The following is a 60,948-nucleotide window of genomic DNA, read 5'->3' as shown; positions in this document are numbered from 1 at the left end:
CCAACTTTTGCGAACTAAGAGAAAAATTGTATGTTTGTGGATATCTTATTTGTTTCTATTAAAAATGTCGGCATTCAGACTTATAAATGTATGGTGACCTATAGTTGTTTAAACTTCTATGTCATTTGGTCTCTTTTGGAGAGTTGTCTCATTAGCAATAATACCACATCTTCTTATTATTTGTACTTCATTGAACATTTAATTTCATGGTTTACCTATACCCAAAAAGAGGTTAAAAATCAGCAAACACAGAAATGTAACCTAAAACAGATGATTTCTTCCATAAGGGGGTAAAAAAGAGGAAACGTAAATGCACAGTTTATTTGTTTATTACTTAATGTACATTATAAAACATGCACATTTAGTTTTTTATATAACAATATTCAATTGGTCATGACACAATTTAATAAAAAGCAATTAGGTTTAAAGATATATAATATAAATCTGAAAACTAAATAAACCTAAATAAAATTACAGTGAAAAGTATATATCTCAGATGGGAAGAAATAATGCTGCAAGTACACTAAAAATTCAAATATATACAAATATGGTTGTTATATTATTTTATTGACAAACAAAAATGAGGGCAATGTAATTGCAAAGACATGCAAAGGTCAGTTCTACGTGCATTTTCAAGACTATTTCATAATTTGTGTTTACATTCTACATTATTACTAAACTTCAAAATAACAGCAGAAGCACCATGAGTGTATTAAACAAATTATAATTTAATGAATTTAAGTTCATTACTAGAAAGCAAAATGTAATTTGCATAAATGTCACTTTTTTAATTGCTGCTGTGACCTTAAAATCAAAAGGGTCTTATTCATCTCAAGGCATGTTATACCAAAGTTTGGTAAGACATAAAAGGATTTTCCAGATTTTATAGGATCTTTGAAGATGATTTTCAAAACCCTGAAATCAATAAGGTTCATGTTCATTCTAAAAGATATTTTCAAACAAACATTTGATGAATGTTTAACATGGGTTCACAATAGACGAGTTTTCAATTTCACTTTTAAAAGTATAGGTCCTGATGAGTAACACATTGCAGGACAATGTGACATAAACATATTTTCTGCTGTGTGATGTAAATTTTTTCCAGGGAAAAACACCAGTATGAAGATAATAAGTATATATCCATATATATTCCTTAAAAAAATTGACTAATTATTCTTTTGATTTCATGCTCCTTTTCTATATTACATCAATAATTATTTTTGTAACATTACATTTAGATGTAATTAAATACACATGTGACAAACTGTATCACACTATCCATAACACATCAAATTGTTTTATATTCAAATACACAAAAACTCCATCACACTATCTTTGACACAGTACATTACTAATCATCATTTTTACCATGTATTCATGTTTGAATGTTTTTTTAAATACTATTCTTATATTTAAAAGCTGCAATGTTGAGTTGAAAAGAACTGGTGTCCAAAATGTTCATCCTATTCATTCCTTTTTTAAATAATAAAAAAACAACATAATAATGTGATATGTATATAAACCTTGCTTTGTACGAGACTGACAGGCTTAGACAGCTTTCTAAAAATACCTAGTTCCCAAAGTAACAGTCCACAGACTACCACCCTTTGCTTGAACAATGGATGGGGTTCTAACCCATCAACTTCTGTTCTGGAGATGAGCAAGTTACCACAAGATTACAGATACAGTTTGATGACCTACTGACTGGTCAACTGGGTCAACTAACATGCATAAAGACTATTCGACCACTGTGTCTGATAACATGCAGAAAAATAAGTGTATAAATTAACAAAAACATCAACAAACAATTTAAACAAAGATATAAACAAACACATATACATGTATGATATTATTATATTTCATATAATATCTACTAAACGGACACTTCAGCAGATTAGTTTAGAGGCAAACATAATTAAAACAATAATCTTGTAAAAATGAACATTTTACTAGGACTGGTGTTGAATGCCATTTTCACCACTGTTGGTTATATCATGGCATCAAGCTTGATGTTGAAGAAGCCAGAGAGCCTGGAATGAACCAAACACTTCAGTAGGAAAACTGACAATCCTAGTCAATTACGATAGCATTTGAATGTGCCTTAATTAAGAAGAGTATGAATGCATAAACTCAGTGTTGACAGGCTAGTGTCTACTGTAGACCACTCAGTCACCTAAATATACAAATTCCTATTTATCTGGAATAAAATTTCTAGGTATTACTTTGTTTTGTCCTATTCTTAAGTTGAGGTAACAAGAAAATTACAATCAATCTGTTTAAGACAGAAAAAAAACATTTTATAATGTTTTTATAACTGACTAGTTTCATTACTCCATTTCGAAGACCCATTCTTCCTCTAAATAGAAGAGTAAAATATCAAATATACTGTGGATTCATTTATTTTCGTAGATACCAATTTTTTTATTTTCATGGATATTTGATTTCATGGTTTTGCCAAAGTCTGCATAATAGCAAAAAATGTACTTTGTTGATGTTTTAAAGCCACATAATTTGGTAACCCACAAACTATAACGACTGCACAGTGTACTGTGAATACATTTAATTTTGTGGCTACTAATCTTGGTGGATTGTTGAAAAATCATGTTTTTTGTGAATATTTGATTATTGGTTTTACCTACAAATGTATGTCTAAATAGAAGCTTATTTATAGTATAACTAATCGCCGTATTTGAATATCAAAAATAAGACAACGCGTGACCGAACGACGCATGGATTAAACGAGTGCGCAGCACGAGTTTAATCCATAGCGGCGTTCGGTCACAAGTTGTTTTATTTTTGATATTCAAATACGGCGATTAGTTATACTTTTTATTACATTGTCAAATGTCTTTTTTTTTATGAAATTAATGAAGAAAATGTAAGAAACTATGTTTTTCCTACGCATTCCTAATTTGTTTTGATCCGACGTTATCAACGTCTTGACAACGCCTATTGTTGTATGACGTCAGAGAGTGAAATAACCACGTTTATTTCACATGTGAAATTATCGGTTTTATCTAACTGGGAAATCAATGTAATTCATTGCAACCAATGTAATAAAGAATATTTCTACTTTGTTGAGTATTGAAATTCGTGATTCACTTAAAAATCCACAAACAAAGATATACCACAAAATATAATGAATCCACAGTATATATAGTTATCGTATATATATTATCATGACTGATTATATGATAATTGACCTATATCTTGATAGTTCTCTTGATTTCTGTTATGACTTTCCCTGTCTGATAATTTTTCTGGAGAGACATTTAATTCTGGAGACTGTCCATTATTTTGTGACCTTGACCCAGAATGTCTTGTGGCTCCCTCTATAAGGACATCAGGAGACTGATGTTGTAAAGAAGATGAATATCTAGAGTCCTGTTGATATGGCACAGAGTTATCAGAGGGAGACAAATTTGTATCAAAATGACCTTGACCTTGGTAAGCTGTGTTCCTAAAGGACACATTATCAACTGAATGCACTGAATGAGGTCGCAACTGTGATGTAAAGGCCATTGTTTCTTCAGAAGGAACAGATGTTGGTCTTTGAACTGATGAACATCCACCTTCATCCATATGGGTCAATAAATGATTCAGTATTGGACGGCTCTGACCATGGCCATGTGACTGATAATTTTGTACAGTGAGTGGCAACAAGCTTGGCAATGACTGTTGACTTCCATTTTTAGAGTTGTTAAGAAACGATGACAACATAGCTGCATAAGACTCTGCTGAATTGAATTGTGAGTGAGCTGGTAATGGTCTTGATGAATAATCAGCATGATCATTTAAATATAACCCATTCTGGTCTGCATAGGAAGTTAGTAAATCGTTAGGATGAGTAAATATCATATCTTTAGAATGTTTATTTGAATGGAGAGTTATTGGTACTGGATTAAGATTTGATAAGGCAACTTCTTGTTCTTGTTGATAACTTGATCCTTCTGTTTCCATAGCAATGGGTGTGACTGGTTCCTGATACTGTTGCAGATCAACAATAATAGCAGGATTTTGTGAGGTTTGGTATGATAAGTCATTGTCTTTTTGTGTTGACTGGTTTCCTGCTAAACTCAAATCCATCATTTCACCATTTCGTGATTTTTCTAACTGTGCTTCTCTGGATGCTTGCTTAGCCATTTCCAAAAGTTCTGGAAAACTAACATCCTGCAATTCCTGCAACAACAAAAAAAGTACATAAAATACAAATATCTAAAATATTCAATGAAATATACATTCTCAATTAATGAAACAAGTAAAAATCTACATCATAGCTATAGAGGTAAATTTTAAAACAATCAAATATATGAGTGTGGACACATAGAAATGTCTTAACAAATAATGCATTTGTTTCAAATCTGAAGATATTAACAGTTTATGAAATCAAGGTCTTTCACGTGATTTCCCTGTTTATCTGATTTACAGAATAAATTTGTAGTTTAAATATATTGCTTAGGCCAAAAAAAAATATATGTCTGTTTCCTGCTGCCAAGGCAAAAAAATCAGGGTCGGTAGGTCGGGATTATTTTTTTTTTTTTTTTTTTTTTTTTTTTTTTTTTTTTTTTATTATTTTTGCACTCCCTGACAGATTTGCAGATGGTTAAATGTCATGTTTGGTTAGGGTCCTGTACCCTAAAATCATTTAATCTCTTTAAAGAAGCTTTAATTGAATAATCCTCCCAGTGCCGACATTTTTTAAACCTTAATTGTAGCACATTTGTGCTGGGAGCAGCCATTTTGATTGTTTGGGTATAGTAAAATACGGATCTGGATCGGACCGGAACCGAATTTTTCCGGACCGGAAACGATTTTTTTCCGGAACTGAATAAAAAGATCTAGGGTCGGGGCTGTGAGTCAGGGTCGGTCGGGAAACAGGAAACAGACATATATTTTTTTTTGGCCTTATAAATACTAAGAATACTTTAACAATGCCCCATAAATGGGCAAAGAAGATATAGAGGGGCAACCAAACCATAATAGATTGCCATGGTCAAAATGGAAATGATGTACAGATAATCCACAATCAACACAACACCACACAATAAACTTCAACACAACACCACACAATAAACTAAAGACATGATAACATAAACCCCACTTAAAACTAGAGGTGACACAATTGTTATCAAAGGTAAGCAGTCTGTGCTCTACAACTGAGACCCATAATTTTTAACAGCAAATCAACAAAAACAACAGATTGATTGATGATTGTTTAATGTCCAGTGGTAATTATTTAATGCAAATTCAGGACCTAAAACATTTAGCTTTAGCAAAAAAATCTTAGAAATATTTTATCAAATCCTAGATATTTTCAACTTCCTAAAACCATAATTATTTTAATTCAATAAATAATAATCAATAAACCCCTGCCTTGACATCTTAATATATTGTACCTGTGATTTCTGAGTTGTCTGGAAGTGATGTTTGTCAGCAATCTTAGCTGGAAGTTCATTACAGTTTCGTGGTGGGAAAACAATATCACTGAATCCTTTTCCAGTTTCTATCGCTTTTTGTCGAAGTTTAGGTATAGTCATGACTTCCACACCATGTTTGCCTCTTAAATGTTTGTCTAAATTTCCTTTCAACTTGCAAGAATATTCACAAAGATGGCACTGATATGGTCTCAGATTCTAGAGAAAAAGGATACATGAAATAATGTTAGAATGCTGCAAACAGTAAAATACCTTTATCATATGGCAAGCAATTGTTTTTTTCTTTCAATACACATATTTTCAAAAGAAACAGGTAAATATAGTACAAAATAGTTATGCTCAAAAATATGAATGAAAAATTTCAAAGGTCTCAAAGGAAATCAGGACTTATTCTTATTCTTAATTTTCTACTAAAATTTCTTTAAAGTTGTCACAACCCCACTCCTGAAAACAAAAACAAATATCAGTTAAGACTTGCAAAGTCAAGAATCAGATTGAATATTAACTATTTTAGAGTGTCATGACCCTACCCCTCAGATACGTCATGGCAGCAGGACTGGTTTGTGCCTTCTGCTATATATTGGTAAGTAATTTTACCTTATGTGTATGCATTCCTGCTATATGGTTTTTCATTGTGTGTTTGAACTTAGTAGAATATCCACATCCCTCAAATGGACACACCATAATTTCTGATTCTGAAAAAAATAATTAACTATTACACACTTTTTGATTTTCTCATATAATATTTAACTAGATTTAACATTCATGTCTACAAACATGTATAAATTTCTTTAGCACTATGAGAGGGAAAAAAATAATATCAAAATTAATAAATTTAAATTTAAATTAAAGTGTCATTTATAAATATTTAAGGGTTGCATATTATACACAAATGCGTACCATACATTGCTGAAACAGTACTTTAAGCAATTTTCTACAAAAAATTCTCAACAGATTCAATCTCCAAATATATCAACAGAAATTTCAAACCATTTTTTATTATATATCTTTTTAACTTACTGTGTCTTTTCTCGTGAGCTTTAACATTCTGTATGTTGTAAAAACCTTTACCACAAGTTGAACACATGAAACTTTTCTGTAAACCATCCTCTGAAGAAGAAAACAGTATGATTTTACCTCATGTATTTCATATAAATACTATAGTGAGCATTAAAATTATTTCTCTAGAAGCTCAGAAAATTAAAAGCATACATGTAGTAAAATACATTTTTATGTTGGAATCCTTCCTTAATATGATTTCCTGTTTTATTTAGTGAACCATAAATTCTTGGGTGAAAAAACAATTTAGCATGCATTTCAAAAAGTATCTTGGCATTGCATAAGGTCTTTTTTTTTCTAGTAGATCTCTGACTGTTTATGATGTCTTTACACTACATCTATTGGATGTTGGATATGCAGATTGATTATTTAGTCTTAGATGCATGTTTTTTTTAAACTGACTATGTGGTATGGGCTTTGCTCATTGTTGAAGGCTGTACTGTGACCAATAGCTGTTAATTTTTGTCATTTGGTCTCTTGTGGAGTGGTGATTTCACAGCTAACAGTATATCTGAATTAATACCAGAAATCAACAGGAAATAAAATCCACTAATCATTGACTCTTTTTTTTTAGCTTGTTTGCTGCAAAGCATTTCTACTTCCTGACAAGGGAAATAACTTGCTTTAAATTATAATTTTATAATGAAATAATTATTCAGGAAAACTTCACTCCTGTACTCTTATGTAACTATTTAGTCAGAATAATCTGTCTGTCAAGCTAATTTACCTTGATGCAACTGTTGATGTCTGTCATAACAAGATCTGGTCAGTGTAAAGTAATCACATTTCTCACACTTATAACTGTAAATATAAACTTTTAAATATTATTTTTGAAGTTTTAAAATTGTAAAAATTATTGTTTCCTTACAAACCAATTAGGCATACAAATGTTTTCAACAGCTCTATTCTTTTTTTTTGGGGAACAAGCTCAACATTAGCATGATTAGGATTACTGTAAATTTAGAAATTATTGCGATGTTTTTATTATTGCGAAAAAATGCGACAGGGTTATAATCGCAATAATTTAAACTCGCATTTTGTAAATTTGTATATGAACAAAATTGGCTTTTTCTCAAGAATTTCTGAATTTACAGTTCTACTAATTACAGCAGAATGCATTTAGTGTGTAGGTAAAGGTAATATCTTTGGTTAGCTTGCTTGCTAACTGAACCGTGAAGTCATTATAAGGTTAGGTAAACTACCCTCCTTTAAGAATAGACTAGTAGGACATATAACCAATCTATCTGTCTGTAGGACTAGACTACTCCAAAAGGAGGGAAGTATACCTAACTTAATAATGACTTTATGGTTTAGCTAACAAGCAAGTTAACCAAAGATTCTACCTTTATCTACACATTCAATGCATTCTGCTGTAAGTGGATTTTGTTGTTAAAGTTTAAAGGTTAAACACAAACTTAAATGTTCAACAAAATAGAAGTTTCCTACCAGTAAACATTTTTTGTTAAGATTATTCATAAATTGAGCTTTCATAGTATACATTTCAAAACTTTACAAGGAATTGGACTTAAGTTAACAGTTTGTTTAATCATAAGTTGATTATTGAACAGACATTTCAAATTTAAATTAAAAAAGGATTTCACCTTACAGTCTAAAGATTCTTAAGAAAAATATGTTTAGGCAATGTTAAAAATCAGCATACTTACACTTTACATGATTTTGGCAATGGTATATCATGTATCTTCAGCAGGTGGTTGTTTAAGTCAGTTTTACTCATACATTTATAAGTACACAAATGACATAAGTACTTTTTTTCTGATATCTTCAAATGAACGTAATCGATGTGTTTCTGAAAGTAAAAAATATCAATTAATCATTGAAATTAAAGATGATTCTGTTTTACTAAATCTGAGAAACATGTTTACCACATTCTGTATGTATGTGCCTGTCCCAAGTTAGGAGCCTGTTATTCAGTGGTTGTTGTTTGTTGATGGGTAACATACATGTAACTTACATATTTGTTTTTCATTTATTTTTTGTACATAAATAAGGCTGCTAGTTTTCTCTTTTGAATTGTTTTACATTTGTCATTTCAGGGCCTTTTATAGCTGACTATGTTGTATGTGCTTTGTGCTCATTGTTGAAGGCTGTAAGATGACATATAGTTGTTAATTTCTGTATCATTTGATCTCTTGTGGAGATTTGTGTCATTGACAATCATATATACCACATCTTCTTTTTGATATTATTTGAAAATTGACATATTAAAATTGTTGACAAAATCTACCACAACTGTTTCCAATATTTTTTCTCTATTTTCTATATATATATACCGGTACATGTTTTGGAGTTTAGTGTGATATCCATTTTTCACTGAACAAGTACACAGTTTAGTTTAGGGACCAGCTTTACCCGCCATAAGGGTGTGAGATTTTCTACCTGTATTGAAAACCCATAGGTGGCTTTTGGCTGTTTTCTGCTTTTTGATTGGGTTGTTGTCTCTTTGGCATATACCCTGTTCCATCCTCAATTTTATTCATAAATGACATGTAAACTAAATGTGTATGGATTATGTATAAAACTTACCTTCAAGTTACATGAATGTCTAAATGTTTTACTGCATTCATTACACTTGTAATGCATTTGTGTTTTATCATCTGGGTGAACTGTTTTCATGTGGTATTTGAGCTGAGGAGCAGATTTACATCCTTTATTACACAGTTCACACACATACGATCCAACTTCTCCATGTACGTCACTGTAATGGGTCCTCATCTTGTATTCAACAATTGTTGAAAAATCGCAATTCTGAAAATAATCATTCAAATTTACTCTGCATTCGGTATTCATATCATATAATAACCCTTTCCTCCATTGAATTTGTTTTTTTGCATACTTGATTCGCATAAGGATTTTTCAATAAAATGCTAAAAATATGCATTAAAGTATTAATGCATTGCGAAAAACAATTATTTCATCAAATTAATTTAAGTCGGATATTCCTATGGTATTCCTTTTCATAATGGATACAAATTTTATTGAGTCTACTGCAGACACTTTGTAGTCAAATCATTTCAACTGAGGCACTACACAGGCGTCAAAAGGCGTCATTATGGAGTAAAGGGGGTGGCGTCAAAAGGCGTCATTATGGAGGAAAGGGTTATTAATTATGTCCTATATGTAAGTTAAACACATGAGCTGGCATTACTTGAAACTTCACTGAAAAAATATTTAATATTCTGCAGTTTTTCACATGGGTTAAGAACATGAAGAATTTGTGAGGGAAAAAAAATAGATTTTTATATACATGTAGCTCTTATATATTTTTAAATTGTTTATATCCATGATTATTGTCTTTTGTCAAAAAAATCATGAAGTTTTATGATCATTTCAAATGTCTTTAAAAAATCTTGTACAAGTATTTATATTTTTGCCAAAAAAGTAAAGTTCGGTCTTAAAGGACCATTCCCCTTGAAAAAAAGTGATTTTTGAATTCCAATGTAAACATGTTCATGACGTCTAATACCAAAAATTTATTTTTAGAATAACTAATCAAAGAATTCAAATAGAGAAAAATATTCAACGAGTGACCGAACAACACATTAATTCACGAATGCGCGTAGCGCATGAGTTAATTATCAGTGTTGTTCGGTCACGAGTTGAATATTTTTCGATATTTGAATTCTTTGATTAGTTATTCTTTTTATTACATTGGCAAATGGCTCTTTTTTTCTGAAATTAATGTAGAAAATGTAAGGAACTATATGTTTTTTCTACGCATGTTTTGATCTGACGTTATCGACGTCTTGACAACGCCTATTGTTGTATGACGTCAGAGAGTGAAATAACCACGTTTATTTCACATGTGAAATTATCGGTTTTTATTTGACTGGGAAATCAATGTAATTCATTGCAACCAATGTAATAAATAATTATAATTACTGAAGTATTACAATTTCTTACTAAATAATATATCACCATTTTTATGAAATATTATACAACTTTTTATCAAATCTGTGTATACATCTACAAAAGAGGGGGGAAACTAGAGGGGCATTAAAACTTATACCGGGGGTAATCACAAATATATAAACTTACAGGCATATCACACATGAGGACCTGATACTTTTCTACATCATATCCAATGTTATGTTTCTTATATTTGTGTTCTATCAGATTAAGCCATGTGCTCAACACTTTGTCACATAATGTACATGTTAAATTCTCACGTTTGCCACCAGGATGAATCAATTTACGATGTTCTTGTAATAACTCATTATTTGAAAATTCATCTTTGCAGAGTCTACATACAAATTTTCCCGCCTTCCTCTGTTTATTTAACCTGTCTGCTGCTCTTCTCTTTGTACCCTGCCTTGTAGACAAAACCTCTTCTTCGTCAGTTTTTTCAGACAAAGTATCGTTGGATAAATTTTCCTCTAGTTGGTCTTGGTCTTCATTATCTGTTAGAGAGTCATTTGGACTTGGAATATATCTTTTTGTATGCATGGGTTTTCTTTTATTTTGATGTTTTTTCCTTCTGTGTTCTAACAGCAGTTTCTTGTCTTGAAATTTTTCTTTGCATAAGGCACAATTAATCATCTTTTCATTTATATTAGTCTCTTCAGATTTTTGTTCTTGATTATTATTTTCAAAAACTTCAGACTTTTTATTTTTACTCTTCTGTCCTTTAGATTTTGATTTCTTGTCCATGTTTATATCATTTGTTACCATAGCAACATCAATGTGATAGTTGGTAGATGCATCTGAGTTGCTACTATCTTTTTCTTTTTGTTTAGCAGCATCAACCTTTGTAACCATAGTAACATTATTATTATTTGACCTTGACTCTTCTAACTGATCAATAACTTCTTCTTCTAACTGCTTTAAACTTAAATCTTTTTCTTCAGTTTTTGATTCTTGTTTGTCATTTTCTTCTTCAATTTGTTCCATACACATATTGTCACTGGTTTCAATTAATTTTATGAAAGATTCACATTCTTTAACTGCATCATCCAAAGCAAGGGTCAAACACAAGTTATGAATTCTTTTCATATTATCTCCTGATATATTCAATTCACCTGTGTATATCAGCTGAACAATTTTTTGCATATCTTCACTTTTCTCTTTTGTAAGATAAAAATTAGCTTCTGGAGTTGTATGAATATTCCTGCTAGACTCAATCTCCCTGAAATATTTACTAGCAGCTACCAGTACAACTCTGTGTGCAGGTATGTATCCATCTGATGTGAAGATAAGCACGTCACATAAGTAACGCTCCTGCTGGAACTGATATAGAGTTTCAGATACACCACACATCATGGACGGAACACTTAAGGTTGTCAATGCCATTTTCTCAGACGTAATCTGAAAAGATTTTATTTTATTTTAAACATGACATAAGAAAAAACTTTGACACAAAGATGTTTTTACAATAAAATATTTGTTTTTAAAATGATGAACGTCTTTTTACCACAGAACACCACAGAATACCATAGAACACCTCAGCATACCACAAAACACCACAAAATACCACAAAACATCACAGAATATAACAGAACACCCAAAATTTACACCAGAACTTTGAAATAATAATACTTCAGACATTAATATTGTGTTATTGTTTATTCTTTTTATAATTTGACATTTGTTATTCAAATAATTTTTTTTTCTATTTAGGTTCTGCCCTCTATTGTCATGATTGTTTCGCCCCGAACTGAATGGCCAATAAGGACAAGGTTTTCGCTAAGGATTTTTGAAGGCGAGTCCAGGGACTCGTCATTTTTGCCCATGGCGAGTCCAAGAAGAAGATATTTTATTGCAATATAATGTAATGTTTTAGTCTCCATGGCCTAACAGAGCAATGAAATGACATTAAATGCAGATTACTATTAAACTTTTGCTATAAAATGATGATATTTGTGTTTAACTGTGTTTAGTTTATACAAAATATTTCAATATTGATGCATCTGTGGACTCACCAGTTTTGAAAAAGGTGAGTCCAGGACTCATGGACCCCCCCTTAGTGAGAACCCTGAATTATTAAGGATCATATAAAAAATAAAACTAGATATTATTTATAGGTTAGACAATACTTGGTCATGTTCTATGAAGATTTAAGCCCAAGGCGAAGCCCAAGGCGAAGCCGAGGGCTTAAATCTTCATAAAACATGACCAAGTATTGTCTGACCAATTTAGAACATATTCACACTTTCGAGTGACCATACAAAATTATCCTTTCCCATTGTACTATTCAAACCTAAACAAGAGTTCACTTTTTATAATGAACTAATTGTAAAACATAGGTTTTCATCATTTCAATGGATGGAATGAAATAGCACTGACATAGTTTGTGATGACCAAAAGGATAAATTATTTTTCTTCTGCTTCAGGTAAAATTTAATACAAGTTTATATATATATTGAGATTTTTTTATTTTAAAAAGCGACCATTCACAATTAAATGCTTACATTTATTGATAAATTTAAATGTATTCTCCGGGAAAAAAAATCTTTTGCTTTATATATCAGCAGTCTGGCATTGTTTTCTTGGGGGAAAAAACACCCTCAAATGACCATTATGAATTAAATAAATATTTTTTCACCTACATCCTTACCCTATTATTTTTTGTTGATTCCATATATGTGTACCATTAAAAAATGTATGAAAATTTGCAAAATTCAAAATGTTTTTGTTTTAATCTTTGCTCTTTTGTCTTTAATCAATATAGGTCTTTTCCCCAAGAAGAAAAATGTCTCAGGGGATTGTACACTTCATTAGTGCAGTTATTAAGAGTTCACTTTCATAATTAACTGACAATGAAAAGTCATTCATGTATAGCATTTCATAGTGCATGGAAAACCATGTACTATGAAAATTAGAGGAGAAAAAACTGACTTTTCATAGGACGAGAAGGGGTGAGTATGTTCTAAAAAACCATAATATACAAAGATTATTTATATTTGTGACATTTATATTTTAGATACATTTTCATTTTATTTTTGCAATTTTTTATTAATTTTTGAAATTTATGTTTAGATGCATAACCATGATTATGTTGTACGTTATTATTTGTTAAATCAATTTTGTTTGTCAGGTTTTTTTATCGCTTTTTTATTAATCTTACAAGAATGTTAAAAGTTGTTACTATTTATAACTTAACCAAAATGGTTAATGTGACATTTCATTTAAGTTGTTGTAAGCAAATATTTAAACTAGAGTATTAAAGTGATTAAAGAAATTGGTTAAACCAAGGACGTATAACTAATATACGTCCTTGGTTAAACTGATATATATCTTAATTATTTAAACTTAAATAATGTTTGTACATCAAAAACATTAAACTTAACTAATGTTTGTACATCAAAAGTTTTCTCTATTGGAGTTATAAATAAAATTATTGCACCACAGGTAAATTATCACAATGTGATTGGTTTAACGCCGTCACGTGGTGACCCCCTATGAGACGGTAGGGGTTAAGTAAATATTAATGAGGGTTCATAGTTAATAGTGATGTCATCTATTAATGTTGTTGTGTTTCATTGTTTGTTTTTCAACAAAACGCAGCAGAAAAAGTCCAGTGTGCGATAAATTCGTTATACAGTTAACCACTGGCCCCCTACGTATCCATAGAGGGTGAATAAAATCCTCTATGGATCTGTAGGGGGGTCAGTAGCGAACCATATAACTTATACAATACTGTGTTATGGGCTACCAAAAAGTTTCAAATAGCAAAAATGAATAGATCAGAAGTTGATATTAGACAGCAATATTTGAGTTGACTTATATATAACATATATTATAAGTGTGTCTTTTTAATTGTCAAAAAGTTCAAGTTCGATGACTGTTTTTGGATTTTTGTGAACATTCTTCAATCATTTGACAATACTTCTGATTTTTACCAAATTTGGTATGCATTTAGATATCGTAGAACTAAAACTTTATATAGAAAAACTGGTATATGAAGCATTTACATCATACATTTGTCATATAGACTCTATTTATTTTAGTCCAAAATTAATATTGACTGTCATGACTGTAGCAAGTTCACCCACACAATTAACATGATTAAAGGACTAAAATTTAATTAGATTAACCAATTTTGACATTTTTTGTAATCACCAATCAAGCCAATTAACATGACATGTAAGTTTTCACACCTGAGACATCAAATACAATTAATTGAATTACCTTATATAAATATATTCTGATAATTCAGGTGGACACTAGAATCCAAACAATGGTATATTTTGTAAATATAAAAATATTATTAATAGAGAGAGATCTTTATTCTCATTAATTAAATAACATAGTTACAGGGATGAAATTATACAATACAACATATTTTGCATGTGTGAAATATACATAAATAAAATTTAATGTAATTTAACCATCGAGGATCAACTTTAACTGATATATGATTTATAAATCTACACAGTCATGACAGTTTTTCTAGTAAGACAATATTGACTGTATACGTAGTGAGTACATTTCTAATTTTAAGAATATTAACATTTTTACAACAAAAGTGGTAAATATTTCATGTATTTAATATATGTTTCTTTGTGAAATGATATTGCAGAATCTTTTTACCACAGAACACTCAAAACGTAACACAGAGCTACCCAAATTATAGTCTAAATCATTATGACTTCGACAGTAAGGCGTCAAAGAAAAAAATTATAATAGCCTTTTAAGATGTCATAATTATTTGGACTACCCAAATTACAACAAAACTGCTGAAATTTACCACAGAACATCAAAATTACTTTACAGAATTCAAATCTAATATAAAATCAGAATTATTATTACTTTATTTAGGACTGTGACTGCTATGACGATTGACTGGATTAGTATAAAACATGATGATATTTCAAGCCTACATGTATGTGGTATAGGGATCGTTCGCCCTGATTACATGTTCGCCCTAGGTTCGTTCGCACTGAGTTTGTTCGCCCTGATAGTCCGTTCGCCCTGGGTTCGTTCGCCCTATATTCATTAATGATATGTATATATTACATTAATGAACGAAATGTATATATATATATTGAAATTTATCATATGTATATCTATTAAAAGTTCAATACAGAATATTTGCCAAAATTTTGATTGCTGATAAGGTATCATTTGAAATTTTTGATATCACTGATTGTTATATGAATTGTCTTTGATGGATTAATAATGTAAATAACATTTTTCTCAAATAAAATAGTCAGCTTGGATGGGTAAAAACACTGATGACAAGTGATCAATGTACAGCAGTGTGACTGTGTTTTTGGTATTTGTTTCACTAATAGTAATTCAAATTTAGTGCTTTTAAATATTCGTTAAGAAAATAAAGGTGTGCAAAGTACAGTTCGGAATTGATCTTAATTGTTATAACTGTTACTGAATATTTTTATATTGTTAACATATATCAATAAAGTTAAATATAGACTTAGTCTTTAGTTGTTTTATGTCAAATACTTTGTAGTCTTTGAATTCACAGAAACTTATCCTCGTAGCAGCAAGACAACAACTTAGTCTTCAGTTGTTTCACATTTTAAAATACAATCACGGTAGTGCTGAAATTCCGAGAAACTTATTTTCTAATAGCAGTACCACAGAATATACATCATAAATAAATATTCGGTGAATGTAAACTTCAACATATTCAATTACATACAAATAATTTAGTCTTCAGTTGTTTTACATTTAAAAATACAATGTAGTGCTGAAATTCACAGAAACTTAAATTTCCTAGTAATGTAATAACATACAGATACAAACTTAGTCCTCAAGGCAATACCTTGAAGCCACAATATCTTGTAGTCCTGAAATGTACAGAAACTTATAACCTAGTCCTAGTAGTAGCTAGCTATAAACAACATGATACATCGTAAATATTCGGCCAAATTGAAGACTGACTTCAACACATTCAATTATATACACACAACACAACACTATACTAAAAAATAAAATCATGGCGAACGGACTCGAGGCGAACAGGTATTAGGGCGAACAGAAACTAGGGCGAACCAGAATCAGGGCGGACGGACCCGGATTCCATGTATGTGCCTATTTGGCCAAATTTTGATTCTGCAGTGCTCAGTGTTCATACGCACAAAATTGGACTAAAAACAAGATGTCCAGGACAGACAGTGGTTACTAAAACTAGATGTTTAAGTTACTTTAACCAATCTTAAAATCTTAACCAATTTATTAAGTTTGATTATTATCTGCATTCATTCTGGGTCTAGAAATAACAGATCACACTTTATTTTTTTGCTAATTTCAGTCCTGATATTATTGGTAGCTGTATCATATATCCAAGTTCTATCTCTTTCATAGTTTTGTGTAAGGTTTATTGTCAATAAGTTACATTAGTTAGTGTTGTTACTTTTTTTTAGTGTTTATATATTTTTTCTGTTTACACTGTTTACCATGTTTACAAGGGATTATGAACAATATTCAAACATTCAGTACAAACCTTGATATAAAATATAAATGTTTGATATTGTATCAAATTCAATCGTTACAGAAAGAATTCAACAGCAACAATATAACTATCATTGTAAACTTCATGTTCATGATGTTTATCTTCAAACGACATTTCCGGCATTGGTCCGAGTTTAGAATTTCACTTAACTCTTTTGTTTTGAAAACAGGAAAGGCTCAAAGTGAAATAAAAAAATCTAGAATGTGAATATTTCGGCCCAGTTTTTTACCCCAAAATGAGTCGATCGGGGGCAGAAATACGAGCAAGGTGTGTATTAAACAAAGCTTTATTTAAGACAAAAACACGAATCGATAAAGATTTGAAAACATTAAAAATTCCGATGTAACATGACCAAACTTGCATCCTTGTTGTTTACACTTCAAACTTTTCGGTGTCCACATTGTTTTCCTTTGGTGTCCCATTGTTGTCTTCAAAGTATAACCAACATTTAATGTAAGCACTTTTACCTTTAATTTAACATGCTTCAATGTTAGTAAACATGCTTTAAATCTTTGAATGGAACTTTTGAAAAGCCAAGTTAGTTCAAGTTAGTTCAACTAAAATGTTCCACAGGCACTTTTTTTTATCCAATGGAAGACCCACTATCAACGTATATTTACTCGTAAATATACGTTGATAGTGGATCTTCCAATGAATAGAAACAAGTGCCTGTGAAATGTTTTCCAGTAGATGTGCAAGAGGAATATTCCTTTTGCTCAGTTTGTAGAGAAGTGGCTAGGTAGGGGATCTTTGTTTTGAAAATCACGGTAAAATTTTTATTTTCGTATTGGTAGCTATACAGATGACATAAGTAGATGCAATATCGAAGGAAAATGATAAAATACTGCTATATAAAATTGACATCTGTTAACTGCAACTTTTATAGCTTGACATGTTTCGCTGAAATTATATGTGGGTGTCCTATGGTCTTGAAGATGCTGATCTACACTTAAACATGTCCACAAATAAGAGTTTCAGTTTTAAACATGTTAAATACATGAAATATTTATTTTATTTTGTAAATTTTTTTAAACAAAAACAAATGTTTGTTATGCATTTAAAGAATAAAAGAAGAATGTCTATATATACATTAGCTAGTATTTAATTAAAGAAACTGGTAAAAGTATTTTCTATTCACTTTTTCTCATGATATTTATTTAGACATGTTAGACATGTATGGTATATAGATTTCCATCATGTCTGTTTTCACAATAGACCACTTTCGAGTTCATCCATCGTGGGAAAAAACTGGTCAATTATGCACGCTTTTATGATGTCATTTACCAGATAGACAACTAGTGGAACGCCTGTATCCCTGCACAATTAACGTTTATCAAGCGTCTTAGTAATCGTCATTGTGCAGGATAAACTAGCAATAATGTTTGTTCTGTAGGAACTTATCACAATTCCCTAATGATACAAGTGCTGATTGTCAATTATTAGAATTCAATTTGCCGCATAATACGTGCAATATATAGCACCATAGTTTTCCACCCACTTGCTCAACAATTAAACGGAAGTGACTAGGCCCCAAAACACACAAGTGATGTTCACTAAAACCAAAGTTTTTGATGGAAAATAACCGAACTCGAAAGTTGTCTATTGTTTCTGTCAGGGCTCACGCTACCAGGCGACTTGGGCGAAGAAGTCGCTTTCCCAACCGTCACTTTGCTTTCCCCGACCCCCAAAAGCGAAAACAAGTCGCCCTGTTCTTGACAAAACTTTCAAAATCAATTTTTTTGCCCAATTTTTTTTTTTTTAATATAGAAAATAAATTTACTTCCCCTTATAATGGAGTATGTTGGTAGGTGCCATGTGCCACATCAATACACCTGATGTTACAGTGTTTTTACATGTACTTCATTATACAATGTTATATTTATTCCCCTAGCTATTGATTAAGAAAAAAAAAGATGATGTGGGGTTAATGTCAACTAAACAACATGTACATCTTAACATGTAATTGTTCATGTACATCACTTACAGAAAGAAATTAAATCCTTTTGTATTCAACATGCAATATTTAACAATACATGCAAAAAATTGTTCATCATTCTTTGTACATGTCTGTCAAGCTCTGAATCTTTGGAGCTTTGAAATTGTTAAAAAAAAATCAATAGTGTGGTTCCTACATTTTTAAAAAATACATTGTACTCCTCTGTCTAGGAGTAGATAAGGCCAGTTATTTGAAAGTTGTCTCTATTTATTTTTGGTTTTCAAAAATACTGCAGAAGTTTCCTGTAATTAGATTGACTGATTTTACTTTTTATTCAATGCCTATTGTCAAATTTTTTATGAATATTCTGTAGGAGAATAAACTGAACATAAATCCAATAGGTACATGTACAATGTATACATGGTATAGATTGTGCAATTTGTGTTGACTAGGATTAAGCTATTTAAAGCCAGAAATATAGCTACAGACTGACACTAAATAAGGTATGCTAAATGCAGTGTCATTTATTTGTCTACCTACATGTATAGGCCTCTATAGACATTTTGCAAGGATTCCCTTTGATATAAATCAACTAAGAAAGGGGGCACTCTTCTTACATTAGCTACATTAGGCATCAAAGTTATTGTCCTCTTTCAGACATGAATGCATATATTTATTCTCCCAATAAGACTAGCAATTATAGCATTGGTTTCACCTGTAGGATGGAAAAATGAAATTTCTAACCATAGTTAACCCAAGGGGTTGTAATGATGCTGACATTATCTGATATACTGTGGATTCATTATTATTTGTTTGATACCAATTTTTGTTGATTTCTTGAGCACTGGTGATCCACGAAATTAAATGGCCAACATTGTACAAATTTCCTACAGACTTGAATGCAGACTTCAGCAAAACCATAAATTTAAATATCCATTAAAATGTAAGTTTTCCTTAATCCACGAAAATTGGTACCAACAAAAATAAATGAATCCACAATATCGTCTTTTAAGTACATGTACAATGCATAATAAAAAAGTAACTTTGTTGACACAATTAATAGAACATGCTCATATGTTTAATTATGTATATTGTTTATTTTGAAAACAGGAAGCAAAGGTAAAAGTCAGTTAAGCATGCCATTAGATTACCACTTATGTACATGCCTGACTAATTTTGTTCAATTGATTTCTAATCCTTTTTGCATACTTCATTTTACATGATATGATAAATTAATGGAAGGATAATATGATTTGAAAGGAAATTATAATAGAAATTAACTCTTTCTTTGTAAAATATTTAAAAATGTATTATTACATGTTAACCTCTTCAACTAAGAATTTTGTGATAAATTTTATTATTTCGTCACATGTTCTGTTTGGAAATTTTCTATGTTTAGTCAAATGTCAGAATACAAAATTTAATGAAAGACGATGAATATGTTTGGGGCAAATACTATTTTCTGATTTAGCTTCTCAGAATATTCATATGAATACAATTGAAATATTTTTTTATTCAGATTGTAAAAAAAATTGATGTAGACTGTTTTCACATTGGTCTCCTTCCATTTCTAAGCAGCTTACACATGACCATGTGCCAATAGATTTACATATGTATAGTGTATGCAACAAAAATTATAATACAGCTGCATGCAAATTTTCTACATGTATTATATAATACCATTACTAGTAAACCCCACTCCCATATTTATGTTATGATCACAGACCTTCACCCTTTAGTTATGAGACTAGTTGAATAGACATTCATAGTTGCTTTCTGCATCTGTTGTGAGTATAAGATATATTTTTCTTATGTTCTTGGAACTTTTGAAATGATTAAGCAAATCGTATATCAAAATTATGAAATGGGCCAAAACTTCTAATATAAATACAATATATATATGTAAATAATTATATCAAGTTCTGCCCTTGTCGGAATGAGAAATTTTTATTCTGACTATAATCATTGATAATACATATAGCTTAAGGTGCAGTAAAAAAAAATAACATTAAAAGCCGGAATTACTGAATTGAAAAGTCAAGAATAATAAGTGATTTTGATATATTCAATTGAATTTTAAAGATTGTTTTCGAAAATTATAAATAAAGGGAAAAAATAATTTTCCAGACTTTAAATTAAACTTATAATATTATGAAACAGTGTTCGTTAATTTAAAATAAATCTTGGTCCACTTTATTTTTACATAAAAGTATGATTTATACATATATTATAAAATCCCATAACCTTCTTGATATTTTGTTCTCCAAATTTGATATTATTGAAGCATAAAATGAAAAAAAAAAGTATAAATCATAATCAACACTTTTAGTTGGTTTACATACGAATCTCAAAATACAAATAAATTATTGAAACAAAGTCTACATGTATATATATAACAGTTTATTACTGTCTGGAATTCGAGGACACTTTCCTTGAAATTCTGCAGCACCTGACCCTTTGGCATCATGCATCAATCAGTTTTGCACTGTGGCATCAAATATTTTCTTAGTCTAAACTAAATCCATCTATGGTCCAAGGGAATATCTAATGTCCAGAATGGTGGACAAAAGGTGGTAAATAAAAGTGTTAAAGTATCGTACAATTGTGTGTACAATGTACAACCTTAATATACATTGTACATGGTATAAGACTATTGAATGTAATTGATAAAAAAAAAAATGAAATGTTTAGCTAAAGTATCTTATTAAGGATCTATTTGAATCTGGAATAATTATGACCCAACTAAATATAGTTAGCCCTATATGGCTAAAGATCAGGTTTCTTTCACTGATATTTCAGTTGAAATTGGTTAACCTCCTTTTCTATGCGTGCATGGCTTTTAACCCTCCTTTTTAGGGTTAGTTTCAACATACAAATGTACATTTCTAGCCAATTTTCCAGAATTAAAAATATTCCAGATTCATAAAAGCAATTCTAGTGTTTCTGATTGAATGTATAGCATAAGCTTAAGTAGTTAAGTAATAAAACCTGCCAAAATGTTAAAAATTACAAGTTACATGACAACAATATAATAAAAATTTTGCCGTTACGATATAGGCCACAACCACAAAGTCTTCAGAATGTCAGAATGAGGTATGATGCATGTTGGTTTGTTGGAAGCTACATGTATATATATTATATGTTTTATTGATGTACCAACAGAGGTGGAAAATAATTATTTATCTTATAAGAACGTGAATTGCATTGAAAATTATTCCAGTAACATTACTTATTATTCTCAATTCTGGAAGATGCCAGAGTACTGGTGGGGTTTGGGGGGGGGGGGGGGACCACAACCTACGGCAGAAAGAAAGTGCTTCATAAAAAAAATCTTTTGATTTATTATATATGGCTACAAACATGACAATTATTTTCCACCTCAGGTACAATTACTGCTTTCTCATTACAAATGCATTTTTTTTTGTTTTTTCATCTTTTCAAAGTAAAAATTTGGAATTTTAAGACTTTTTCTATCATTTTTTTATGAATGGTAAATATACAAATGTATTTATTTTCTTAAAAACAAAATCATGTTAATCATTGCAGTCAACATGGTACGAATCAATAAATAATTTAACCTTTTTAACATATTTTTCATTCGAAATTTTTATTCTAAGTAACCATGGTCTTCAGGATAATCATCGAAAATAGGTTTCAACACTTACTTTTTTTTATTCTAAGTAAAATTTAGTCTATATAGGAATTTAAAATATCAGCTGCTTATTCTAATTTAGTAAGGTTTTATTCTTTTATTCCTTTTTAATTTTATATTTTTGTGCATGCATTTGAATAAACATATTATATGATTAAACATATAGCCATGCAATAACTGTATAGAATCATTGTCTTGTAGCTGCTTTTAGTTGAGAATTAATGTATGTAATTGTTGCTTTGGAATATTCATATGTAAAACATGTATCAGCTTAATTTTTAATTTCTCCTGCATGTCCTTAGTAGATTACTTTGTTTGAAATTTAAAGAAAATATGTTATGAAAAAATAGTTCATACTGTAGAAACATTACATGTTAAAAAATATATATTTTTATTGATGTTTTAATTTTTCTGAGTTCGTTTACTGTAAATTCAGAAATTATAGTGATTATAAAAAAAAAAAGAAGATGTGGTATGATTGCCAATGAGACAACTGTCCACAAGAGACCAAAATGACACAGAAATTAACAATTATAGGTCACCGTACGGCCTTCAACAATGAGCAAAGCCCATACCGCATAGTCAGCTATAAAAGGACCTGAAATGACAATGTAAAAAATTTCAAACGAGAAAACTAACGGCCTTATTTATATAAAAAAATGAACCAAAAACAAATATGTAACACATAAACAAGCGACAACCAATGAATGACAGAGGTTTTTATTGATGCTAATTATGCAATTGGGTGAGTTATGATAACAAAATTTGGTAAATCTCTCATTCTGACATATGATATTTTGTTATGCAGATTTTCCTGAAATCGCCAAAAAAAATATTCTAGCAATTTTTATTTAAATTTCATCAAAAAAAGCTATAATATCTGAATTAACAGTATTTTGAATTGATTGATATAATTATAATGCATTAAAATCAAAAATATCTTTTTTAGTAATAAAATTTTAGAGGTCATCCACTTAATTTTGTTTGTTATATGAATGAAAAGAGATGTTCTGTTGGGCTTATGTCAATGTGACATGTTCAGTTGTACTTTTAGAAAACTATCAAAAGACTCCAAGAGTGCAACCTATGGTCTCTAACAATAGACAGGTGTCTTTGTAATATGTCAATCTCTAAATTTACCCCAGTCTTTAAAAATTATAAATTCATGTAAAGTCCTCAAAATTTCTATAAATTACTTCTAATCTATTTTAATAACTATTAATGCATTTTTGGACACGTGTATGCTCAGAAAAAATATTTTAGCTAATTTACATGATTGTATGTTCTTTTAGCAGTACCTTAAATTTTATAAAGCGGTTTGTATGAATTTCACTTTATATATTTTTTGTCGAGCCTTCGACTTTAGTCGAAAAAGCAAGGCTAAGCGATCCTACATTCCGTCGGCGTCGGCGTCGTCGTCGTCGGCGGCGTCCACAAATATTCACTCTGTGGTTAAAGTTTTTGAAATTTTAATAACTTTCTTAAACTATACTGAATTTCTACCAAACTTGGACAGAAGCTTGTTTATGATCATAAGAAAGTATCCAGAAGTAAATTTTGTAAAAATAAAATTCCATTTTTTCCGTATTTTACTTATAAATGGACTTAGTTTTTCTGCGAGGAAACATTACATTCACTCTGTGGTTAAAGTTTTTAAAATTTTAATAACTTTCATAAACTATCCTTGATATGTACCAAACTAGGACAGAAGCTTGTTTATGATCATAAGATGGTATCAAGAAGAAAATGTTGTGAAAATAAATTTCCACTTTTCCGTATTTTACTTATAAATGGACTAAGTTTTTTCTGAGAGGAAACATTACATTCACTCTGTGGTTAAAGTTTTTAAAATTTTAATAACTTTCATAAACTATCCTTGATTTGTACCAAACTTGGACAGAAGCTTGTTTATGATCATAAGATAGTATCAAGAAGAAAATTTTGTAAAAACAAATTTCCACTTTTCTGTATTTCACTTATAAATGGACTTTGTGGTTTAAGTTTTTAAAATTTTATAATGTTCTTAAACTATCCTGGATTTCTACCAAACTTAGACAAAAGCTTATTTCTGATCATAAGATATTATTCAGAAGTAAATTTTGTAAAAAAAAAATTCACTTTTTCCGTATTTTACTTATAAATGGACTTAGTTTTTCTTCCAGTTAACATTACATACAGTCTGCAGTTAAAGTTTATAAAACATTTATTAGATTCATAAACTATCCTGGATTTTTTTACCAAACTTGGAAGCTTCTTTCAATCAAAAGACAGTATTGTGAGGGAAATTTTTATTGATGTTTTTCCTCATTTTTGTTGAGTCTGCAATTAACAGAAAAAGTAGGCGAGACACCGGGTTCCGTGGAACCCTTACGAATTTTTCATTCTTTCCAGAGTAACCGTTCTGTGTACATTTGCATGAAATTTGTTAATAAAATTTACATCTAGTTTAATTTTATTTAGGGATTAGGGTTTCTCTATGTAAATAAAATCGCTGATAAAATAAATTTATGAATTTATAAAGTATCTTATAGGTAGAAGCTATTTGTTATTTAAAGTTTGAAAGTCAGTAAATACTTTTTGATATTTCAGACTTTATACTTATTCCAATTTGTGTTCATGTGTAAAAATTGCATTTCCAATTATTAAAGAATTGGTATACACATTTCAAACTTTATTAATGAAATATTTGAAGTAGAAAAAAAACCTTTTTTTTGAAAACTGATCTCAGAAACAAGAAAAAAAAATCAAAGAAGTTATTTTCTATTTATGTGAAATATACTGTCAGAAAAATTAGGTGAAAACCAGTTAAGTTTGAAAATTCTCTGTAATAAAATTTCATTATACAAAATATTGTATAAAATTGGTTTATGAATTGGGGAAGTTACAAGTATATAGAAAATATTCTGTTTAAAAATTGATTAAATTTCTAACTCCTGTATATGTAACAGTTGTGAAACTACAGTATTACTTATATCATAAGTACCCAAGTCCAAAATATATTGTCAAATTACTTACCTGTGCTATTTTAAAAAGTTTCTAAGTTCAAGTTTATTCAAGTTAGTCTCTCCTATAACAAGCAGCTTCAAATTCTTGCAGCAAGCTCCACAAAAGTACTATACAGTGCAAATTTTGAAATCAAAATTTGAAAGCAAAATACAAATTTAAATCAAATTAATAATTTTCTCAAATTTTAAGAAAATACTGTTAATTACAGTAAAATATGTGGATGTAAGACTTAGGCTTTGTTTCCGATTTTCCACAAAAAGATGTTAATTAATTCTTGAATAGAATGATTAGTCTAGATTATTGGTGTACACCTACAATTGTATTTCAAGTTCAGCATCACTGAACATGAGATGTGACTTGGTACTGTAAAAATCAAAATGGGGAACAGCTTGATAAGTTCAATTACAATTGACCCAAGACATATGCTTTTGTGGTGTACTTATTAACAGTGTCGAAATTATGTTCTGCATACTAAATAGTGTTTTATTTATAGATACTCTTTGTTCTGAGTTAAAAAAAAAATAGTCTACTCTCGAAACTTTCCATCTGAATTTTTTTTTTTCATATCAGATTAGGTGAAAATTTGTTTTAGAAGAATGGAAAAGTTTGATTTCACTGTTTATTATTGATTTGAAAAAGAAAGATTGTAAAACATTTTGACGTTAGTTTTTGAGATACATTTTCATATAAATGATTTACATAAATACATGTTTTGTCTTGTAGCATATAGTTTTAATTTCAGAAAAAAGAGGTTTCTACAAATAAAGATACTAATTTATGTGATTAATTAAAAGCAAAGTTGTTATGGCTGAACAGATAAGAATTTAATTTGTCTTATAGGCCCTACAAATTTTAATTTGTTTGGCATTATTTAAAAATTTAAGATATGTTTTATGTTACTTGGTAAATTTATTGAAATTAAGTTAGATGTTTGCCTTATTCAGATTAGTCATCATAGAATGCTTTGAAAAGCAAGAGTAAGGTATGCTGCTGTTGGTGTCAATAATTTCTCAAAGTTTTTAATTATGTCAGAATTAGGATAACTACTTATGTTATATCATTGATATTTGGTATGCAGTTGTATACATGTACGTATTGGCACACCTTACTTACGTAATTGTGCATCAAATAATTTGCCATCATTACACGTGTAAAACACGTGCAATATATATATAGTGGTGAATAACAATTAGCAACCTTTTCTTCAGGTTGCATGTGTCATTAACATAGTGAAAAGAAATATTAATATTTTCGTGAGATTGCATGTGTCATTTTGTTCTATGAATATCATATTTCAATGTTTTCATCAGCTGATAATAAAATTGAGAATGGAAATGGGGAATGTGTCAAAGAGACAACAACCCGACCAAATAAAAAACAACAGCAGAGGGTCACCAACAGGTCTTTAATGTAGCGAGAAATTCCCGCACCTGGAGGCGTCCTTCAGCTGGCCCCTAAACAAATATATACTAGTCCAGTGATAATGAACGCCATACTAATTTCCAAATTGTACACAAAAAACTAAAATTAAAATAATACAAGACTAACAAAGGCCAGAGGCTCCTGACTTGGGACAGGCGCAAAAATGCGGCGGGGTTAAACATGTTTGTGAGATCTCAACCCTCCCCCTATACCTCTAACCAATGTAGAAAAGTAAACGCATAACAATACGCACATTAAAATTCAGTTCAAGAGAAGTCCGAGTCTGATGTCAGAAGATGTAACCAAAGAAAATAAACAAAATGAAAATAATACATAAATAACAACAGACTACTAGCAGTTAACTGACATGCCAGCTCCAGACTTCAATTAAACTGACTGAAAGATTATGATTTCATCATATGAACATCAGGCACAATCCTTCCCGTTAGGGGTTTAGTATCATACCATCATAACATATATGAGAAGAACATAACCCGTGTCATGCCAACAACTGTTTTTAGAATAAATGTGTTTAGTTCCGATGCAAAGACCTTATCAGTGACTCAATATTAACGCCAAAATATGCAATCTTTAATGACTTGACAACAATATCGTAATTATATCCCTTCTTAATAAGTCTATTCAAAGGTTTTGTAAGTTTCTGAGGTGAATACCGACACCTTTGTTTTCTGAAAATTCAAATCAACTGACCTTGGCCTGATTTCCATGGTTCATTGATCAATGTTAAGCTTTCCTGGTTAGGTTTGTTTCTTTAATGTGTAATAAGTTAACTATATTTAAAGTATATTTGGTGTATGGCAAAATTGTAAGGTGTACATATATTTCCAGTTTGGTTTTCATCTGACCTTGACCTCATTTTCTTGGATCATGTTAAATTGATGTGAAAGTTGTAGTGAATCTTTATATTTAAGACTATCAACATTTTATAAATAGTTAGAAAAAAATGGGAGACATTTCAGCTTGTGCACTTTGTTTCAAACTAGTAATAATACGATTTTGCTACAAATGATATGAGGTCTTACTTAATTTAAATTTCAAATATAATTTTTTTATTTAGATTATTATGATCACATAAAAAGATTTACATTCCTTGTTCATGTTTATATCTTCTATTTCACAGCTAAAATTAACTAAGGCCAACAACCAAAATGAGTATCAGTGCCTAAGTCAATTAAACATATGTATTAACTGACAAATATGGTATTTACCAAAACTAATTGTGCATAAAATAGTTTGCCAACAATACACGTTCAAAACACATGCCGTTTAGAGTGGTGAATACCAATTAGTAATCTTTTCTTTAGGTTACACGTGTTATTTAGCAAAGTGAATATCAATGCTTAATAGTACACATGTCATTTTGATCTATGAATATCAAATTTTAATGTATTATTCAAGTGAAAGCGTTTTATGTAAAACCCAATTCATATTGAAAAGACAACATTTGTGCTAAATTTATGACTAATATGGAGTTACCTGATTTACAATTCTAATATTTAAAAATGAAAACCCCCAAATTTTTAAATTGCCTATTTTTGTTTCTAAATAATATACAATAAAAATTATATTTTGTAAACTATCAGTTAAAGGGTAGATTGTGAATCTTATCAATATATATAGTTACAAACAAAGGGGATAAAGAGGCCAAACATGCCTGTTCTGGAATATTGACCAGTATCATTGTCCAAATTAGTTAAATGATCTCTCTCTGATTGATAAATGATCTCTCTCTGCTTGATAAGGATGTGAGGTTTAAAATTTTCTTTAAAATATTATAATCACATTATCAGTTTCTATTTTTACCTAAAATTAAATCTGTTATGTAATCATTGTGTAGTGCAGGAGCTCAGAATTAATCCATTATTTTGCACTGGACAAAGCTCATTACCAAAAAAAAGTCTATCAAAAAGTGTGGTATCCGTTTTTCTAATTTTATGGATCCATGCCTGATAATGGACATCATACCATTTATGGAGTTAATGACTTTATACTTGTCATATCAAACACCATGGGTCGTCAAGTCGATTCAAAAGCTAAGTTTGAAAAGAAAGATTAAGCCACAGATGTTGTTTATGCAGAGAGAGTTTCTGTAAACACAGTTGCATTTATGTTTTACATCTTATTTTAAGTTGCATGCATGTTGTTTCTGTTCATGGGGAATTAAACAAATATATTAAGATTGATATTTATCATAATTGGTCGAAATTTGTCCTATTATGTAATTCAAATTATGTACCTGTTTCTATTCTTCTATCATTTAGTAAAATATTTTTTATTGGCCTTTGTAAAGTCTAGAAAAAATCAAAAATAAGGGTGTTTTTTTTTTAATTTAAATGGTGGAAAAAAATGATTTTTTTTTGAAAATTTAAGTTTTTATGACATACATACTTCTTGTCTATTTTGATACATGCTGTTAGAAGGGACATTTAAAATAATCAACATGTATTAAATATACTTTTTAATTAACCATAAAATTGAATTAAAAACCATTCATTATTTACTTTAATATTTCAGTGAACAACAGTCTAAAATGATCCAAGACCGAGTTAGCTTTGTTGAGAAACATTTTGGACATTTGTGTGACACAATGTCATCAATAACTAGAAAGTGTGCCAGACTTAGGGATAAAGGTAATGATATAATGATAATAACCTAACCTCTATACCCCTACTTAGTTGAGGGGGGGGGGGGGCGTATATAGGAATCAGTCTTTCTGTCTGTTAAATCCAACTTCTGTATCCTTTGTTAGCAAGATTCAATTGAACTTTTATTGTTCATTACATGCAAACACCTCAGGGTGCTGGATTTTTCTCTTGAAGACCCATTGGTGGCCTTAGGCTGTTTTCTGCTTTTTGGTCAGGTTGTTGTCTCTATGACACATTACCTATTTCCATTCTCAATTTTATAAGGATCATGTGTAGGATTTTTCATTTTGTTTAGTGTATCCAGAGTTATTCCCCTTTACACTTAAACATTTTGGAACTGACCTTGTCTTCCCAAATCCTTGAACATGGTTTATCTTAGCTGCTGAAAAAAAGAAATGTTGACCTTGTCCAACAGTTGTCTTCTTTAGCCTTTGTTTGATTCACTTTTAAGCTTTGTAGGTTATAGATAGGTTATAGATTGTTTTATGCAAACTATGTGCTGTTTTGTTTATCCAGATATTCCTTTTTACCTGATCTTGACTCTTTTCAGAACTGATTTGTCATCACAACTCCCTCTTACATGTGTATTGTATCTACATTGATTAAATTAAAAACGGCAAAAGTATATTCTTGGGTATCCATTTTTGAGGTTTGAAGAAAAGTTTAATACCTGTTAGTGGATTGATAAATTCATGGTTTTTAGGTTCCTGTTGAAAAGTTTGAGTAATTATCAAGAATTTGTAGGACAGTCACAAGAAGACAAATCCTGCTTGAATAAAATGTGCTTCATAATGTCAGCATGCAGACTAATGACCTTTTAGTTTGTGGGTCTTGTTTGTCTTATTAATGACCAGTTTGGTCAGATTTTTCATGAAAGAAATTTTTCTTTGTTAGTTACAAATGTGAACTTACATTTTAGTTTGTGTGATCACCTGACAATACATATTTCATATATTATATGAATTTTCTACACCTGACGATTTTTTTACTGTGAATTATAGCATCACAGGCCATAGGACCACAGTCCAAAATTATAGAACCATGCTCTAAAGTTATAAAACTACAGAATCATTGTGTCATAAGGGCATGGAGAGAACACTGTCTGTCTAAAGATTTGATATTTATTTATTGCAAGGAAAGTAAGACATGTATTAAAACTAAATGTGTATCCTGCCAAATTTTTCCTTATGTATAAATGTTTATTATTGATATATTTACATGTTTTTGCTATACAAATTTTGAAGGTGATGAGTTAGCCAAGAATTTAGTGGACTACACTGAGGCAGAGTCGATGAATCCCAGTATTGTCCGAAATATAAGTGAATTTGCTTCAAATATATCTACCATACAAGACTATAGACAAGCAGAAGTAAGTTTACTACTGTGGATTCATTTATTTTCGTGGGTACCAATTTAAGTGGAATGAGGAATCCTGGGATATTAGATTTCATGTTTTTGCTTTAGTCTGCACACATTTCTATATGTGGTTTCTCTGTTGACACGAAATCCATGAAAATTGGTTTCCAGCGAACACTAATGAATCCACACTATTTTCTTTATGATAAACAATTAGTAAAGTAGCAGGGCATGTAGTATAGTAACGAAAACAATTTCCTGGAATTCATTTCGTTTTTAATTTTATTGTTGGTTATTTCATGGAAGCATTTATGCATGTAGAACATTTGAGGACATTAAAAGCAGGGATGTTTATTTTTGGAAAATAAATATTTAATTTTTTCATATACAGCTGGTATAGCAATACCGGTAATATAATTTTTATCTTGAAATACATATTTAGAGTAAATGAACTGGAGGATTTGAAAAAAATTATTGTCCTTAAGCAAGTATCTGTTAATAGGGAAAGAACTATTAACTATTAAATCAAAATCTTTCAAGTATTGCTGCTGAAAGATAGCTGATAAAAAAACATTTTGTCAGAGTTAACAGATTTTTTTTATTATTTCCAGGTTATGAGGTTAGACACAAAGGTTATACAGCCCCTTATGAATTATGGAATAAAATGTAAACAAACGAAAAATGACTTAAAATCTGCATTCGCAGCACAGGATCGTGAACAATCCCAGAAGAAAAAATTAGAACAATTAAGACAGAAAAGTCCAGGGGACAGAAACAAACTATCTATTGCTGAAACAGATTTACAGAAGGCCAGTGTAGAAGCATCCAGAATATCAAAAGCTTTACAAGAACAAATGGATAAATTTGAAATGGAAAAGTTAAGAGATATAAAGGTTGGATTTTTTTTCAATTTTCAGTATGAGATATTTTATTACAATCACACAATTTAAAAATAGCCCTAAATCCACTAGTTATGAAGTTTTGAAAGAATTTAAGAAAGAAAATTAAGATAGTTTAAAAAAAACCAAAAAGATGTGTTTTATTAAAAATAAGTTATGATTCACACTAAGAGAAAGATATTTCTTTACATAACATTTTAGTTTTAGCACTTTGAATTACAAGTTATGAAATTTTATCTCTTTTCAGAAAATAATGATGGATTTTGTTAATATTGAGATGACATTTCATGCAAAGGCCTTAGAAGTATATTCACAGTGCTTTAATAATGTGGCTGCAATAGACATAGATGAAGATATTGAGGTATGTTGTGATGTTAATATTTTACCCCTTACCAAAGGAGTCAAAAAGCGAGAAATAGATATGCTGTTACCGGCGGAGGCGACAGCATCAACAATGTATTAGTTTGTGATTAGGTCTAGTTTATGGTGAACCTCAAGTGGTAGGTCAATCATATTTGGTATGCAGTTCTAAAGCATTGGCACATCTCCTTTCCATGGAGATTATATGACTCTGCCCCCTCAGTCATGGTCTATTGACTTTGAAACTTTTGCTTATTTTACATGTATTAGTTTGTGATTAGGTCAGTTTATGGGGAACCACAAGTGGTAGGTCAATAATATTTGGAATGGAGTTGTGTAAGCATCGGCATACCTCATTTCCATGGAGATAATTTAGCTTTGCCCCCTTAGTCATGGTCTATTGACTTTGAAACTTTTGAGTATTTTACATGTATTAGTTTGTGATTAGGTCAGTTTATGGGGAACCACAAGTGGAAAAACAATGATATTTGGTACGTAGTTGTATAAGCATCGGCATATCTCATTTCCATGGAGATAATTTGGCTCCACCCCCTTAGTCATGGTCTATTGACTTTGAAACTTTTGCTTATTTTACATGTATTAGTTTGTGATTAGGTGAAATCAAGGGAAACCATTAGTGGTAGGCCAATGTTAATTGACAGTATTCAGCTGTAAAGCATTGGCACATCTCATTTCCATGGAGAATATTTGGCCTCACCCCTCAGTCACAGTCTAATGACTTTGAAAAATTATCTTAGTTCACATGTATTAGTTTGTGATAAGATCAGTTTAAGATAAAATGCTAATGTTAAATCAATGATATTTGGTATGCAAATTTATTGGCATTTGCAAGTATCGTTTCCATGGAGATTATATAGCCCCATCCCCTCTTATTGACTTTGAAACTTTAATCCAACATATTTCTGCAAATCAAACCAACTTTTTCACTGTTTGTAAAATATCTGTAAAAAAACAAGTGTATTAACCACACTTATTTAAAGATGTTATTTGTTTAAAATAGAATCAAGCCATCTTCTCTGCTATATTTAAGTCTTTACAATTATACATGTACTTTAAATTTCAAATAACTTTTTGTTTGTCTATTCATTTCAAATACATACCGGTAAGCACATTTTAGTTTATTTAATTATTTGAACTTGCAAGGAGACGGTTTAGAAGGGGCAGTTTGTTATTAAAGTAATGAATACATGTACAGTGCTTATCAAAATATTGTTTCTACTTAAGGGCATAGGATACTGTACCAAGGGCAGATAATAATGCATCTCAATTTAAAGTTGCTTTGGATAAGCATTCAAAATTTTTTGGTAATTGAATCGGTTATGTGAATTTGAATGTATTTGCGATAGAAAATAAATATCTAAATTATCAAATCACTCAACATCTCTACTGGGGGTAAGCAAATGCAGATGGTTTTTCTTTTCTATTGTCAATAAATTTGATTATGATAGTCATATTGCATTTTGATATATGGCGGGAAAAGCTGAACAACTATGTTAAACATATTATGTGGTTTTTTTTAAATAATTGTGTAATATTTGTTAATGCTGAATTATTTATTTTGCAGGAATTTAGAGACAAATTATTACCGCCTAACTCAGCAATCAGGATGAATTTAGTTAGATCTAATTCTTACAATTCCCTGAATTCTAATAATAATTCTGGTGGTGGAGTTACCCCTCCTGTTGCTGGTACACCATCCACACAACCAAGAGGTCTCCAAAGGCAACAGTCAGCTCCAGTTCAACAGCAGACGACACCAACAAAACCACATGTTCATGCATCACCTGCCAGTTTAAGGTCACCCTCAAGGTCACAGTCAGCACAACATACATCCTCACCACAGACTACTCCGTCCAGAACAAATTCGCTACCAAATGCTCAACCTAAGAAACTGATTCCAGTTTCCAATGGTTTAAGAGGACAGGTAATTTGATTTTTTTTGTGGTCTATATAATGAGGAAACTGTGGTACAGATAAAAAGAGTTAATACTGTTAACCAGCTTATTTTTGCAAGCAGAAAAATAACATGAAAATAAATTGTTGTGTTTATATAAAACTTTGATCAACCCTTATGAATAATAGCAAATATTAAATACAGCGAAGTCATCTAGAAAGACCTTCATGCCAAAATAAGGTGGTTTAAAGTAGTCATATACAGAAATGCACCACACATATCTCTGGAATAATCCTTATCAAGAAAGCTACTGGTCAAAGGTAGGGGAAACTAAAAGTCCCCTTCCAAAAAAACAAATTGGATGAATTGAACCAGAAAGGATCAAAAGAACTACCAAAATCATTTAAAGTTATTATCAAGATACAACATAAATTCAATAAACATTGTTACAAGGCTAAATTTTTGTCCCTACCCAATATTCCCACATTTTCCCTTGGCATTCCAATTTTTCCATCCATCATCCTGGACAAAACCTGTATTACTGGAACTACCTATTGTATTTATTGTTAATTTGTTCTTGTCCTCAATATGAATGAAATATTTGCCACTGAACATGAAGCAACAATCAATCAATCAATCAAAAACATTTGAAGTCATAGGTCATAGATATAAATGTTAATGGATATTATCTGGTCTATTATGACATACACTTTACTTTCTGTTCTATTTTAAGATTGAAGATGATGACGATGATGATGACGACGATGATGATGACGATGATGAAGATGACGATGATGATGACGACGACGATGATGATTATGACGATGAAACAACAGAAGCTATAACAGAACGTTCAGAAAAACCTATACCTGGTGTACGACAAGTTCAACAATACAATCCTGATGCTAAAACTAGATTTGATTCTAAAAAATAATGAATGTTTTCAGAAACTATGTAATTCTGGTTGGGATTGAGTTATTATATAAATCAACGTTACAAATGAACTGTATATTAAAAGAATTTAATTTGTTTAAAAAAGGAGGCCTTGATTAAAACCATCCTGTTTCCTGAGGGATTTAGGCTGAATTTATGACGAAATGTTGCCATTTTATTTTTCAATAACAATAAGATAGATAAGTTTAAGGTACTAATAAATTTGTGAATTGATGCATTAAAAGTGATGTCCTATAGAGAATTATTTTTAGAAGTCTAAGCTATATATTTATGATCTCTGCTGACAGTTCTTTTATCTATGTTTGGTGTAGTGTATGATTATTATAAAAAGATTATTTTCATATTGATAAAATTAAAGTTGTACATGTATATGACTAATATGTATGCAAAAGGAGGAGCATTTTTATTCCTGGTAGTTTTTTTGGAAGGTCTTAAATGATTGTATAGTAAAAATTGAACATTAGATCAACATCAAGCTGGCCATTAGCCTGGCCTGAAGTAATAATATATGCTGCAATAATAAATCAATGGCATGAACTGTTTGAAGTCTTTCTAATATTCTATCATGCATTGCAGTATGACTGTTTTACTGCTGGCCCTTAAATATAGTATCTGACTGATGTTTCAGATGCTGAAATTGAAATCCTCTACTACAATTACATAGTTTCTGAATTATTCTGTTGTAATGCTGTGCATTTACCTCATGATAGGACAGTATTAATTGTTGCCTTGTTGAATGTAAGTTATTTATAAATTGAGCATGATTGTCGTTGTTGATGTGAAATCTGTTTTTCTATGGAAATCTATCTTAATTCATACAGGAGACATTTTTTTTATTTTATTCTTATGGTTTTTTTTTTCAAATGATTAATAAAGGGGAAATTCCCAATTACAAGTGCCTTCATTTCATATGAATGCAACCATAAAAATGAAATCTTCACAATTTTGTTCATGTGTAAAAAAAGATATGATCTATTGTTTATTATTCTTTTATTTTGCCGTTGAATCATTATCATTGTTTTATTTTAACACTTATGGCTTCACAGTAAATAAGCAACACACATTCTACACACCATTTTTGAGTTAGTGCATTTTACTACACATACTATTAGTTTTGATTTACTGCTAGATTTTCATGATATTAAAGTTGCATTTATAGAATATTTAATTTCTAATGTATGTCAGAAATTAAAATCATATTTTTGTATATTTTTTGTAACATTTTTAATATAACTAAGTAAGAAGAATTACCTACCCTCAAAACTATCAAAACAGGTTCAATTGGTTATTATGCAATTTAGTTATTGAGTTTTTTATGAATAAAATATTGAGTTTGGCTGTCTACTTGAAAGCAAAATGTCAACAAACAGAACTGTAATAAATGATTGAATATTTTCAATATGCAGTGTCAGCTGGGTGATTTTACTTTGAAATGTTCAGTTATGTGGTAATTTTATGAATCCGTCCATATTGTGCCATTTATGTATGTAAATATTTGTAGTTATTTATTCCTAAAAAGGTAGCAATTTTTACTTAAGAAAAAAATAGGTTGTATGTAGCTTGTGCACCAATCCTTATCCTTGAACACCCAATATGCAGTAAAAATAAAAAAATTCCAAAAAATAGTTTTCTTAAACTCAATAAACACATTTATTCCAGAGTATTAACAAAAATTGTATACTTTTTATCTTTCTTTAAGAGATTACGTTCACAGTTATTATAACCTATGTCTAAGCATAGTAATATAGATTTAGTTAGGTATTTATTTTTATCTAGTCATCTAATTTTTCAGCCAAATTGAGAAAGTATAGGCAAACATATTAAGCTTCAATGACCCAGATAAAATTGCGCCTTCTTTGTCCGTACCTAGAAGAATTGTTGTGTACTTACTGTATCAATTAAACTCACATCATAAGTAGTTTTTTGTAGTATAGCTCTGTTCAGCACTGTTCATCATCATTTGGGTGACAATGTATAATTATACTTCAGAACTGAGTGACATTTGTTAAATTTGTATTTAGGTCAATTTCTCAGAAACATATTGTCATATATCAACTGTATTTCACTATTGCAGTCTTCTCATATTGTACAATACTGCTGAGCTAAATTTGACAGCATTATAACACCATTTTTCTTTTAAAAAAATATGGCACATTCTTACATGTACTTATACTTTGGTCATTGGTTAATAGTTATCTCAATGGCAAGCATAACAGATGTTTGCCATTGAGATATTAATGTCAAATCTTCATAAATAAGGAGATTGTCCTTATTTTGATGATAATCTAGTTTCATGTACAATTTTGATAAAATGACACATAAGAAACAGATACTATGCATTTAAATATATGGATATTTATATATATACTATTTCTTTAGTCATTAAGGATTTCTTGTAAAAATCTTATTTTTTTCCATTTGAATTATGAAATATCTATTTTTATATGTTTTTGTCTAGATCTGTTATTTATCCTATATTTTTTACATTGCACAAAAATTGACAGCTTTTTTTTTAAAAGTTCTGAAATCCATAAACCACTTTTCATGCATTGTATTTTTTTTCAGTTACAGTAAAGCATATAGTTCACTGAAACAAAAGAAAATAAGCAACTTGTAGTCTTCTTTTAAAATACATGTAGCTATATTATGTTATCCAGGGGGTTTAAATATGAAGTAATATAATAATCTATTAGATTTATAGCAGAGTCCTTCTCATACTTGAAATAATGCTTTAGTTGATACATATATAGCAACTCTCTGCAAAACAAGCAAAAAGGCAATTTGCAAGAATACACAATTTTTTTTTCAAATAAGGAAATTGCCCCCTCTGAAGATCTGGTTCTATTTCTGAGGAAAAGGATCTTTTTATTTTTTTTACGAAATTACTTCACTTAAAAAATATACACATAATAGTCAAAATATAATTTTATTTGTAAACAATATTTATTCTGTATCATTGATTATATTGTTATTGGTAATTAAATGGTTAGTGGTTGGTTTACACTGTAATTTGAGACATTTTGATCATAAGAATTGTTTCAAGACATTTGCGAGTTAATATAAAAATTAAATATAAGATCAAAGACAAAATGAGACTAAAAGATTTTCCTTTCGAGGGAATCTTTACTTATGAAGATTTGAAAAGTTGTCATCTGTGCTTACAAAATATATATTATGTAATTGCATTGGTTATTTATATGTTATCGTTTGCATTTTAAAAATAAAATAATGAAAAAAATTGACTTGATTTTATGTATTGTAAAATGTTTGACTTTATTTTTAGATTTAATGAAATACAATCAAAACCCCAGGTCATTGCCTTGATAGCTATATATCCCAAGCCTCATCTCTACCATTCAAAGTTCTAAACAAACAAAAAGACCGCACTTTGACCTAAAATGGTTTACTTTTACAAATCGTGACTTGGATGAAGAGTTTTCTCATTGGCACTCATTCAACATCTGATACATTTAATGATAGTTGTAACTACAATCCCGTCCCCTTTTCACTAATGTGACCTAATGACTTGTTGCTGGGTTTGGACTAACATGAGCAACATGACAGGTGCCACATGTGGAGCAGAATCTGCTTACTCTTTCTGAGCACCTGATATTACCCAAAGTTTTTGATGGGGTTCCTGTTGCTTTATCTTTAGTTTCTTACGTTGTGTTTTATGTACTATTGTTTTTCTGTATGTCTATTTCTTTTTTAAGCCATGCCATTGTCAGTTTATTTTTGATCTATGCATTTGAATGTCCCTCAAGTATATTTTGTCTTAATGGCAATCACTCTACACTTTTTATATAGCTCAATAAGTTAAACATTCTTTATATCATTTGCATGCCTAAATCAAGCTATTTGTTAATAACATATATCTTTAGATTTATTCAAGTTTTCAAATTAATCAGTGTATGTTTTATGAACATAATTGTCAACATCTTCCATTATATGTGCAGTAAAATGTCTGATTTCAAAATCGTCCAGTCTTCCAACATTGTAGATAACTACAAAAAATCACACACTTATGAGTCGGCCTTCAGCTGGCCTCTAAACAATAATGGATACTTGGTCAGTAAAATAGACACCACACTCAACCACAAAACATACAAATAAACCAAAAACATGCAATACAAGCAAAGGACAGAGGTTTCTGACAAGAGATACGTAACCGTTCGGCAGATAAATCATGTTTTGTGAGAGATCAATCCTCCCCCTATACCATTAGCTAATTTGGAATAAGCAGGCACACAACAAAAGGCACAGTAAATCTCAGTTTAAAAAAAGAATCAGAGTCTAATTTTTTTTACATTGGGTAGAGGTATAGAGGAGGATGCCTTAAAACTTAACCCCACCCCCCATTTTTGCGCCTGTCCCAAATCAGGAGCCTTAGGCCTTTTTTAGTCTTGTGTGAATTTTAATTTTAGTTTATTTATATGTTTCAGAGTTTAATATCAAATCTATTTACACTGAACTAGTATACATTTTTGTTAAGGGCAAACTAAAGAACACCTCCGGGTGCGGGATATTCTGGCTGTATTGAAGACTCATTGCTGGCATTCGGATGTTGTCTCTGACAAACTCTCCATTTCCAGTATCATATTTGTTCTGTTAAAATATAAGAGGTATATGTTATTGAAAATACAAGTTATATGTGTACTAAGTTTGAAACGGGTATTTTTATCACTTCGTTTTTCCATCACAGGAAGCGATATGGTGGCTTAGTTGTTGGTAACCGTTACTACGTCTTATGTAGGATCCATCGTGTACTCCACTAACGCTCAATTTTAGATGAAACGTAACCGCGGGTCTGCGTATTTTCTATTACATCTCTATTCTTTGGGCATACCAAATTTTTCCCATTACAAACGATAAAAACTTTGCGTTTACACACTATATTCTGAATTTGTGTTTCAATTCTTTCGAAATAATTCACATTGATTTTGATTTTCAAGAATTTACAAACGACCTGCATTTTTGTGTATATATATAATATTTGTTGTAATCTATCGATGATTTGTTCATTAATATTTCTTACAAATAATGTTCTTATCAATAAATGCTACAGTAGTATACCGGGGATCAGAAGTCATAAATTGATTTGGTGAAAACAAATCCGGGTTACAAATTTAAACCGGGAAAAACAACTATAACAGGAAAACAAAGGAACAACTGAAATGCAACGAAACCAAATGCCAACATACATAGAAACGAACTTTTTGATAACAATTGCCACATTCCTGAATTGGAAATGACATTTGAAGAAAAAATGGTGGGTTGAACCTGGTTATATGGCTAGCCAAACATCCCGCTAAAGATAGACGACTTCACATTAAAATCTATGACAAACGGGATGATTTCAACTTCTCAATTATCAATTTCACATTTATGAGCAATAACATACTCTCTGCTCCTTCATATTGTTTTTCCTTCATATTGTTTTACGTATCTCAATTGATACGTTATGGTGGTGTATGTTCACACTATATTGACTCCATATACAGGAGAGCACTCTTTACGCAGAAAATGCTCCAACAGAGGCATGTGGAGGAAAGATTAGAAATGAGAATCCGTTAATTTTATAGACACCATTACGAATGGGTTGATATATGTAAGCAGTCCTTCTTGTATCAGTAGTATATCCTTAATTATGAGTTAACTCACTGGTCAATATTATATGATGCCAGTACTGATTGAACTATGGGTTGTTCAGTGACATATGTCAAACGTCATTAAAAAAAACAGGGGTCTATGTACATGTTTACAAGCTATATATTAAAATCAATGCAAAACATACATTTTTTTCAAATGTGTCATATTTTGACGTCCCTTATAAAAATATTTCATTTTAGCGATCATATTACACCGTGATTGTATCTTATGCCCTCAAAAGCAATGTTTTCGTTCGCGAATGTGTTATTTGAATAAAAGGACGATTTGATATTTTTTATATTCGTGTCTAAACTCTATCCTTATAAGATGGCATGGCCAACAAACAGGTTACAAGTTTTCCGAAATTTTTTATAAGGTCTTATGCATATCATTTATCTCTTTTATGTTACGTTATTGTAACCATTTACGCTTTGATTATAATAGATTCTATCCCAAACATTTATAATCGAGATCATATCATTTTCATTAGAATATATATTTATGCGAATTTTTCATTACAAAAATAAATATACTTCAACATAATATTGTTTTTCGTTTGATCACCACAGAAAATAATCGATCGGACCCTTGTTCAAAACTTATATTTCACGAGGGGATCATCCCCAAAGTGCTCATTAACTAGCGTTTTTGATTGATATTTTACTTACATTTTGATCAATTCTTAGTTTAATTGGGAAAAATAATAGTTCACCATGCAAGTTCGACCATATACTGTTTTAACTATTCATCGTGTTAGCATAAATATGGAGATGAGCTTTGTCAGTGAGATGACTATACATTTAGACCAATGACCAAAGGGTTAAACGATGAAAAATCAATGTATAAATTTCAATTCGGACAAAATCATACATTTGTACCATGTATTAAGCTGTAAAAAGCCCAGATCTGACAAAATGGAAAAAATTTAGATACAACAATGCAAAAACCTTATAGACAGCTTTTTGTGCGACTGTAAGTCCAAGGTTTCCGAATTAAATGGTGTTCTGATATAAAATTAAGTTACTCTGCTTAATAGAATTAAACTTATACAGTTCACGCACACGGAAGGGGTAAAATTGAACAAATAGAAGATATATGGGAAAAAGACTGTTTATTGATTATGAGTCAAAAGGTCAAACTTTAAAGTCACTGTTACTTATTATTGGAACTTTTGAAATACATAGGTTCCTGGAAAGTAACTGGAGTTTATCTTGCTTGATTGGAATGGAACTTATAAAGAAGAAAGATAAAGGAAAGGGGACTACTTCTATTGATGTCAGGAGGTCCTTCTTTGTACATGAAGACTAAAAGCTCACAACAGCATGAATGAAAAGTAAAATCACATAAATACTGAACTCCGATGAAAAATTCTACAGAAAGTCCCTGATCAAAATTAAATTCTACAGAAAGTCCCTGATCAAAATTAAAACAGATGGCTGCTAATATGACCTGTTGATACTATTTGTAATGCTTTCTTGTTATTAAATGTTTACTTATTCAGGGTAGTATCTGGTCTATATTCCAGCTTTGATAAGTGTTTGGTATTCATTTCTTCGAAGTATGAACATCAACATTATCGATAACAACTGTCATATTCCTGACTTGGTACCCTGCTCGATATAATCATCAAATCAACACATTTAGTTTTTTTTTATTCGGATCGACACATTTACTGAATGGCTGTGTGAATAAAGACCATGGCATTTAACTAGCTGTCAGTAAGCGCGAGTACTCTCAAATCGTGTTTTCTTGCTAATTTGGCCTGTTGTTACTATTTGTAATGCTTTCTTGTTATTTAATGTTTAGTTATTCAGGGTAATATGTGGTCTATATGTTAGACTCAGATCGACGTCCCGCCTCTAATCGACGTCCATTCCTCAAATCGACGTCCAATCCTCAAATCGACGTCTAAATCTGACGTCACATTCTCAAATCGACGTGCAATATGTTGATACTCTAATCGACGTCTAATTTGACTTCATGTAGTGCCAAAAACGACGTCCGATTGAGTGTAGTCGTCTCTAATCGAGGTCCAATATCAATAAGGACTTGCACTAATAAACATGTTATGTAGGGTTCTTATGTCAACTTTTTATACATTTATACAAACTTTCCATAAAGATTTTTTCAACCCGAAATATGTTACATGCATATTAATATTTATCTTGATAAAAAGTTCATCCAAAAGATCTACAATCATTCCTATTCATATTAATAAATGAAATACAGGTCAATGAGAAAACAACCCAACGACTAAGAAAACCAAATGACATCTAGAGAGCATAGAATGAAATTCAAAACAGTGTGGCTGTGGCCATTGATTGACACATTAAATTCATCCATTGACAGGGACAATTTACATGAACGTGTGTCTGTAACGACCACTGTTCACAACGTACCTATGATAGACATTTAAACTGTGGGGTCACCAAAGGTTTCTTAACGCCTTTAATTATAAGATAATTCGAAAAATTTATCAGGAATAACCTTTATGTTTTGATTTATACAATTGATATAAATCAAAACATCGTGTTATTCCTGATTAATTTTTCGAAATACTTTATTAAGGTGTTGAGGACCTTTGGTGACCCCATAGTTTAAGTGTCTTTAAAAAGTACACAGTGAGCAATGCCAGTGTCGTTACATACAAACGTTCACCTAAATTTTCCCAGTCATTGGATGAATTTAATGTGTCAATCAATGGCCACAGCCACACTGTTTTGAATTTTATTCTAAGTCTTCAACAATACGCAAAATACAGAACTACAGCCAAATATTTTGAGAGTATTACAAGTCGGACCTGTAGTGAAGCATATACGAAAGAAATTGGCATAATGTTTTTATGTTGTGCTATTAAACCGCTGTTCCAGATCTGGGAAGGGTTAAGTGCACATACACATGTCTATCCCCGCCACATTCAATATGTGCATGTAGTCCAGTTGTTGTCGTTGGTTTATGTCTGTCATATTTGTTTTTTCGGAATTGTTTTGTTATAAATTAGACCGTTAGTTTTCTAATTTGAATTTACATCATTCATGTTGTGGTTTTTATAGACTTTCCCGGATGGGTTTTTAGAATGTTGAAAGCCGTACGATCGTTTTTAATTGCTCACATTCACGTACTTTATTTTAACTCTATTGGATAGTTATCCCATTGGAAATCATATCCTATCTCCTTATTTTTATGAAATCTTTAAAATCTAAAAATTAATATCAAAAGCTGTTTACATACAGTCGGACAACCAGAAGCCTCTGAGTAGGAATATCCTAATCATAAGTGTCTGTCAGACAAGTTGCAATGAAGTTTCCAGATGGTATTCAAAACAAGTTATTGCTATTCTTTAATTTATTTGATCAACTTATAGTTAATGAATATAAAACAAATATGTTTTAGATAGATTTAATTTGTCTCACATAATACATTTAAAAGTTTAAGGTTTCATCTGATATCGGTTTAGGTCTATTCTGTATTCTGTTTCCCATCAAAACGGACGTCAAATAGAAAAGCTTAAAATTGGACGATTAGAGAAGCCAAAAATTGGCCGTCGATTTGAAATGTTATTTTATTGTGACGTCCGATTTGGACGTCGATTTGATAAATGCACGTAGATTAGACACCGGACGTCGATCTGAGTCTTACATATATACCATCTTTGATAAGACTTCATTTCTTCGAAGTATGAACATCAAAATTATATAGTTTGTAAAAATATTGCCTTTCTCCTTTTGAACTGTAAACCTAACCACAAAATTATTTTCATTTAACTGTGTATAATATTATTGTAAATGGCGAATTTCGGTTAAAGTTTATTGTTGCTTTTTTCTGAAATAGTTCAACATTTCACAGCGGTATAATACTATTACTTTAATTATTCATCCCTTATTTTATTATTGATTTTGTATTTGCATTGTATCATAGATCAAATTTATTCGTTCAGTATATGTTTACTTGTGTTAGCATGTCTTTTAATTGAGTTTAGCAATTTTAATTGATATTTTATAGTGTCTGTCTATGTTGTGATGTTACGCTATTGTTTCAGATAAGCGGGAAGGTTTGGTACAATTAAAACGTTTAAACCTGCTGCAAATGTTTGCACCTGTCCTAAGTCAGGAATCTGATGTTCAGTAGTTGTCGTTTGTTGATGTGGTTCATAAGTGTTTCCCGTTCATGTTTTTTATATAGAATAGACTGTTTGTTTTACCGTCTAAATTGTTTTACACTAGTAATTTTTGGGGTCCTTTATAGCTTTCTGTGCGGTGTGAGCCAAGGATCTGTGTTTACTGTACTTTGACCTATAACGGTTTACTTTTATCAGTTGTGACGTTGATGGATAGTTGTCTCATTGGTTCTCATACCACATCTTCTTATATCTTAGAACATGCAGGACAGAGAAATACATAAATACATGATATAATATAAAAAAGAAGATGTGGTATGATTGCCAATGAGACAACTATCCACAAAAGACCAAAATGACACAGACATTAACAACTATAGGTCACCGTACGGCCTTCAACAATTAGCAAAGCCCATACCGCATAGTCAGCTATAATAGGCCCCGATAATAGTTCATTTCAACAAGTAAACCAGCGAATAACAACGAACACCTAAAATTAATTTAAGACAAAACACAAATACAGCACAATAGAATAATGTGTCACACAAATGTAATAAACTCTGATACAGAAAAAAATAATTCCTTCGGGTCGTACACGATTGTCCCTAACCTTGGCTAGTTTATTCAAATACGTTAAACACAACATTTATTATATAATTAGAAAATGCATCTTTGAAATAGGTATAGCAGGAATTTTTGAAATAAAAAAAGGACAGTGCAACAAGCAAAATCAACCATAACTCCTGCCTTTTTTGAAAAAGTAAAATCACAAAAATACTGAATTCCGAGGAAATTTCAAAACGGATAGTCCCTTAACAAATGGCAAAATCAAAAGCTCAAACACATCCAACAAATTGATAAAAATTGTCATATTCCTGACTTGGAACAGGCATTTTCTTAAGTTTTATATCTAGCTAAACCTCTTACTTGTATAACAGTCGCATAAAATTCCATCATATTGTCAACGATGTGTAAACAAAACAAACAGACGTAATTGGTTGAAAAGTAAAAAATGGGGTTCAGCGGTCAACATTGTGTTGTTATCTTAATCACTATAAAATAAACACATATGTAAAAAAAAACATTGGCACAATAACAAATTACCTTTCATGTAGCTTTACTCTTGTTTTACATACATAAATAAGATTTGGTATGAATGCCAATGAGACCAATCCCATCAAAGTCAAAATTTATAAACAGTAAATAATTAGATCTAAAGGTTTCCAACATGACTAGAACTAGAAAGCCAACGGTCTAAACTATATAAAAAAACGAGAAACGAGAAACATATATGAACCACCCCAAAAAAACGACAACTACCGATCAACAGTCTCCTAACTTAGACAGGTTCACAAAAACAGTTGGTCTAAACGTTTAAACAGGCGCTAACCTTCATTCTAATCTACGACAATAGTGTAGCATTACAACATAAGAAGACTCAATATGCATGTAGACCCTTCGAATTAAGTTTTGCGCCGACAGCGAAAGTATGGTGGCCGGTGAAGGCCATTTCGCGTTTTCGCCTTTCATATTCTATAGGGCGAAATCGAAAAGAAAAAATATTTCGCGTTTTCGACTTTGCGTTTTCGCGTTTTCGACTTCGCGATTTCGCGTTTTCGCCCTATAGAAGATGTAAACCGAAAACGCGAAATGGCATTAACCGGCCAGCATTCGAAAGAGATACACTATTTCAATTTGAGCTATAAAATTGGTCATTAAAAGTAAAATTTGAGTACCAAACAAGTTAATGTTACATTTTAATGTTGTGTCGTTGTTCTCCTCTTATATTTAATGCGATTCCCTCAGTTTTAGTTTGTTACCCCAATTTTGTTTTTTGTCCATAGATTTACGAGTTTTGAACAGCGATATACTACTGTTGCCTTTATTTATAAACATTTAAGGAATCCAAACTGTAACAGTTATCGATTGAAGACGATACTTCCATGTCATGCTTTATCCGATAAAGTGTATTTTGGAAAAGTTTGATAATATTTTTTTCTCTTTTTGTAAAGCCAATTTTCATCGTACCTTTTCACCCCCTACCTTTTAAATCTGTTGTTCACTTGATTTCAGTGCAACATAATTGTGTAACCCATTTTTTGAATTGTAAACTATGTATGACATATCGGTGAAGGTTTTCAGGTTTGCTCTAGTACTACATGTATCAAATTACTCAAGTACTTGACAGGAATTGTTTTACCAAATTAACCCTTACAAGACAGCTGTTGTCTTGACATTTCTAGTATAAAACTGATGAAGAAAGTCTTGCCATCATATTCAAGAGTTTTTGGGAAATCTTGAATAATTGAAACGACTTTCTAGAGACGAACATGAAGTTTGCGATTGCATTTTTGTTTTTGATCCTGATGGTAGAAGTGTCATTCTCATACGGCTACAAACATAGTGACCATGTTAATTCATGTGGTATGTTATTTTTGTATGTTTGTAACCATTGCTATAATTATTTTGTACATAATATTCTCCTTTCATTGTTAATTTAATTGTAAAGTGATGACAATACGACTTGAATGCCATTACTAGCATACTGATTAGTCTGATTCCACATGAATTTGTGACGAAAAGTATAAATACAGCAGCAAATGATGCAACCACAAACATAAACATGTTCAAATGTGATGGAAATTGCGTATTTGCGTGTGATTTTTTTTTCGTTCTTCTACAAAAGATTTAAATAATTCTAAATATTTCACAGAATCGTATTTAATGACCGACCAAGAAGTATATTTAATTATCGTGAGGGTATGAAACCATAAGTGTCAATACCTGATTCTAAAACACAGGCAATTTAATTAGATTGAGACTCCTAGATATATTGTGCTGACAAAGTTATGTCATTTAATTATCATACAGTCTATTGTGTGTTATTGGCTTTTTAGTAAAAAAATTGTATCATTGATTTTTTTTGTTGAAAATTATATTGCAACAGTAAGGAACATTGCAAAACTGGAAATAGGCTTTCTTAGGTATTTTTTTTTCTTGACATGCTATGTAGCAAGTTGATACTTTCGTAATCAATATCTTGTCTTTTAGTATGTGGACTGGAGAAAAACGAAGGATATTGCAGTAAAAAAGAACATTGTTATTCAAAGGGAAAGTACTTCTACTACGATTCCAAGTTAGGAAAATGTAGACCTCTACGTTACAAAGGGTATGGCGGTAATGCAAATAAATTTCACAGCAGGAAAGAATGCAGACACGCATGTCGAAGTAAGTTATTGAAATATGTATTAGCATTCGAATTTGTAAATGTTCAAATAATACATATGGCAATTTGATCTCGAATGTGAAATATTGACCAGTTTCCATTATCTAAAACGTTCTGAGCTCTACCAAGTGTTTATTGACAGTCAAAATTTCCATGGCGACGTCTCATAAGATTTATTGCCCTGAAACGACATTTTTTTTTCATTTTGTCTTTTATCGTGAAAACTATTATAGATAGAGAAAAACTTTATGAAGCAAATATAATCAGCAAAACAAGATTTACAAATGATTATCATGGTCAAAATCGTCAGTTGACCGAATAGAGTTTTTTTTTTATATTTTTGCGTTTTACTCTGTATCTCAAACATTACAATCGATTTTTTGTCATGAATTCTGTCATTGTCTACAATGTTGGAGAGAGTACATTGTTGATTATGCACATATACCTAGGTGAGCGACACATATTTTTAAGACCTCTATTTTTCATTTTTTTAACTTTATTCTTTACTTGAATTTGTTTTCATAAAAAAAATAACCAAAATAATCATGGCATAATTTAAGGATAATCACTCTTCATTAATTGTCCCATTGCTTTCTAGGTTACATTGAGCAATTTCAAGCAGTAACATCTCTTTGTCTTTTGAAAGTTCAAATAAAGTGACAGTCTTTAATTGCATGTTAAAGTAAACCCTTATGGTGTTTTGTACGGAAAACAGCGACATACTTTTAATTACATATAGCAAAATACTGGCACTTGATGTCTGAAATCCAGGCATAATATACCGCTTTTTAATTTGCGTACATTTAAAAAAAAAATAAATTTCAAATTTATAGCAAAAAAGTGTTTTACAATGATCATCAGTCATTCAGCTTTCATTAAATAAAAATAGAAAATTCAACATATTTTGAAAGCTACACCGCATGGGCATTTGAGATATGGACCTATTTTGTTTAAAACATGTACTTCTTTCTGGAATGTTCTTTCAGACCGGACTTACATTAGTCGTGGTACAAGTTAAAGTTATGAACAAAATTGCCCATCGGCAGAAATTATTGTTTTTAATTTGTCTTTATATTCCCGATACTTCAGTAATCTTTACTTTGAGAACGTAAACATGTTTTTTATAGTTATTTGCGCATCAATATTCTCCTTTTTTATTTTATCGTTGTTGTGGTTATTGAGATGACAATTTTTTTTATTAGAGCGTCATTGATGAGTCTTTTTTTTTTAAACAAAATGCGAATCTGGCCTGAGTTTCTCTAAAAAGTTCTTAAAAAAAGTGATGTTGATTCTTTCATATAAAAATATAAATTGATATCTATCAAAATAAATATCCGAAAAATAGAAGAGCCATGTAAAGAATATATCTTGAAGTATCGCAAAAATTTTCAATGATTTGTTATATTATTGTAATACCTTGCATCAATAGCATTCTATTGCGCGCAATACCAAAGATGTCACTGTCTTAGTTGATGTTGTCGTTTTCCAGTATCAAATACCAAAAATCGTAACTTGTACTTAGATTTTCTCTAACACTGGTAGTCAATTCATCAGATTTTCATTGTGTGTGTTGTTATTGATTGATATTGGGCTTGTATGTATTGTACACGACTATAGAATACATGTCTCAAAGTAAATCTATATCACGCAACCACATTTAATGCTAATCTGTTTAGTTTTTTATAGCTCTCTAAAGGTTATCATAAATTTCAGATCATGATTTTAGTTCGAAAGTTAGTTATATACTTTGGATAAAAATGAACTACACTGTCCTTTTGTTTTATAGTACAAACGCAATTTAAACAACAACCCCACGTCAAACAATAAAGAAGTTCAGTTGGCTAACATATTTCATTTCAAGCTCTAAATCTATAGTCAATGTATTTATTGATTTGAAAGACAATCACACATATGAGGTACCTAAACATTTTTCTCAAATGATTTCAGAGGGATATGGTAATAAATGTGAGGTATGTCCAGCACCTAGATACGTAAACTATACCAAGTGTGGTTGCTATAAAAAGGGTTATTGTAAATGTCCACCTGGGTATTATTGCTGTCCAGTAACATGCGGCGGTAGAGGTTCTTTTGAAGGATACTCATGCATGAAGCCAAAACAAGGTACGTCTAAGTGAAAGAACGATAAATATTTGAACATAAGGACAAAAAAGATCTTAGATCTACATCAAACCCACCCTTTTCTCCTTTTTTCAATCGATGATTGATTGATTGTTGGTTTTGAACGTGACAATCAGCAGTATATCGTGGTGGTCAGTTTTTATTAATGGAGGAATCTAACTGTCAGTTGAGAACAACTGACCATATCAAAACATACAATCCTTCTGAATTCAGATTGGTGTCAAACCCTCTATTAATGGAGGAAGCCGGAATACTCGGAAAGAACCACCGACCGTTATAGGAAAACTGTCAATCCCTGTCAATTGAGATTGAAGTCGAAACTGCCACATACAGGTTTCAAATAGTAACATAAATCGTTATATATATGAAGCATTTCGAAAAATAAGTCACACATACTCTCTTACTTTGTTCTTAATATTTCCTTTTTATTTTTTTGATTTGAGCATCACTGATGATTTTTTTATTGATGGAAAGTGTCTGGCGTGCACAATTTTAATCTCTGTATCTATGATTAGTTTTTGTACTATATTTTTTTGACAGTTTAACTTAAATACTATTAACATTATATTATCTGTATATGTGTTATTATTGTTTGAAGTTAGTCTCGCATAACTTGTTTTATCCGTTGAACAACCAAACTATCTTTATCATATTGCTTTTATCCGATGTTTAGTAAAATGTGCCAGGGGTCATGGACAAGGTACATGTGGAGGTGGCGGAAAACATAAAGGCAACGATGGTAATGTTGAAAATAAAAGATAATTGAGCCATAAACCACATGTTTTGATTACGATTGAAGACAGAAGAAGTTATTTGGAACACCATCATAAGTATGCAAAGATTTAAGTCGATTGGAGATGAATAAAAATTTCTTCTAAACAGTGTTCATTTATTTTCACTGACTGCAGTACATACTTAAGTCTATAGTATTATTTATATTCAATACATATACCGTAGTCTATTTTATTGACCACATTAGGATTTGAACAGGTTCCTTTGATAACTTTTTGTGGACATAAAACATTGTTTATACAAAATGATAACAAACAAAAAACAAGAGAATGTTAATTAAACTGTAATCGCTTCTTTTTTGGAGATTTTTTTGTATAGATATAGGAAGATGTGGTGTGAGTGCCAATGAGACAACTTTCCATCCAAATAACAATTTATAAAAGTAAACCATTATAGGTCAATGTATGGCCTTTAACACGGAGCCTTGGCTCACACCAAACAACAAGCTATAAAGGGCCCCAAAATTACTAGTGTAAAACCATTCAAACGGGGAAAACCAACGGTCTAATCTATATCAAAAACGGAAACGAGAAACACGTATAAATTATATAAAACAAACGACAACTACTGTACATCAGATTCCTGACTTAGGACAGGTGCAACGGGATTAAACGTTTTAATGGTACCAAACGTTCTCTCTTTTTCTGAAACAATAGTATAACATTACAACATAGAAAACACACCATAAAATATCAATTGGTATGTATAGATATCACAAAAATATGTTCTTTAGAAAGCAATGTCTTGTGGTCTCGGTATACCTTTTTTCTTCATTTTTTTGTTTTTTGTTTAGTGGCTTCAATTTCTTCCCCAAATCATTGTTCATTATTCTTAGATTTGCAGAGCGTTTTCAAATTTTGAACGTTAATTGAAACCATTAAATGTGTATTGAAAATATGTACTTGTAAGACAAAAATATCTTGAGATTTATTTCGAAATGAAGTGATAGAAAATAAACTGATGCGTTATTTTTTCTGGGTCAGTTGTTTGTTATTTTCCAACCTGAACCAAAATAATAGCCAAATACAGTAAGACTCTATCAAGGATTTATAGAGTTATATCATCTCATCTAAAATTTTACATACGGCTTCTTGGTTTGGTTGATTGTTATCGAAATGATAAGACTTTTTTCCACTAGTAGAAAGACACAATTCAAAGACACCTATGAGAGTACATATGAATTCATCTCCGATTAGATCTTAGATGTTTCTCAATTTCAAGATTTCTGTGGTTGTTTTGTCTATTTAATGATTTGTTTTGGGTATGGTGTTGTCTTTGGGTTATTTATTAATGATATTTGATTGCTTCTTAGTATATTTTTGTTTTTGTAACATAATAGGATTATGCAGTTTGTCAAAAACAAGTTGCAGTAGTCCGGCGGCTACAAGCATATTTCAGACGAATTGTGCACATCCTGTTACAAGCATGAAATTTGGCATAGACCTTCCTCAACTATTACTCTTTTATTTCAGATAGGGAGGCATTTGAAATAAATGTCTCACTTCCGGTAAAATCCAAAATGGCGGACGTCATACTTAAATCAGCCCAATATCGAAGACTAGCGTGTAAAAATGTGTTATTATCATGCTACTATCATAATATTTGGTACAGACCTTTGTTTTTTACTACTTTTGGATAAATTAAATAGATTAGATGTCTTTAGAAACCCCACTTTCGGTTAAAATCCAATATGGCTGACATTGTACTTAAATAAGCTATTTTTTTAGGGAGGGTAACTGAAATGTGTTTTAACGTATTGCTACTATCATTACATTGTGTATGAACCTTTCTTTGGTGTTTCTGATGGATACAATGCATAAGACATATGTCTTAAAAACCCTTTCTTCCGGGTATATCCAAAATGGCGGACAGAGAAATTAACAATTTTTTATTCAAATTTTCATTTTTTTCAATATGTAAAGAAATGATTTTATTTTGTGCTGGTCATTAAACTTTTGGCTTTAAGTTATCCTCAAAACCACTTATTCTAGCATGTTGTAAATATTTAGATATAAAGTTGACACTTCCGGTTAAAAATGTGACGTAAATTTCAAAGATGAGTCCTCAATCTATTTCTTCGATTTAGAGTTTTGGATAGATTGATTAAAACAAAATAAAATCACTATAGTACTAAAAATTATTTAAAATTATTACTATTTGGCCAAGAATACATGTTTATTCACAGTCACCATGACATGCACACATCGCAGTGCACGGGATACCCGATTTTCCACATTAAAAATGACCGCGGAATCCTTTCTTACATCCACAATGTATAAGCTTTTGACAAAATGATGATGCCTCAAAAAGAGTTTTTCAAAAGTTATCCTCTTTGTCCCCGCCTGGAGTGGGTAGCATAAGAACCAATCCCAAGCTCGTCTCCCTAAACACCTGCATTAGTATAAATGCATTATTTACATGCTGGAAAAGACTAGACCAAGTTGAGGGAATAGCCTCGAAAAGCCGTCCCTGTTGCGCAAATAGTTATTTTCTTGCTTCGTTAACCATGTTTTACCCATCTGCTAAGTTTGTGCGATCTTACAGTAAAACCCCGGTGATTTAGTCTAATTAATCATCATTCTTTTTGTTAAAGTCACATCTTCAAATGCAATCAATGTCTCCCACATAGTCTTTTCCCCCCTTTCAAGCAAAGAGAGAACCATATCACAACAGGTAAAGACATGGATAACAATAAGTGTTTCAGATCACCCAGATCAGTTGAAAGGCCATCGATAGATATTAATCCAAAGTCTTTTGCCCTCCCAAACACAACGTCTACCCCTATGTCACGGAATAGCGAAACAGTATTGACAACATCATCATTAACGACTGTTCGAATCATGACTCGTTTAAGTGCGTGTTTCACTGCATCAGACACATGCACCATGATTTTAGTGTCTGCCTCTAAATGTGAACTTGGTGCTGAACTTGAAATACATTACGTGGTGGATAAGATAGAATATCCTGACCATTTGTTGCTATAACTACCATACGCATCCAAGACTTCATCCACTCGTATTTCAGTTTCAAGGTATTTTATTTAGGTAAGGACATAATACCCAATCAGCATACTCAGTAGGCCGCAATTCACAATCGGAGAGCTGATTTCCAGCATTTACAAAGACTGTGGTATTGTTTCTCACATCTTAATAAATTCTGCAAAAACACATATTTTCTTGCCTTGTTAACCTAATCTGTTTCTTTTTTTTTTATCTTCCAACAAAACCACGTATCGTTTTCAATGACATTAAACATCAAATCCATATGGTGATGTTGGCTGGTCAATCAGCATTCTTAATGCTATAGTCACATCTTCAAACTCCATTAATGTCACCAACGCAGTTCCTTTTCCAGCGAACGTGTTATCTTTTAATGCCTAGTGCATTTGAAAGGTCATTGATTAATATATATCTTATACTTTCCCCCTTCTAAATGCAAACCAAAGTTTGTCTGCCCTATGTCACGGAATAGCGAAACAGCAATGACATCAGTATCGACTGTTTGAGTCATGACTCAGTTAAGTCTATGTTTCACTGCATCAGACACATCTATCTTGATTCTAGTGTCAGTCTCTTCGTGTAAACATGGTGCTAAACTTGAAACATCATCAAGTGGTGGATAACACTAAACATCCTGAGCATTTGTTGCTTCAACTACCTTGTACTCAAAATTGTATTGAGCAAGCTCCTGTGAATGAAAACTTAAAAGTTCTTTCTTACTGTCGTCATCTCTCAGAAAACTTTCCCATCTTTGAGGATGTTTTTAATCCTGGGTTCGTCTGTGTATTCCCTTTCCCCTAAATGTTGCCCTTGCTTCTTTTAGCAGCTTTAAAACTACCAGTATTTCGCTATTCCGTAACAAAGGGGCAGACGAACTATTGACTGTATTTGGGGAGGCAAAAATCTTTGGATTAATATCTATCAATGGCCTTTCAAATGCACTAGGCAATGAGTGATCACACACTTTTATTTTACCAATACCTTATGACGGGTTGTGATACTGTTCTCTCTTTGCTTGAAAAGGAAAAAAAAGACTGCGTGGGAGACATTAATGGTATTTGAAGATGTGACTTTAACATAAAGAATGATGATTGATCAGCCTAAATCACCGGGGTTGTACTGTACAAACTTATCAGATCTAACATGATTAACGAACCAAGAAAGTCAATTTTTGCACAAAAGGGAAATCTCATTTTAAGTGAGGCTATTCCCACGACTTGTTCTAGTCTTTTCAAGCATGTAAAATGTGTAATATACTAATGCAGGTGTTTAGTGAGACGAGCTTTGGATTGACTCTTATGCTACCTAGTCTTGTCACTAATGGATTGCGAAGGGACAAAGAGGGTCCCTTTAAAAAAAAACTCTTTCTGAGACCTCATCATTTTTTCAGAAGCTTGTACATTATGGATGTAAGAAAGGGTGCCGCGGTTATTTTTTTAAATGTGTAAAATCGGGTCTCCCGTGCACTGCCTTGTGTGCATGTGTTGGTGATTGTGAATAAGCATGTATTCTTGGCCAAATAGAAGTAGTTTTAAATATTTTTTAGTACTATAGTGATTTTATTTTGTTTAAATCAATCTATCCAAAACTCTACATCGAAGAAATAGATTGAGGACTCATCTTTAAAATTTACGTCATATTTTTACCGGAAGTGTCAACTTTATATCTTAGCGTTTACAACATGCTAGAATAAGTGGTTTTGGGGATAACTTAAAGCCAAAAGTTTAATGACCAGCACAAAATAAAATCATTTTCTTTACATTTTGAAGAAAGTTGAAAATTTGAATAAAAAATTGATATTTCTCTGTCCGCCATTTTGGATACTTCCGGAAGAAAGGGTTTTTAAGACATGTGTCTTATACATTGTCTCCATCAGAAGCACCAAAGAAAGGTTCATACACAATGTAATTATAGTAGCAATACGTTAAAACACATTTCAATTACCCTCCCTAAAAAATAAGCTTATTTAAGTACAATGTCCGCCATATTGGATTTTAACCGGAAGTGGGGTTTCTGAAGACATCTAATCTATTTCATTTATCCAAAAGTAGTAAAACACAAAGGTCTGTACCAAATATTATGATAGTAGCATGATAATAGGACATTTTTACACGCTAGTCTTCGATATTGGGCTGATTTAAGTATAACGTACGCCATTTTGGATTTTACCGGAAGTGAGACATTTTTTTCAAATGCCTCCCTATCTGAAATAAAAGAGTAATAGTTGAGGAAGGTCTATGCTAAATTTCATGCTTGTAACAGGATGTGCACAATTTTTTACAAAGCCGCCGGACTACAGAGGAATACGTTAGTATGTCCACATTTATTTGTGAATCCTAATTTGAAATTAGGAGATTATTTTGCTCATAGTGAAAGAAAAAAAGATTTATCATCAGTCTTTCAGAATATACCTTCATTTCTCACTTTATAATAATAAATACATATTTTTTCTTTTGGTAATTACATAAAAAGATACCATGAAAATATCTCGAAGATAAAACTTCACATTTTTATTTATCAAACGATATATAGCCAGTTTGATAAAAGGTGTATTAGCTGTAATTAATGAAAATAGAAAACCGTATGATCTATCAGCATTTAGTTCGTATTTTATCCTAGACGTCATCTAACATAAACATATATATATAAGTAGACCGAGTTAATTTGTGTCATTGCGCTCACCCACATCTGTATTTCATGCCATGAAAGAAATAAAACATAGTTTTACCAGGTCATGAATGATTTCTTTTGGTCCGAATATGGTGTTGCCATTCTTTCATTTTAATAACTTAACTTGCAAAGTGCATGCGAAATCCATCTTCTGACATCGTTAAAGTTAGGGTTATGTAAATACGGGTTTGTCTGATTTTGAATTATTGACTTGCAAGTCAATAATTTGGGATGAGTTGATCGAGTTTGACCAAATTGAATCTATTTGACGGCTTATAGCGAAACAGCGTTTCATTTTTCCGTGTTGATTTCTGTTTGAAACAAAAAAAAATCGTATCTTAAATTTTGGTCTGATATGATATGGTTTGATAAATTGATATACTAAGTAATATGAATCAAAATGAGAATTTAAGTCAAACCTGCACTCATGAATTTGACAGCTTGTATATATATAAAAAAAAGAAGATGTGGTATGATTGCTAATGAAACAAGTGTCCACAAGAGACCAAATTACACAAAAATTAACAACTATAGGTCGCCGTATGGCCTTCAACAAAGAGCAAAGCCCATAACGCATAGTCAGTTTAAAAAGGCCCCGAAATGACAAATATAAAAAAATTCAAACGAGAAAACTAGCGGCCTAATTTATATACAAAAAATAAACGAAAACAAATATGTAACAAATCAAGAAACGACAACCACTGAATTACAGGCTGCTGACATAGAACAGGCACTTACATATAGAATGTGGCGGGCGAGTTTAACATGTTAGCGGGATCCAAATCCACCCCCTACCTCTGGCCTTTGTCAGTCTTGTATGCTTTTTAATTTTAGTTTTTTTTGTGTATAATTCGGAGTTTATTATGACGTTCATTATCACTGAACTAGTAAACATATTTGTTTAGGGGCAAGTTGTAGGATTCCTCCGGGTGCGGGAGTTTCTCGGTGCATTGAAGACCCATTGGTGGCCTTCGGCTATTGTCTGCTCTATGGTCGGGTTGTTGTCTTGTTGACACATTCCCCATTTCCATTCTCACTTAAATCAAAATCAGTTTAAAAAGGCTTAACTCATCAGATGGATACAGATAGAAATACATTTAACAAAAAGACAGAGTGGACGTAGCCGGGTACTTGTATATCCCAACAACAAAAATACACTAATTACCAATCTGAGAGTACTCGCAGTTACTGACAGCTAGTTCAAGGCCACTAACAACTAATTAAAAAATAATGCATCTAAGACTAAATTATCAATCAGTACACATTTAACATTCAATGGATTTAGTGTTAAGACGTCATTAACATAAAAGATGACCTTGTGCAATGCCAAGATACAAATATCGACAGATTGTAGATAATGCTGATTATAGATGTTAACGTTTTTGAGGAATCATATTCTACCTTAGGGTTCAATCAGATGTGATCAGATTCACAAATAATCTCATGTTATAGAGCAGTTCTTCGTGTAGACCTTTTTGTGTAATCACTTAGCATCACTTTGACTAAACTTGGTTTAAATAGGTCGATAAGTTTAATATAAAGTTATCATAAATTCTTTTATAACATTTTCTCGATTAACACGGATACAAAGTGATAGGTATATTTCATCGTGGGCATTGGGTCAGTGGATCTTAAAACGAGGTATAATAGCATTGGGTGAACAATTCTAAAAGTAACATCGTGCCAGTACGTTAACACTGACAGCCGAAAAAAGTTAAAGTTCAATTGCTGTATCATCAACCCTATGCTAGTAATGGAAAGCAAACAGAGTAAAGGGTTGAGATCTCACAAACATGTTTAACCCTGCCGCATTTTTGCGCCTGTCCCAAGTCAGGAGCCTCTGGCCTTTGTTAGTCTTGTATTATTTTAATTTTAGTTTCTTGTGTACAATTTGGAAATTAGTATGGCGTTCATTATCACTGGACTAGTATATATTTGTTTAGGGGCCAGCTGAGGGACGCCTCCGGGTGCGGGAATTTCTCGCTGCATTGAAGACCTGTTGGTGACCCTCTGCTGTTGTTTTTTATTTGGTCGGGTTGTTGTCTCTTTGACACATTCCCCATTTCCATTCTCAATTTTATTCTAACTCATTTCCATTAGGTTAGCAAAAAACCCCTGAAGCTATATCTACTGAATAATAATACAATATGATATATGATTTTTGGTTTGTGCTTTCGTTCGTTTGTCCCGCTTCAGGTTGATGTTTTGATCAAAAGAAGTTTTATATGAAGTGAAAGTCGTATCAACTTGACACTAAGTACACATGTTCCCTATGACATAATTTTTCTTATTTTAATGCCAAAGTGGAGTTTTGACTTCTATTTCACGGGCCACCGAAAAAAGCAAATGATAGAGCGAGTGAGTCATCCGTGTACTACGGACACATTCTTGTTTATACAAAAATTAAGCTCAGATTTGTTGTAAACATTGAAAAATATCATCCCAAAACTCTGAGAGAGAGAAAAAGAACCGTATTTGGATTTCTTTGATTATTTTAGTCAGCATAAGAATTACATTTAAAAAAAAAACATTTTTGATATTTAGGTATACAACAACTATGATTTTACATATCAACTAAACATGTCATAACCTAAACAGTAAGTTTTGAGGCCGCTTATACAGTTCTTAATAAAAAAAATAACAGTTCTTAACTTGTTAAAACGTAACGTGTTTTTTTTTTTAATCTGAAAAACAGGTCGAAAATTGAAACTTCATCAGAGAAACATTGTTCAATTATGTCGTCATCCTTTCAACCATAGATTTTCTTGACAAAATTATACTAATAAACATGAAAAGTGACACGTTGTATTATCGATTCGTGTAATAACTCTCATTAGTTAGAAAAAAATAATGTTAAAACGATATCTACAGTGTAATCCATTAAGGATGATTTTTAATATGCATTTTTGTAAAACATTTTTTACATTTTAAAAGCCTTTATTCATGATGAATAAAAGAATTCAATACTTTTTCAACCATTGGAAACATTGTATATTCAAAACTAATGATAACAGAATCTAAATTTCGAATTTCACCAATTTCAGACTCAGTCATTTTGTATATAAAGTCATATGATACTTCCAGTTCAAATTAAAGTGAATAAGTTTTACCATAAAATACGTGTACATGTACCTTCGGACGCATAAAATTTATAACATGTTACAGTCCTTTTCATAAATGTTTGGTTGACTTACTTGCTTCGTTTGTAGAAATGTTTGACCAAGCATTGTAACTAAGATTGACATCTGCAAACATATAAGTGGGCGGAGTTAAACCTGTGTATAGGTAAATTTTATTATTTGATAATGTCTAATCAAATTTAAATATAATGTATACATATTTAAATCCGCCTTTTTATGTTGTTTTTAGATGTCAATCTTAGCCAAACACATCTTGTCATGCTAGCATTATGAAAAGAGGTGAAAATATATTTTCATTTTAATAATTTCAGAATCGGTCACCTCGAATTTAATAAAGGTTATAATACCACCACATCCGAAATGTCAGAACAGTCACCTCAGACCGACTCCATCATATAAGTTTACCAAACTACGCATATTTTATATTTACCATTAAAATAACCTTGATTTGTAAAATCAATTAAACATGCCAAAACCTAATATCGAAAGTAATAGCTGACAATAAATTTGTAAACCGATTTCAGTAGGACAAGTTCTAATCCCGATGTCAGAATTACGTTATTTACTTCAATATTGTTTGTATTGCTTGAAAAAAATCGCTGTGTGGGTCCCTTATAGCTTTCTGTTCGGAATGAGCCTAGGCTCTGTGTTGACAACCATACTTTAACCTATATAAAAAAACAAACACCTAAACACATAGAAACGAGCAATTTGATAGGAACTGTCATATTCCTGACTTGGTATAATTATTCCGATTTTTTTGTACATGAACTTATGAATACTAGTATCATTTATCATTTATTATAACCATCCACGCTTTGAGTATGAGTCTTTCTATTCAAAACATTTATAAACAAGATTATATTGTTTTAAATAGAATATTGAAGTTTCATTTCTACATGTTTATTAATTACTAAAGTAAAAATACCCTTTTAACTTTTTTTTATTTGAGCGTCACTGATGAGTCTTTTATAGACGAAACGCGCGTCTGGCGCAAATACAAAATTTTAATCCTGGAAGTTATGATAAGTTTATTCATATACTTCAACACAACGGTTTTTTTTTTTGTTTGATCACCACAGAAAATAATAGATCTGGCCATTGTTACTTTCTACTATGTTGTC

The 60,948-nt window shown here is 31.1% G+C and overlaps 2 protein-coding genes and 1 long non-coding RNA gene across 6 annotated transcripts; 2 read left to right on the top strand and 1 right to left on the bottom strand.

Annotated features, from left to right (window-relative positions):
* Positions 1 to 313: 313 nt before the first annotated feature.
* Positions 314 to 17,044, bottom strand: LOC143079487 (uncharacterized). The gene is made up of 9 exons (XM_076254842.1): positions 16,918 to 17,044; positions 10,551 to 11,816; positions 9,039 to 9,260; positions 8,159 to 8,301; positions 7,222 to 7,295; positions 6,456 to 6,545; positions 6,033 to 6,130; positions 5,397 to 5,633; positions 314 to 4,179 (listed from the first exon to the last, which is right to left on the bottom strand). Exons 2-9 carry the CDS (start codon positions 11,799 to 11,801, stop codon positions 3,178 to 3,180), a joined length of 3,117 nt encoding a protein of 1,038 aa, XP_076110957.1. The 5' UTR covers positions 11,802 to 11,816; positions 16,918 to 17,044; the 3' UTR covers positions 314 to 3,177.
* Positions 17,045 to 17,074: 30 nt separating this feature from the next.
* Positions 17,075 to 38,334, top strand: LOC143079488 (CBY1-interacting BAR domain-containing protein 1-A-like). Of its 4 annotated transcripts, XM_076254843.1 has the most exons (9): positions 17,079 to 17,193; positions 21,920 to 21,955; positions 23,807 to 23,830; positions 29,478 to 29,593; positions 30,853 to 30,977; positions 31,576 to 31,857; positions 32,111 to 32,224; positions 33,809 to 34,168; positions 34,872 to 38,334. In XM_076254843.1, the coding sequence occupies exons 1-9, from the start codon at positions 17,162 to 17,164 to the stop codon at positions 35,070 to 35,072; spliced, it is 1,290 nt and encodes a 429-aa protein (XP_076110958.1). In that variant the 5' UTR covers positions 17,079 to 17,161; the 3' UTR covers positions 35,073 to 38,334. The 4 variants fall into 4 exon arrangements, with proteins under 4 accessions (XP_076110960.1, XP_076110959.1, XP_076110958.1 ...); XM_076254844.1 differs by lacking the exon at positions 23,807 to 23,830 and having other exon boundaries at positions 17,078 to 17,193; XM_076254845.1 differs by lacking the exons at positions 21,920 to 21,955; positions 23,807 to 23,830 and having other exon boundaries at positions 17,075 to 17,193.
* Positions 38,335 to 47,067: 8,733 nt separating this feature from the next.
* Positions 47,068 to 51,074, top strand: LOC143078118 (uncharacterized). Its single transcript, XR_012979064.1, has 4 exons — positions 47,068 to 47,282; positions 47,910 to 48,086; positions 50,032 to 50,205; positions 50,897 to 51,074. It is a non-coding gene; the product is annotated as an uncharacterized LOC143078118 (long non-coding RNA).
* The last annotated feature ends 9,874 nt before the right edge of the window (positions 51,075 to 60,948 follow it).

The sequence above is a fragment of the Mytilus galloprovincialis genome, chromosome 6, assembly GCF_965363235.1.
Source record: "Mytilus galloprovincialis chromosome 6, xbMytGall1.hap1.1, whole genome shotgun sequence".
In the NCBI taxonomy this organism is placed as follows: domain Eukaryota; kingdom Metazoa; phylum Mollusca; class Bivalvia; order Mytilida; family Mytilidae; genus Mytilus; species Mytilus galloprovincialis.
This window is presented reverse-complemented; position numbering and strand designations above follow the sequence as displayed.

Bases quoted from the DNA above. Each gene is read 5' to 3' on its own strand.
- LOC143079487 (XM_076254842.1), bottom strand. From the start codon at position 11,801: ATGGCATTGACAACCTTAAGTGTTCCGTCCATGATGTGTGGTGTATCT. The intron at 7,296-8,158 runs GTAAGTATGCTG...TTATATTTACAG, and splicing joins TTGCCAAAATCATGTAAAGT to TTATAAGTGTGAGAAATGTG. The intron at 6,131-6,455 runs GTAAGTTAAAAA...TATTTTTTTCAG, and splicing joins AGCTCACGAGAAAAGACACA to AATCAGAAATTATGGTGTGT.
- LOC143079488 (XM_076254843.1), top strand. From the start codon at position 17,162: ATGAGTCGATCGGGGGCAGAAATACGAGCAAG. The intron at 21,956-23,806 runs GTATGATGCATG...ATGTTCTTTTAG, and splicing joins CTTCAGAATGTCAGAATGAG to CAGTACCTTAAATTTTATAA. The intron at 32,225-33,808 runs GTATGTTGTGAT...TTTATTTTGCAG, and splicing joins ACATAGATGAAGATATTGAG to GAATTTAGAGACAAATTATT.